The sequence below is a fragment of the Phaseolus vulgaris genome, chromosome 9 (genome assembly GCF_000499845.2).
Source record: "Phaseolus vulgaris cultivar G19833 chromosome 9, P. vulgaris v2.0, whole genome shotgun sequence".
NCBI classification, from domain to species: Eukaryota; Viridiplantae; Streptophyta; class Magnoliopsida; order Fabales; family Fabaceae; genus Phaseolus; species Phaseolus vulgaris.
Genome location: NC_023751.2, coordinates 10978195 through 11050283, shown reverse-complemented (window position 1 = coordinate 11050283; position 72089 = coordinate 10978195). Strand labels below are relative to the sequence as shown.

At 31.7% G+C, this 72089-nt stretch overlaps 7 protein-coding genes across 17 annotated transcripts in view; 1 reads left to right on the top strand and 6 right to left on the bottom strand.

Moving 5' to 3' along the window:
- Positions 1–3520, bottom strand: part of LOC137821864 (26S proteasome regulatory subunit S10B homolog B) — a 4465-nt gene extending 945 nt beyond the window's left edge. The window contains exons 1-7 of the mRNA XM_068626652.1: positions 3292–3520; positions 2581–2700; positions 2163–2299; positions 1869–2030; positions 1600–1686; positions 1424–1510; positions 1201–1338 (exon numbers count right to left, since the gene is read on the bottom strand). Of these exons, the coding sequence (XP_068482753.1) occupies positions 1201–1338; positions 1424–1510; positions 1600–1686; positions 1869–2030; positions 2163–2299; positions 2581–2700; positions 3292–3391 (831 nt within the window). The 5' untranslated portion in view covers positions 3392–3520. The remainder of the gene's footprint in view (positions 1–1200; positions 1339–1423; positions 1511–1599; positions 1687–1868; positions 2031–2162; positions 2300–2580; positions 2701–3291) is intronic.
- Positions 3521–5513: 1993 nt separating this feature from the next.
- LOC137821012 (uncharacterized) lies at positions 5514–10545 on the bottom strand. The gene is made up of 7 exons (XM_068625401.1): positions 9909–10545; positions 9669–9811; positions 8041–8312; positions 7781–7935; positions 7281–7543; positions 6928–6990; positions 5514–6041 (listed from the first exon to the last, which is right to left on the bottom strand). The coding sequence occupies exons 1-7, from the start codon at positions 10159–10161 to the stop codon at positions 5796–5798; spliced, it is 1395 nt and encodes a 464-aa protein (XP_068481502.1). The 5' UTR covers positions 10162–10545; the 3' UTR covers positions 5514–5795.
- Positions 10546–12619: 2074 nt separating this feature from the next.
- LOC137820818 (BEL1-like homeodomain protein 11) lies at positions 12620–14629 on the bottom strand. The gene is given in 5 exon segments (XM_068625081.1): positions 12620–13008; positions 13093–13153; positions 13247–13626; positions 13771–14425; positions 14427–14629. Coding segments are annotated over 5 exon segments (1317 nt in total). The 5' UTR covers positions 14492–14629; the 3' UTR covers positions 12620–12852.
- A 1825-nt stretch (positions 14630–16454) lies between these two features.
- On the bottom strand, positions 16455–21394 carry LOC137820816 (BEL1-like homeodomain protein 7). Of its 4 annotated transcripts, none has more exons than XM_068625079.1 (5): positions 20949–21394; positions 18736–19338; positions 17744–18096; positions 17564–17624; positions 16455–17429 (listed from the first exon to the last, which is right to left on the bottom strand). In XM_068625079.1, exons 2-5 carry the CDS (start codon positions 19255–19257, stop codon positions 16809–16811), a joined length of 1557 nt encoding a protein of 518 aa, XP_068481180.1. In that variant the 5' UTR covers positions 19258–19338; positions 20949–21394; the 3' UTR covers positions 16455–16808. The 4 variants fall into 4 exon arrangements, with proteins under 4 accessions (XP_068481180.1, XP_068481178.1, XP_068481181.1 ...); XM_068625077.1 differs by having other exon boundaries at positions 20620–21075; XM_068625080.1 differs by lacking the exon at positions 20949–21394 and adding an exon at positions 20620–20783 and having other exon boundaries at positions 18736–19330.
- Positions 21395–27780: 6386 nt separating this feature from the next.
- On the top strand, positions 27781–32144 carry LOC137821597 (uncharacterized). 3 transcript variants are annotated; one of them, XM_068626260.1, is made up of 11 exons: positions 27781–27803; positions 27994–28283; positions 28369–28463; positions 28548–28644; positions 28719–28847; positions 29129–29237; positions 29318–29462; positions 29815–29857; positions 30765–30938; positions 31441–31570; positions 31666–32144. In XM_068626260.1, the coding sequence occupies exons 2-10, from the start codon at positions 28122–28124 to the stop codon at positions 31546–31548; spliced, it is 1062 nt and encodes a 353-aa protein (XP_068482361.1). In that variant the 5' UTR covers positions 27781–27803; positions 27994–28121; the 3' UTR covers positions 31549–31570; positions 31666–32144. The 3 variants fall into 3 exon arrangements, with proteins under 3 accessions (XP_068482361.1, XP_068482360.1, XP_068482359.1); XM_068626259.1 differs by lacking the exon at positions 27781–27803 and having other exon boundaries at positions 27851–28283; XM_068626258.1 differs by lacking the exons at positions 27781–27803; positions 30765–30938 and having other exon boundaries at positions 27969–28283.
- Positions 32145–32806: 662 nt separating this feature from the next.
- Positions 32807–39722, bottom strand: LOC137821898 (cytokinin dehydrogenase 5). 3 transcript variants are annotated; one of them, XR_011082890.1, is made up of 6 exons: positions 38688–39722; positions 38242–38369; positions 37269–37544; positions 35195–35457; positions 35018–35090; positions 33386–33941 (listed from the first exon to the last, which is right to left on the bottom strand). XR_011082890.1 is itself a non-coding variant. In XM_068626693.1 (5 exons), exons 1-5 carry the CDS (start codon positions 39340–39342, stop codon positions 32917–32919), a joined length of 1329 nt encoding a protein of 442 aa, XP_068482794.1. In that variant the 5' UTR covers positions 39343–39722; the 3' UTR covers positions 32807–32916. The 3 variants fall into 3 exon arrangements, 2 of the variants coding, with proteins under 2 accessions (XP_068482794.1, XP_068482793.1); XM_068626693.1 differs by lacking the exons at positions 33386–33941; positions 35018–35090 and adding an exon at positions 32807–32923; XM_068626692.1 differs by lacking the exon at positions 35018–35090.
- Positions 39723–61286: 21564 nt separating this feature from the next.
- LOC137820752 (inositol-pentakisphosphate 2-kinase-like) overlaps positions 61287–72089 on the bottom strand; it is a 13274-nt gene continuing 2471 nt past the window's right edge. The window contains exons 7-10 of one of the 4 annotated variants that reach the window (XR_011082679.1): positions 72034–72089; positions 70278–70477; positions 69554–69621; positions 61287–61723 (exon numbers count right to left, since the gene is read on the bottom strand). The exon at positions 72034–72089 is cut by the window's right edge and continues 541 nt beyond it. Coding sequence is in view for 2 of the 4 variants with exons in the window: in XM_068624991.1 (XP_068481092.1) it covers positions 70325–70477; positions 72034–72089 (209 nt within the window). In the remaining 2 variants the exon portion in view is untranslated. The remainder of the gene's footprint in view (positions 61724–69553; positions 69622–70277; positions 70478–72033) is intronic. The other 3 variants (XR_011082678.1, XM_068624991.1, XM_068624992.1) reach the window with 3 other exon arrangements.

The following is a 72089-nucleotide window of genomic DNA, read 5'->3' as shown; positions in this document are numbered from 1 at the left end:
AACTACCATATCCATGAGAATACTTTAAAGAAATAAAGGTCAATGCTTTTTATATTTAATTCATTTTATAATTATTATAAATATTATATATAGAAAGGAATGAACTGTCGTATAAAATATTCCATATCATAAAAAGCATGTACAAGATTCATTTTGTACTTTACAATTTCATTACCACCAGACCATGAAGTAGCAGCAGCTCCTACTCATTTTTTTGGTAAATGGTCAGTGAAGAATTATTTGCAAACATTATAATTCATGACACAATTTGCTAGTCCATTTTTCAGATTAGAAACAATGGAATAAATGAAAGTAAAATCACAATCCAAGAAAGAAATGTATCTTAACATGTGGGCTTAGTGACTTACCATCAGTCCACTCACCTCACTCCCACCCGAAAGAAAAAAATAACAGCAGAATAATAACGATGCTTGTCCTTGGGATTCATCTACAAGGGAGGTTCTCCAAAGACAAGTAACATCGCTAGAACTTTTTGGAAGTTCCACACATAAAATATTACAAATCTCATGACTACATGGCATGGATACTAAAAGATAGATGATGCATCTGTATCCAGTATGAATATTTTTGGCATATCCCTTTTGTTATTGTGAATACTCATTGACCAAAAAGTTGCTAGATGAAAAGCCAGGATATAGATTCTACTCATTTCCTAACCAACTTAGTCCCTCAACATACTCTCACTCTTGCATTCTTGTCCTATGCAAAACCATCGCAAAGTACATCAAAGTCTCACCCACACCATACAAGGATGACGGAGAGCACATAGGACATGGATAAAAATGAACATTAAAAGGAACACAATTTAATTTTTTTAACGTATAAGAAAACCATGGTGGGAGGGAGTGCAATGACAACTATAAATGTTATACAATACTAATCTATAAAACTATCCAATTTAGATTCCTTAATTATGTACGCTAAGAACAGTGGTTAGAATTCTCCATTTTTTATTTAATACTCGTAGCAGCAATGTTTATAACAATTTCTTTATAAAATGAACTGCATTTTGAATAGGCTTACCACAGACCCACCATCTCGACATAATAATAATTAATAAATAAAAGACTGAAGTTCCTTAACCTCGGAATTTGCTACAAGGGATCAAGCTTTTCTATAGAGGTTAGGGTTGACAACTTCTTTTAAATCAAGTTAAATGGTATTATGAATAAAATATACCTTTCCAAGTTGATCAAATCCATCAAGTTGATTAAGAAGCTCCATTAGTGTTCTCTGAATCTCACGGTCTGCACTTGTTCCCTCACTGAAACGACGACCACCAATGGCATCGATCTCATCCATAAAAATGATGCAGGGCTAATATAGCAAAATACATACTTAGAACATCTTTTATTTAGTACATGTAAACACATAGGAAGACAACTTCACGCAAGCATCTCACCTGATGATCACGCGCATAACCAAACATCTCCCTGATTAACCTGGCACTCTCTCCAATGTACTTATCAATTATGGCACTTGAAACGACCTACATCAGAATGAAGGAAGGTAACATAAATTTTACAATGAAGAAAACTTCAAAGCACACAATTGACAAAAAAAGAAACATAATCTAACCTTTAGGAAGTTAGCATCAATATTACTGGCAATTGCCCTAGCTAACAATGTTTTACCAGTACCAGGGGGACCGTAAAGGAGAACACCCTGAAAGATATGAATTGAAAAGATGTTGATCAAATGTAAAATTTAAAAGTATAGTCGTTACAAATAAACTTTCACTAAAAATATATGTAGAAAAATGACAAAACAAAGATACTATCGGTCTAAAATAAAGATTAACACTACTATAGGTCAGAGACTAGAAAGTGCAGTGAAAGGCAAACCACCTTTGGAGGTTTAATTCCAACCCGAAGAAAGAGCTCAGGATTCATTAGGGGTAATTCAATTGACTCCCTCAATTCCCTGATCTGATCAGACAAACCACCAACAGCTGAGTAGCTGACATTACCAGGATCTTCATGCAGCATATTGTAAACTACAGGATCAACCTGGCAACTCAAGCATCGGAGAATTAGAGACAATAGTGACCACCGGGATTAAATAAATCTGATGATAACCCAACAAGACAAGAACATATTCATCAAGTGAAAATATTAAAATAATAAACTGTGATGACTTACTTCTCGAGGAAGTGCTCGCATTATGGTGAGTGTTGTCATATCAAGAACCACCCTTGTTCCAGAAGTCAATTTTTCCTTATCCACTTTACTGCGGCAGCCAACCACATACCTGGGACCGCTGCTTGCTTTAACAATCACTGAGAAAACAATAACAAACATTCTATAACCAATGACCTACTCTTAAGTTCATTCTATCAGGAAATATAATTATAAAACGAACCAATAATCCGAAGGCACACATGTTTTGTATTCGTAAGAAACAAAATTCTCTCAGGGATAAAGTCGGGAACAAAAATGGAATTTTTTTTAATGTAATTCAATATTTATAAAAAAGTTAGGTTGGCAACACAATTAAAGAATGAAGTTGAACAATGATATATCGTTCAAATATACAAAAATAAAAGTACAGAATAGTTACATCGTTCATTGTCAAGAGGCCTGAGAACTTCGCCAATGATCTGCCCAACACTTTGAAGAGACTTCAAATCATCTTCTGTTTTATTGAACTCTTTCTTTGAAGCACGCAAATTCTCCCTCACTGCAAATTTGGGTTTTCAAGGCCAGTAAGTTACCAGACTCGTCTTATAAGATTAAACCCATAGATAGAAGACAAAGGAAAGGGGTTGTGCCACCATAAAGGAGAAATTTAATGAAACTTGTCATAAAATTATGAGCTAAAGGAATTTCCATTTTCTGAAACAATATAGGACAGCAGAAAACAGATTGTGGCTTATCCAACCATGCTAAGATATGACGATGGTGTCCTCTCTGGGTAAGAACCGTGCCAATATTTCATTACTCAACTAGGAATTCACTTATTTCATCAAAAGAACCTCATTTGATTTCAACAATAGATCCGGCTGATAACCAAACCCTAGCTCCTAGAAGATGTAAAATAGTCACAATCACATTTCATCAAGGTCATAATACTCACAACTCAACCTCACCGCAGAAATTTTTGTCCAAGAAAACCCAAAATCCTAACCAAGGAATATAATAGGGTTGTCCAAAGTCAAGCACAACTACAATTACAAAACCCTAAAACTACGAGGATCGAGAATAAGTGGAAATTAAAAGCACGGAGGAACTGCAGACGCTACTAGAAGTGAGAGAAAAATGATAGACAAACCGGATCGGACTCTGGATTCCAGTTCCTTGTGCTGAAGAAGTTTCTTTCTATACTCCGCCACCGCATTACGGCGTCGTAGGGCATCCTCTGCATCGGCCATCGTTGTTGCTCTTCGAAATCCAAAGAAGGAAGAAAGAGTGAGGTTGGTCACACAAAATCGGACGCCGAACCAGAACGGAATAGCTTGAGTTATGTTGTGACCATGGAAACTTAAGCTGGCACGTAAAGTCTCGCAATTTTTTTATTTTACCACTAACCCCCTATGTTTTTAAATAAACCACCAAATTGCCATTCCTCCAACAAAAATAAACACTTGTAATAAGATATTAATTATACTGTTCAAATTTAAAATTAAACTTAAATGTAATGTATATTGTTGAAATACAATGAAAAATAAATGAAGAGAGCATAACTAACATCTTAGTTCAATTTAAATATTTTTAATTATAATCAAACTAATTTTAAAAAACAAGTTATTTAAGTTATCAATTTGAAAAACATCAGGGTTAATAACCATCATTACCAGTAAAAGAACACAATTTTATATTAATTTCTCTCTTAAAGATAATCTTATCTTAATATTTTATATCCCATCTCACTATAAAACAAAATAAGTCAATTTTTCCCCAAAACTAGGGTATTTTTATAAATATACATTATGTTAAATAAATTAGAAAATATAAAAAAATTAAAATAATAAAACATTGAGAATTAATTATTGAAAAATAAAAGCGTGACGTTAAAAAATTAAATATTAGTTTTTACTATCAGAAGCAAGCAATAAAAGAATTTCTTTAAAACTGAATTAATTTTCAAATTTTAAATCATAGTTTAAATTTTTTTAAATAAATTCATTGTATTTCTCGTAAGATTAAATTGATTTAATTTTTGGAGAAAAAATATATCCAAATCTTAACATATAAAAAAAAAGAAAGCCTTAGATAAAAAGACTTCCATCGGAAGTAAAATTAATTTTATAAATATGCATTAAATAGACAAATAAATCAGTAAAAATTAGAAATAATAAAACATTGATAATTAAAAATTAAAAATCTGGCATTGAAAAAGAAGTTTTTAAAATGTAATTATTTCAATTTTTAAATCTTAAATCATAGTTTTTATTTTTAAAGATAAAATTATTTTAAATATAAATTTAACTAGTAAAAAATAGTTTTGGAAAAAATATGAAAAACATTTAATTTAGTATAATTTAATTTTTTAATTGTAATAAAATTAATCTGATACAAAATTATTTAATTTGAGTTATCAATTTAAAACATGAAAACGTCATCTTAAAAATTAATAACTAATATTTATCATCATCAACGAATACTAATAGGGAGACAAAAAATTTAATTTGATTTATTTGTTCAAACTACCACCAAAGCTTGTTGAAATGTCTGTAATTCGAACCACGACAGAAGAAAACAATGCACAATAACAAATTGAATGAAAGGAGAAAGGAACATTGAAATAAAACAAGAAAGGTAGAATGGTAATTTAAAAAGTTATAGGGGTGGATGACCAAAAAACCTTAAACTTTAAATGTTTTACGGACGGGGCCTTAAACAAATCGAAACGACCCATATACCCATCATCCTAGTAGCAAAATATATTGGGATTTAATTTTTATTCTATTCCCAAATATTTTAAATTATTTTTTTTAGTCTTATTTGTTACTATGAATTATTGTGTCATAATATTTCAAGTTTCAACGACGAAATCTAAAAGCTCATTTTGAATTCAAGTTCCATCAATTTTAATTATGTTTTCCTTTATCTTTTTTCCACCTACATAGATAATGATAGATATAGAATGTGACTTCAAATGTTATTTATAAGAAAATATTTTAAAAATTTACAATAGTTTAAATCCTGCAATATATTATATCATGAACTTGATATTATTTTTTATTCTCATTAAATGTTTTTTAATTGTTTTCAATTTTATATTTATCATTTACTATATGATATGTCATAAATATGTATTACACACGTATGTATATATAAAAGCTAATCCGACCTTCAACTAAACAAGCCATTCTCCTTATTCTTAAGAAAACCAAGTCGGCACCATCGAAAAAATAGCTGTACCTACCTAATTGAGTTTTTGCCAAGTATTTGTTTGGATGCTTCTGGTAAGCAAAACAAGATATGCACTATTATATAAGGAAAAAATTGTATACCATTGGATTCAAAATAAATACTATTAGATGTGCACTATTTCCAACAAACTCTAATTTTTCTTCAGATAAAAATTAGGCACTTCATTCCGCCAGTTTTACATTAATTTCAACCAGTTTTACATTAATTTCAACTAACAATGAATCAGTGCGTGTGCGTGTCCAAAAGAGTGCAAGAGACTTCCTCGCATTCGTATGGGTATTAAAGAACATTTGGATATACAATTCATTCTCACCGAACCGAACCGAACCAATCTTGTTTTCCTGTGGAATCAATATACAATTTAACAGATAAGTACCTAACCTGGTTAATTTAATGTCTCTATTGCCTAGCCTTCCGTAAAACTTCCTTCAGAACCAATGCAATTCTCTGTGACATATGGTGCTCCAGAAACCTCTCTTTCACTCTCTCATACCCTTTCTTTCCCATGGTCAGCCTCTTCTCAACATGTGTTGCCAATTTCACAATGTTCTTGGCGAGAGGTGTCACGCCTTCTTTTCCAGCAGGATGCAGCAAACCGGTTGTCCCATTCACCACAATCTCCATCGTGCCTCCAGCTGCAGTTCCCTGGAAAAGTTTTTAATGAAAGAAGTTACCAAAAGAAAGAAAACAAGAATAGACAAGCACATACAAGTTTGCAACAACAACAACAAAATATAATACCACATACACGTTTGAAATAAAAAGAGAAAAGAAAACAACAATAGACAAGCACACACAAGTTTGCAACTGTATAGATTCCCAAACAGCAGTAAGCAAGTTGAAACAGTTGGAAGGCAATAAGATATTCTCTCCGATCTAAAATATAAGCAAATTTAACTAATGTTTGCACTAATTAAGAAAGTTAATTAACATTATTTAATTTTACTAATTACATCTAAACAATGAGAAGAAAAATTGAAATTTATCTTTTTTTTATATGTACCCTTCAAAAACAATATTTTGGAGCTTCACAAAAGCCACAAAAGCTTACAAAAATTAACAACTTTTATTTATTTATTTTTTCTTTCCTTATCTGAGGAGGGCGGCAAAAGAGGACCAAGGATAATAATAATAAAAAGATAAACAGTAACATTTTCGAAGATCCTACAACGACTAGAGATATGGTCAAATTATAGTAAACTTAAAATTCATCTCATGAAATGATATAAGAGTCTATCCTAACAAGAGTACATGAGCAGTTGTATTATAGATCTCGTATCAACTAGATATAACAAAATTATAATATACCAGTGGGTAAACCTTACCCTATATGCCCAGTTTTGTGAGGTCAAGTTAGGTTCCGCTTTCTAAGAATATAATAGAGATTTAAGACAAATGAATAAACACGCTAACAAAGTATAGTATCATATAAAATTGGATGTAGAGTACAGAATTAGAGGCAATTATACACATAGTATAACAGGAAAGGTCCTGTTGAAAAGGCCACTATAGTATGTATTAAAAGAAATACCAGTACAGGCAGCCGAAATGCCATTGCTTCAATGGTTATCCTTCCAAAACATTCTCCCCGTGCCTAATATGAAGAGACGCAAATTAATTAATCAATCCCAAAAACCAAAAATGAAGAACATAAACATCTTCAAGTCCCTTACTGAACTCTGACTTAATATGTTATGGAAGTAAAAGATAAAGCAATGAATGAATAAGAATCTTGCTATGAGCAGAAAGATTACAAATTAAAGATTTTTACCACTAATCTATACTTTTACCCCCTTGCTGTCATATTGCTACTTTCATTTTTCAAAACAGAATGCAATATATATTTGTTTCAATCAACTCAGCAGAGTATATATCAGTGTATACCTGAGAATTCTGAACAAGAACATCAATAGAAGCCAGGTAAGGAGCCACAGCCAAGGTTTTGTTCACAAAGTGAACACGGTCCTGAATATTTTTCTCAATAACAAATTTGCGCAGCTCCATTTCAAACTTTGTCTGAGCACTCAAATCACTCCCTACTACTACAGCATGCAAAGATGGCAACTGGAGTTTCTTCTCCTGGATAAGTTGCAAACTTTCATAAAAGGCTCGAAGAAATAGATCTTGTCCTTTACCACGAGAAACACCTGCAATAATTTCACCCTAGGGCTCAAATTGTAGACTGGTAAAAAGATTGTCAACATGAATACAAAGTGTGTCTGTGCGTACAACGATAGGGAAGGATTAAATTAATACATACAACAAAAAGAAAAGATAACTACAAATTACAATAGACAAGATGTTAATTAGGTAACATAACTAGCTAGCAAATCATGCATTATCAAACGAATACTGATAATGATCATTAAGGAGAGAAATCATACTGTTTATGATGGCAAAAAGTAGATCATCATTTCTCACTCCAAGAGATTCACGAACATGCTCACGAAGAACCCTCTTAGCTACACTATCTTCTGAAACTTCCATAAGCTCATTGCTATTTCCAAGATGTACAACAAAGGTTTCAGGCATTTTAATCCTAGAAAGTTGGATCAACACGTAGAGTTAGAATCTTGACTCAAATTATAGCAGTCATACAGAACAGGTAGCAGTAAAAATCTATCAAATGATGTCAGAAGCATACCCTAAACGCTCCCTAGTCCTGTTCTTCCAGTATTGTGCAGTTGTATGTGAATCAATCATGGCACCTGCAACAAAAGGGAGGTGCTTAACATATTCCACTTTGAAATAATGCCCTCGCATTTCATGAATCCACCATAAAACCTTTGGAAGCACACGTGCAACTTTTTCCTTGAGAACGGCATCCAGCCACTTCCCAGCTACAGCCGTGTTTAGAATGACCATATCAGCTTTAAGAGCTGTATCTATAGCCTTTTCACCTTTGGCAGGCAATACCTAAGAGGAGTCAAACATGTAAACAAAGGATGCACTTAGAAGTCCTCCAATGACACATCGATACAAAATGCTGGTCTACACATTTCTCACAGATCAGAACTAATATCAAACTCAATCAATACAAGAAACAGAAGAAAGCGGTGAAACAAAAACTCCTCTCTTTATCAAATTTTGGAAGAAATAAATGCTAAATTGAAATTGTGGAAAGATATTTGAACAAGCTTACAATAGCATATACATCATCCAGAATCTATAGTGGATAAATATCTATAGTCAGTTATAAGGTTAATAGGAATAGTAGATTAATTACATGCACTTTCTTAGTTTAAATACATGCTTCTCCCTGTAGCTTACCTTGATTTTGTTTTTTTGTCCCTATACACACACATTTTAAAAATGGCTTTTTGTTTCCTATGATTTCATTCCATTTCAGATTTGATCTCTGCTACTTGTTTTTTTTTATCGGCAGTCTATCTGCTACTAGTAATGCCACCATCCATACACTCAAAGAGACAACTATCAAAACCAATGTCGCTAAACTATAGGAACCAAAATCTAAACAGAATGGAATTATAGAGATAAAAAAGAAATCTTTCAAAATATAGGGCCCAAAACCAAAATCAAGACAAACTTAGGGGAAACAATATATTTGAACTTAATTTCACTGGAGGTTTGCTATTTGCAGACTATTGATGCACCCAACTTTCCAATATCTATATGTGTGTGTGTCTATCTACACAGACTCGCACAAAGGACTTTCAATTACAGTTTTTTAAATTGCCACGAATTAAATGTGAACAGAAAAATAGGAGAATATTATCAATGAAAGTTTAACTTAAACAGACCATAGGGAGAGGAGAAAATAGTTACAAAATAATTTACTTCTTGATCACTCACTCTGGCTCCCCATGATTTATGTTGGAGCTACGTGACTTTATAGTATACACATGCTTTTGAATCATATAATAGAAACTACACTTAGTTCAGTTGAGTTTGAGTGTAGGTTATTACGGAATCCCTTCATCTCTTGTAGTTGTATCCAGTTAGGGTATTTATCAAGTTCATCCCATTCACTTAGTGTTGCATATTAGTTTGCAAGGTACTCATCTTCCCATCCTGTAAATGCATGTTGTATTGCTTTGTTTGTACGACAATCTTATTCAATGAATCACACAACGATTTTCTTTGACACTACCCTTTTCTACTATGAGCTCCATGACATGAGGTCACACCTAGTTGGTATGATATCACATGGACATCCTCTCTCGAAACACTGATATCATAGATACTGAACCGTGTCCTATAATGATACATACAGTCACCAAAATAACACCACAAAAAGGGAAAGTAAATCACCTGTACTCCTCTGTCCAACAATTTACTTTCCAAACTGTAAATGACCTGATCAGGTTCCGCTGGTTTCTGATTGGTGATCCAAACAACATCAGAACCAACGCCTCTCAACAGAAACGCCAACTCCATCATCAATAAAGGCCCGCCTGTAAGTGAACCCAGTACATTTTTTTTCATCTCATAAAACGGAAAATTAAAAAAGAAATAGAAAAATGAAACTCGATTTTGCTTGTAATGAGGTACCTGAAAGAGATAGCTCATGTGAAACCATGAGAACTAGCTTCGACTTCATAAAATTTAGGGGACTAGAAGCGGCGTTTCCGATTTGGGCGGAGGAACGAATCTGGTTATCCTGTGCTACAGCAAAACGATTGGTATTGCAGGAATCGGAGTTGGTGGCTCTCATTAAGAGCACTGTCAGCGTCGAGACGGACAAGAATGCTGCCAACATTATCGGCCACCGCTTCTTCGCCATTGCCACCGAATGCTTCGCCATTCTTCTTCCCAACTTTTGAAATCTCTAAAATCCCATTCTATTTCTGATTCTAGGGTTTGCGCTCGGTGTCGATTGGTTCGAGGTGTGATTGCAAACTTGGTCGCAACCTGGTTTAGGAATCACGAGGACTTATCTGCTCTACTCCCAGATCATAGTTAAACTGAACTGATACGCTGTCTTGAATCTTCTCGCCATGATGGGGACGAAGAAATGTATGGGCTAAACTCAAACCCCTTCAGAATGGGCTTATATCTCGCATCAAGCCCAAACCAATTTCGATTTAGAATCAAAATTACTTCATGGTAATTGCTTTGGTCTTCCAAAGTATATTGTTTTGGCAGTTTCTTTCTGCACCCCACATTTTTCTTCCTACACTCACACAATGTTGTGCAAAGACAAAATTTTCTCTTTATAAAACTGTACATTTAATTTTTTGCATTTTGAATTATGAAATTCAGTAAATTTTTGGATTGGCACTTTCGATAAATTTCGTATTGGTGCGTTCGGTAACCTTCCAGATTGGTGCTGCTGGTAGTACATGAATGTCAGTGTTAATTCAAAATAAAAAAATGCAAAACATCCATAATTAAAAAAATCATTTCAGATCCACCAATCCGTAATAGAAATTCGGCTTCTGAATTCAGCAACCTGAAAAAATCAATAATTTATTTGCTTTCAAAACACCTCCTCATCCGGAAAGCAACATGATTCACTTTAAAATTAATGAATCCGTAACACACTCTCAGATTCCGATTTTAAATAAAAAATAAAGGTCAATTTCAAAATTTATAAAATTATGGGGCGCAGATAAAAAAAATTATAGGGATGCAGGAAAAAACTTCCTATTGTTTTTCAGATTGGTCCAATTTTCAAAAATATTACCAAAATGAACTGACATTTTGAGAAAAAAATGGAGTGACTTCTTGAAAAAAATTTCATATGATAAGTAGTGTTAACGTGATTTCCTTCAGGAAAAATTGTGCATGTAACTCGATTTTCGATTTCAAAAAATGAGTTGGACTAGATAGTACACGCAATTTTAATTAATATTTATCGAAATTTGTATTTTTTTAAATGAAATAGTACGAAGATAATTAGAGTTCAGTTTATTTGATTTAGTTCTAATATTTATAATAAATTTAAAATATTTATAAATAATTTAATAATTATAAATAATTCAAATTATTACAAATAGTTGAAAAAATTATTAATGATTATAATAATTATAAATAATTGATTATAATTTCAGAAATATTTGTAATTTTATAAATAATTATAATTACTGTAATAAATATAAAGTAATTGTAATAATTAAAAATAAACTCGATGTAGTAACAATAATTGTAGTAATTATTAATAATTGTAGTAATTATTAATAATTGTAATAATTATAACAAATAGAAAATTAATTATAAATAATTATAGTAATTAACAATAATTAAAATTATTGTAACAATTATAAGTAATTATCAATCAATATAGTTAATTTTAAACAAAATGTCGTATGAGTTATACACAACTTAGGACAACTGAATTTGTATGAGCATGATACGTTTCAGTTTATATAACCCAACTTTTTTTAAATAATATTATATCTACAAACTTTGATTAACATTAATCAAAGTTGTGTATTTCTAAAATAAGTTTGTTCCTTCCACTAAAAATTGTTTCAAATTGACAAAATCAAACTTATGTCATGACTTATTAATAATGAAGTCCTATGATTCTCACATAACTTATCTATAATTTTTTCAAAAATCTCATTTTAATAATTTTTTGACACCATATTATACTAAAAAAAAATCTACGAAATTAAGAAAAATAAAAATAAAATAAAGGTTGAATCTGATTTTAGTCTATAAATTGTAGTTAGAAAAAATTCTTTAAAAAAACTATATTTAACAAAAAAAAAATTCTATCTTCTATATTTAGAAACATTTTCTTTTAATCTTTACACATAAATTTTTATGCTTTGTTGTTTTTACTCATATCATTTTAATATATTTTAATCTCTTAAAGTTGATATCATTTTAATATATTTTAATCTCTTAAAGTTGATGTTTTTTTAAGTGCAGAGATTAAAGAATTTTTATCTAAAAATCATTAACAATGTAATGATTAAAGACTTTAGGTTAGTGATGTCTAACCCGAAAACTTTATAAAAAAAAAAAAGACTTTAGGTTAATTATATTAAGTTATGCATATATAGAAACTTTTTTAATTATATATACAAACTCCTACCAAAATTTATTATAAAGTGATTTTATTTAACAATAAATTATTTGAAGTCATATAAATGATAAATGAATTAAATTTCTAATGAGATGAATCTGATAGGAGTTTGATACAATTCAATTAAAATAAATTATTCTAAATTTTTAATACTTGGATATAAAATTCGTACATAAGTCAATTGAAACTTTGAAAGACATATTTAAAAAAATATTCTCAACAAAACTCAGTCCAAATAATAACGCTTCTTAAAATTCCTCATGCGTGTTACAACGCTGACAGTTTAGTCAGTTAATCTAAGGTTCATCATCTGTTATGATTTTCAAAATCTTCAACTTCGCCTGAACATATTGGCTCATCTTCTTGTCATGTTATATAATGTTTATCTATTGATTTTGGAGAAAAGGGGCAACCATTTTTTTTTTTCAAACAATAGATTTTGTTCTCTGAGGCTTCGATTCAATCCTCTACACAATCTGTGGTATCTTCTCTCGTCAAGCAATTGTTAGCAGCGGGGTTGGAGTCTTCAGAAGACTCCCCAAACTCATCTTTGTACATTTCTTCTATCATTGGTTTCCATAGCCGTACTCGAGCATTTATGAACCAATTTGAGACCTGAAGCAACAATAAAGACACCACCAACATGATCATAGCGAAAAGAACAAGGAAAAAAGGGTGAAGTTTGGGATAAGGAATTACTTGGTTTTTAGTTAAACCTGTCTGAGATGCCAGCATTAGCTTTTCAGAATCATTAGGGTAACTGCGAGAATCAGATGTCAAATCAGTGTTTTTTTAAAGCAGCTTGTGACTGAAGAGTAATTAAAAAAACAAGAACCAAATTTCAATAGCTTACGGGTGGAGAAAATGCTCAAAAATCCACGAACGAAGAATTGCCACAGAGGTTTCAGGCAACCCTCTGATGGGTCTCCAAACTTGGCGCTGGCTTTGAATCACCCCAAGTTGTTGGAGAGACATTCTACTATGTCTAATGTCTCTATCAAACAAGCTTAGTTGAGACAACCCACTACTAATCTTAGGTAAATCCTGAAAGAGTTTTCTTTTCTCAGCATTTATTTGCGACAATATGGCTTCTCTCAAGCTACAAAAATGCCTTGACATGGCTTGAAGTGCCAAAGCAGTGTAACACTTGGCAGCTCCCAAACCTGCTATCATTTCAAAGGATGACACCACTTCTTCCATTTGATGATAATATTTCTCACACCTTCCCTCAGCCTGAAAATCAAGAGCAAAAAAAGAAAGAAAACAGATAATAAATTACTTTCAAGTCCAAAGGTATATCCAAGTCCAAAAGTTGAGGAAACCAAAGTTCAAAGATATATCCAAGTTAGTGATAGTTGGCAGAGGAAACCAAACAACCTTATCCAACAAAGATATCAACCTTGCAATTTTGATGTGATGTTCATGTTTATCAGCTAATAAAGGTCCATTATTCCTCAACTCTGCCTTCAACTCTGAGGAAAGTATCCTAACACCTCTACTCCCGTGTAACATCTTCTCAACATACTTTTCATTGATTCTATCCACCACATTTCCACCAACGTCAACAAGATCTTCAAGAAGGGACTGTACCGGTTTGAGGTACCTCGAGTTTCCAATGACAGAAGCAAAAGACTCAGGAGGAGCATAAGGTGTGGAATTAGGAGACCGGTTCAAAGGGGCAGAAGAAGAGGAGACAAAAGTGTTAGTGCCAGTGTCAGTGTTGAAAAAGTAGTCACTAGTAAGATGCTCCACGGGTGGATTACAGGCCACACGTGCCTCTTGTCCAGGCATGAAGAAATTGGGGTTGATGAGACCAGTGTTCAAGGGTCTCTGATGATGCCTGTATTCATCAGAAGGAATAAGCATGTGAGAGCCTAAAGAGAGGGAAAGCCCTTGAGGTTGGTGGTGATTGCTCTCATTAGCTGCTCCTAGAAGATCCATAAAATGCCTTGGGTGGCTTATCTCAGAGCCCTCAGCCATTCCAATGCTAGGAAATGCTCCCAAGGCCTCAGGAAACGCATTATTATGCCTCGGAAGAGCCATAAGCATCAAGCTCTTGGTTCTCAAATTGGTTTTGGTGGGTAATGGAGTTGGACATTACGGTAAGAGTGCGTGAGATTGTTAGTGTTGGTAGTGAACAAGTTTTCCTAGTCTTGTATTGTAAATAAAGAGCAGAAGAAAGTATTGGGAGTTTGAGGCATGTGGGGTGTATCGAAGTGGCTGTGACTCTTTTTTTTGGCCACTACAGTGAAAGAGAAAATATGAGACATATCATTGTGATTTGCTAAAAAAGATAGAATGAGGAAGGGGGTTTGGAAGGGAAATGGACACTGTTTTTGACGTACTGAAGAAACTATTTGAGTAAAAATCTATCTGAAAATAGGTCTAAATAATACACAGAAGTGGAGAATCCGTACAACGTCGCACGAAGCCCGTCGATGTTGAGCAGTGTGTTCATTGGCGAGGATAATCAGTGGTCACCATCAACTCCGAAGTTTCAAGGGGGAGAGAGAGGTCGTACACTTTTAAGAATCAAAGCCATTGAGATTTTGGGGGGTGTGAACTCTAGTATTCAGTAAAAAAATGTGAGTGTGTGTGAACTCTAACCAAATTTGGAACTGACATGCCACCAAGATCACACAAGAGAAGATTTATTATTAGGAGATGGATGGTGTAAAGGATCAAGAGAAAAAAACAAACAACCTGTGAAGAGCATAGATAAATATTGGGGTTAAAAGTTGGAACAAAAGCTAAAAACCTGGATAACAGGACAAAGGTTGTACGACTGTTTTACCTATTAATTCGAACTACTTATTGACGCAATTGAGGTTGAAAGAAACTTCCTCATGCCTAATACTCAACAACAGATTCGGAGCAATTATTCTAAAATAGATGTTTTTTTTTTATAGAATAAGTCTCAGGTTTTATAAAATTTCGAACGAACACCTAAAAGAAAGCCATGGGTGTACAAATTTTAGTCGAGCAATTTCTGCGATTCAAGTTTCAACTATGATGTAAAATATGCCTTAGATAATAATTCAATGAATATTACCATAATTTACCCTCTCTTTCCCAGTAGATCTATATCTATATCTATCATCTACCCTCTACCTTCAGACCTGAGTCTATGGCACAGTCTGGCCTTTTCTTAAAGAAACCAGTTAATTGGCTATGTTAGAAAACATAGAAAATGACAATAAAATAAAATGGTCCCCAACTTTCCTGACTATAAAACAACAAGCAAAAGCATCAATCTTCCTGCTTTAGTCCCTGCGGCTGTATTTTTTTGGGAGACTTAAAAGCAGCTTGAAACAGTGTAACTCTCTTTTTTTCCCTCTCACCACAGGGAGGGGAGGGGGAGCCCTCCATAGGTTAAACTGTTCTGTTCATTGTATTGTTATGATCTGCAAAAAGAGGAGAAAAGTGGGCTATCTTTTGCACACTCCTAGTTCTAGGATTGTCAGTTTGTGAGCCTGTATAAATTATATCTAACTTTTTCCCTGTTAGGTATGGTGGGCAAGCATAGGGATGTTGAAAGGACAGTGATTATCACAATTTCTGAAAAAATGAAAAAGAAATAAAAAATGGGTGGCTACTGATTATGTATGCATTCATTCATCATAGTATTGTGCTGCTAAGATTGATTTTTAGAAGCATATCGGTTTGTGTTTGGATGCTTTTGTGATCCTTACTGCATATTTGTTCCTTTGGACTCCTTCACTTGTCCCTTTCTGGTTCCGTAACCTTAGTCTGTAAAGGTCGCATACCTACATATCCAACACCCTACACCCTCATCTGATTCCTAAATTAATACACTATTAATGCTACTAGTTTGTGCCACTTCAAACGAATACCCTTTCAATATCAATTGTTTAAAGACATCAATGAATGAACCATTTCTTTTTTCTTAAAAAGTAAGGACATTCATGAATTAATATTATTGAGTCGCGTATGTACTGCTCATTTCCCTCCGTGCAAGTTATGAAGCATCATCATCATGATTCATCAATGACAATAACTAGGCGCGCACATGGAGTATGGACCACACAGTACATGCTGAATTTACCAACAAGAATCGATATATTCACATGTACTTGTTACCGTGTTTCTTTTCTTTTCTTTAAGAGATTCCTTTTTCAACATAATACACGAGACGTGTTCTTTTATCCTTACAAAAATTTCCTGAACATACATACAACCAATCATCTGCAATATTACAAGCGAATATATCTACCTGTATAATTTGTACGGTTTCGTTATTTGCATCACTTTTACGAACAATAGGCAACAAGAATGAGGTAGAAAAAAGAGTAGCAGCAGCAGAAGAAGAAACTAGCATAGGCTTTCTCTTTCAGCTTTGTTTTGGTACACCTCTCCAGAGATCCATTAAAATCATCAAATATTTTTGCTAGATTTCATACGACAAACTCATGCAGCAAATGGGGATTGCCAAACCTGTGTTGTTGCTTTCCTGAATCCGTGAAATGATAATCTAGTAAATCAGTCTCCGGGGAAGAGGCCAATGTTTGATTACCTCGTTTGTGGATGGCATCCTCAGACATGGAAAACCCATCACTTTCACAGTTCCTCAACTCCAATGCAAGCGAAACGTGGCCTCCCACAGTAAAGTTACCCAACTCTGATAAATCATATGTGGCATGACTAGAACCTATTAGGCTCCCGTAGCCACCGTTCGGATTTGTCGAGATAGAATGAAGGTTGTTGTTGCTGCTGCTGTTAATGTTATTCATGCCAAGCCTTAGGTTCTGGTCACCCTGCAATTTCTCAGTTCCAGAATGCATCACCATATTTTCTGCGTTGACCCCCCTATCCAGTTCGGCTAGAGGTTGGGGTTGGGCATTATCAACAGTTACTAAATTGCTATCAGACTCTTGAACATCATCCCTCTTACCTTTGACCGTGTTCTCAGATGAAAGGTTGCAGTTCATCTCGAAATCTCCAAACTCTTCGTTGTACATTTCCTCAACCATTGGCTTCCAAAGACGCACCCTTGCATTGATGAACCAATTTGCTACCTGATATCAATATTGGATAGCTCAACAAAAATTAGAAACCATGGTACTGAACTGAAACTTAGACTTTCGTTACAGAAAACATAGTCTCCATGAAAACAGTTACGTATAGTTCATATATTTTTTCAATAATATACCTGGTTTCTGGTCAAGCCTGTTTGTCTAGCCAGCATAATTTTCTCGGAATCCTTGGGATAACTGGGTTCAATTATCAAATGTAAGCTCAAGAGTTTTATTAAAATGAGAACATAAAAGATTAGTATAGTGTGATTTATTGCAAAACACCAAGTATAGGGTGAGGGTGACATGTGACGTACGGATGAAGAAAATGTTCGAAGAGCCAAGCACGAAGTATTGAAACAGAACTTTCAGGAAGTCCCCTCTGAGGCCTCCAAGCTTGTCGCATTACGCCAAGTTGCTGAAGGGCCTTTTGTTGTCTGAGTTGCTGATCCACATAGCGGAGACGGGGTATTCCCTCTTGCTCCCCAAGGCTCCTTTGCGTCACTTGAATTTGGACACTGATGGCATCACGCAAACACCGAAAGTGGCGAGAAATTGTTCTTAAAGCAAGTGCTGTATATGGTTCTACTGCTCCAAACCCAGCAACCATGTCAAAAGATGACACCACAATCTGCATCTGATGGCAGTACTGTCTGTATCTTTTATCCACCTATAACCAGTGGAAACAAAGGATAACGGAGTTAACCGTCGGCCATCAAACACTCATAAATTCATAATTCATAACTAACTGTCCTTTCAATAGTAAAGCATATCTTTCAAACATTGGAGCAACAGATCAGTTTTATAGATATAACTATTTTATTTCGACACAACAATTATAGATACAACTGAAGAGCAATATTGTGTCCGCTTAATTAATTCTTTCACATGTTGTGAAATGGAAAATCTTAAACGAAAAAACATAAAGTTTGTGAACATCAATTGTTTAATAAATGGCATTACTGGTGGTGCACTTGTTCAATCTGCTGTGACAGCTAATCTTTGAAACCAATTTACTACGGTTACTGTTTTGGGCAATTGGAATCTCTGCAAACCACACAGTATACGCATAGGTACAGCAGAGCTTTTCCAAACAGTGTAAAACTTCAGAGGTCTAAAAACTAGAAAACAAAAAAACATACGTATATTCCCATGTAGAAGAGTAAAGTTGGGAAAAACAAGTTATGGTATTCCCATGTAAAACATAAACATCTACGAGGAAAATGGGAAACAGATTACTATAAGCCAATTATGTCAATGGAATGAAAAGAAAGAATGCAATTTAAAAGTTTGGAGTTATGTACACTACCTCATCCAGCATGGATAAAAGCTTTGTTTTCTTATCTAACAAGTTCTGCCGTTCTGCAGATGATAGTTCACCATTAGGAGCTGAAGACATTTGGGTAGATTTTTCATAAGAATTTTTAGAGCCATCTAATCCAATGTCACGGTGGTTCTCTTGTTTTTCCATTCCAGGTTGCTTCAAAGCCTTTCGGACACTAACTATTTCATCAAGCAACTCTTGTGCCGCCCTAAGGTATTGGGAGTTTAAAATACTGTTGGAGTAACCCGGCAGATCGGAGGGGACTTCTTTAAGACACATTGAGGGGTGGGGGCTGTAAAAACTCTCCTTTTTTATAATCTCATGAAAGCCTCCAGAAGACACAGATCCCATGCATCCATCACTTCTAAAATCTTCACGTAGGTTATAAGCATCATCATCTTTGAGAGACAAAGTTCCCTTTGGGTTTGAAAAATCAGTCATTAGAGGTAAGAGACCAGTGTCGTGATATTGGTATTGAAATGGCGAGACAGATGCAGTTGAAGGCATGTGTGTTCCGAGATGGAATCAGCTGCGCATCGCTTTTAGGGAAATGAGTAGCGACTGTATTATTATGAATCCCCTGCTATTCTGTTCCGTTAGTGAACAAGGTTAGAGTGATGCGGAATCATCAAAAGCTCATTGAATTAAAATATTTAAAACTATGTATAACAAAATTACGGAAAATAATCAACGCCAACTTCAATCAATATGCACAGTATAATCAAAATCACAGTGTGTGCTTTGTTTGAGGATCAGGATAAGCATATGATACGGACAAAGTAATTCAAACCATCAAAATATGTATAGCACGATGAGGAATTGGAGTGCTTTGGCCATTATTCAATACCATTATTTCTTTTATTTTTCATTTGGCAGCTTTGGTTTTGGAGATTTTGTCACAACAGATACGCGTGGGGAAAAATCCTCCAAGATCTACAATAACAAAAATTGGTTTCTGGCCTCAAAGTTCAAACCCAAGCTCACTAACCAACTGCAAGAACTAGCTTGAAACGCCCCAGAATTTCGGGTCTAAGCGTTCTTCCAAACAAATGCAAAACGATTTAGTATATTCACATGGTCAGATCAGGAAAATTGTGGGGGTTATGATAAAAAAGGAGAATGGTGGTCTGAAAAACTTTGATTAATGTGATACTCAGTTGTTGAAAGGCGTGCAAATTCTCGCGGGTTGGAAGGATAAGAAAGAGAAATAGAGTGGAAAAAATAAACAGACGAAACAAAAGCAAAGTTTATGTGCACACTTTCTAGTTTCATTATAAGCTGTAGATTGAGAAGGTCTTTGAATACAGCTGTTGGTGATGATATATGCTTGCTGGTTGCATTTTGCAACATAGACAAAACGGAGGGAGCATAGAGTGATGTGAATTTGACTAATAACAATAAAAGACAATGAAAAAACAAGCGACCACGAAACGAGAATCCAACATTTCCACTTGTCCAGAACACAGAAGACATGGTTTCATTGGTGAAAACCGTAAAAATACTGAAGCAGGGAAACACCAATATATGAAGAACAAAAACACTATCAGATTGAAAACTTAGACCCGCGTAAAGCACCTCACTCATTCACTCTCACTTCTCAAATTATAAACTTCTATCCCGAGTAAGTCAGTAACTTTCACATTCTAATTTTCTGCGTTTTTTAGTCTTCAAATTCCAGCGCCCCCCCCCCCCCCCCCCCATTTGTCCTCCAGTGACCATCACAAGCATCATCCAATACCACAAACAACACTACATCATCAATCATCATCACAATCTATTTTTTAAGGAGACAATCTTTCTAATCTGCTACATAGACCTGTTGTACAAACACCAAATTAGAAAGAATGAAAGAAAAGAAAAGAAAAATACCTGAAAGTGAGAGATAGAAGCAGTAGCAGGTACTAAATTTCTTTACAAAAAAAAAGAGTTTTCTAGAGCAGAAATGTTAGACAACAATCCATAAATTGAGTTTGAGGTAGCCCAGACAAATGGCAATCCCAAGAGATTATATTTCAAACAAAGACCGACCTCCTGATCATTAGAACAACGACACCAACCAATAAAAAGATATTATTATTAAATTGTAGAACTTGTCTACTCGCCAACAACACCTACTCTATTTATTAATTTTGTTTAAAAGTAAACTGATATTGGTAAAAAGGAATAAATATTTATTCAATCATTGTGGAGTTTCTCACGTGTGGCAAATGCCTTATGAAGACGGTGTGTGTGTGTGGAAGATGGGAGGTGGTGGGTGTTTGCTTGGAAGGGTTCAAACCCTAACCACCAGTTGGTGGACCTGTAACTTGTAACCCTCCCTCCCTTAAACCTCCACTTAACGCATAAATCATAATAATCCCTCTTTCTCTCTCTTGCGGCAATGAACTCAACTCAACACTTCTGCACACGCAATATCTCAAACAAACCCTCCAAATTTAAATTATCCCACAAATAAAAATAAAAATTCAAAGAATATCTGGGTTGGTTGGATTCGCCATTCGAGGGTAGGTGAAAGCGACAACTTCACACGTCGACGTGTATGTTCCATGTCTTCCTCCAATGATTACGTTCCGTTTATACCACCACCTTATGTTACTGCTTTTCCTCTCCTCACCTCATACATATATAACAGTTCATCATTTTTATTCATTCTCTCTCTGCACCATCACACATTTATTCACTTATTATTATATTCATGTGTTCAGGTCAGTTAACTTTGAAAAGCAACAAAACTAAACCACTCCTCAGATATGGCAAGAGACTATGTTACGTATTCTTCAATACCAAATCTCTCTTAAACTCAACAAAATATGCAACTACTTTTATTTTGTTTTTGTTCTTAAATCCGTATATTTCATAGGTTCCTCTTCCACTAGTTCTGAAGAATCTAATACCTTTCGAGCCGGAAGGAAAACGTTAGAGTATATAGGAAGTTATAGATCATAAATTTTAGTAGTATGAACGGATGAACAAGTGAGTTGGCCAGACGGACTAAGTTATTGTCTAAATCATGTGACGACACGTGGCCGACCGATCATTAACGTTGAGCCAAGGTTAACCAAGTCAGCAGAGTTAATCCATAATTAAGGGTTGTTTAACACAACCCTAAACACGAACCAATTCCCTAATCCGACCTGCCAATCCATTAAGGTAATATAAATAACACGCATTTCAAAGATATTTCAAGGAGAAATGTACGTCATTATCTACCATACTCTGACATATCCGAGTGCTAACACTCCGACTGGCTTTGGTACTTCATTCTCTAGGTCCCAAACTCGTTTGAAAATATAAATCTATTAACATTTTAAAACAATAAAAAAATTATATGTATGTACAATATAATATATTCTTGAATGTGCATTTAGAAGAAAAAAAATCGTTGAAAAAAACGATTTTTTTGGATTTCTAATTAAATCAAATCAACCGTACATTCCCATCCTTCGTATTTTTTTAAAAATAAATAAAATTAAGTATTTGTGGAATTAAATGAATTCTAATCTTGAAAAGCAATCGATGCAATATTTATTATTTCAGAGTGAATGGTGAATACTTTTATTAGGTATATTGAGTCATTTAATATAAAGATCTAATATCGCTTTCACATATCTACTTATGCTTGCCGCCACTGTTATATATGTTATCTTCATTGGCACTTGACCTATATTAACAACCATGGACAACAACATAAAACTGCATGTAATAGTGTAATAACTTATAACTCACAACGCATATATATATATATATTCATTTAAAAATCTCAGCTGTAATGTGGATCTTCGACCCATAATCTCATACCTAACTTAAATTAATGAGTATTTACGTAGATATTATTGTTTGCTTTAATTTGTTAAACCATCTATTGTGGATGTGATGTTTATGAATGGTAGTGGGAAATGAAATGTTTATGGGTTCATCTGATTAAATGCGTGTGTAATTAGTAACCTACAGCTACAATTGGCGGGGTTGATGAAATATTGTTGGTCGCAACGCTACCTGCAAGAACACCAGATAGTTAAGTATCGGTATAAGTTTTCTGTGCTACCTATTAACCGAAACAGACTCCATTTGGTGTGATCCATTTCATTCTCTTCTCAGTGTTTAGGCCAAACCAGTAAAGTACATTATTCCATCCCTCCCTCACTTTCCTCAGATTGAAGGTACTTCTTTCATAAAATTTATCTTCAATCCTAAGACATTTGACTCGTGAAATTCTTGCTCCAACGTCTCAGCAACTCAGTTGTTGCTATCATTATTCAACTAATATCTTTGCCTTACCATAGTAATTACTGCGTAAGAAGAAAAAATAAATCATAAAACAAGGGCTAGTTTTTCAAAATAATTTTAATTATTACTTTCCATTTACATCTACGTAATTTAATGATAAATTACATAGACTAAACATTAAGAATCAAGGACCGTGATTCTTTTTTTAGGGGTGGGAAGGTCTTATCGGCCTCGGTCAAAGTGAGGTATTTAAAAAAAAAATTCTTACATTCAAGTTAGGATTTCTTTGGAGGTTATTTAAGATTATCACGTTGTGTTAGACTAAAATGAGGTATTAAGTGATGCTTTGATTTGGTCATTAGACGTGTATGTGCATGTAGAGGTGTGCTCGGTTGGTTCGTGAGGTATACTTTGTGGACATGTGCCTTTCGTCGAGATGTGGACATGTGTCTTTCGTCGAAATTAACACCCGATGAGAAGTCTGAACCTGTGGACAATGATATTATTAAATGATAAATATGATCTCATATAATATTTTAGATTTTCAATTGTAACTACTTTTGATCAAAGAAAATTTAATCACTACCCTAGACAAATTCTTTATTATTATTATGATTTTTATTATACTTATTATTATTAATAATACGAATAATATTAATATGAATAATATTATTAATATAAATAATATGAATATAATATTAATAATATGAATATAACATTAATAATATGAATATAATATTAATAATATGAATATAATATTAATAACATGAACATAATTTATATTAATATTATTAATATAGTTTATATTTTTAATATAATTATTATTATTATTGATATAATTTATATGTATAAATTATATTAATAATAATAAGTATAATAAAAATGATAATATGACAAAAAAACTTGTCTGGTCTAGTGGTTAATGCTTCTTTGGTAAGTAATTATGTGTTTTTTCTAGGTTACAAAGATGGGGCAAATTATTTTACTCTTTTTTATATGAATAAAAAAAAATATTTTTGTGACACACGATGTTATTTTTAATGAAAATCATTTTCCTTTTTATAAGGACAACATAGATATCAATTTTGACACACATGATATGTTTAAGCATTTGCTTCCTTCTATTTATGATAATGATATTGCTGTGCATACATCTAATAGTGATATTGTTCCTTCAGTTTCTGAAACTATATTACCATCCAATGTTCCTGCTACTGATTCTTCTACACCATTACATTTAATTGATATTGATGTCTTGCAACACCAACATTCTAATCCACAACCTTCATCTGTTCGAGTTTCTACTCATCTCAAACAACCACTTGGATACTTGAAGGACTATCACACTACTTTCTTCTCTTAAAAAATGTTACCAATCATTCTTCAAGTACTAAATATTCTATACAAAAGTATCTCTCTTATCATAATTGTTCTCCTACATATTCTTCTTTTTGTCATAGTATTTCTTCTATCCAAGAACCTAAATCATTTAAACAGGCGATACAACATGATTGTTCGAAAGAAGCTATGCAACGTGAACTTGATACTCTTGAGTCTAATGAAACATGGTTTTTGATGGATTTGCCTCCTAAGCGTCCTATTGGGTGTAAATGGATTTTCAAAGCCAAGCATAAACCACACGACACCATTGATAGGTACAGAGCTCGTTTGGTTGCGAAAGGATATACTCAATCCGAAGGTATTGAGTATTTTGAGACTTTCTCTCTGGTAGTTAAAATTACTACTATTCAATTTATTTTATCTATAGCAAGTGTTAAGGGATGTATTCTTCATCAACTAGATGTGAATAATGCTTTTCTTCATGACGATCTTGATGAAGAAATTTACATGACTCCTCCCGCAGGCCTTACTCTTTCTCATCCCACACAAGTTTTTAAACTTAGAAAATCTTTATATGGACTAAAGCAGACGAGTCGACAATGGAACTCAAAACTAACTCAGATTGTAATACAACTTGGTTAGGTTCAAAGTACAATTGATCATTCTTTATTTATCCTTAGAGACAATCATTCTTTCATCGCTCTATTGATATATGTTGATGACATTATGTTGGTTGGCAATAATCTTTAGGAAATCTGTCGTGTTAAAAATCATCTTCATAACTCATTTAGTATCAAAGACCTTGGTACTCTTCGCTATTTCTTGGTATTTGAGATAAGTCGTTCACCTTCTAGTATTGTTCTCTATCAACAAAAATATTGTTTAGATCTTCTTTCTGATAGTGGTTTATTGGCTTACAAACCCGCCTTTTCTCCCATGGAACCATCTTATCCTCTCTCTGAAAGTGAAGGTTCATTACTTTTGAATCTAGGTGAATATAGAAGATTGTTTGGGCGTTTTTTATACACACTAGGCCTGAAATCAGTTTTGTAGTTCATAAACTCAGTCAGTTTATTTCAAATCCACGAGAACCTCATATGACAGGAGCTCTTCGTGTATTACAATATTTGAAAGGATGTCCTGGTATTGGTCTATTCTTTTCCAGTAATAATCAAATTGTTATCAAAGCTTTTTCTGATTCAGATTGGGGAACTTGCATTGATTTTAGAAGGTTTATCACTGGTTATTGTGTGTTTATGGAAAACTCTGTAATTTCATGGAAGTGTAAAAAGGAGTCTACAGTGTCCAGATCTTCTTCAGAGGCAGAATATAGAGCACTAGCTTCACTTAGTTGTGAACTTCAATGGTTACAATATTTGTGTTGTGATTTGCATACTAATATTTCTGAATCTTTTGTTGTCTATTGTGACGATAAATCTGCTATATGCATAACAAAGAATCTCACGTTTCATGAGAGAACGAAACACATTGAAATTAATTGTCATTTAGTTTGGACTAAACTTCAAGAAGGTCTCATTCATTTAATCCAAGTTTCTTCCTCTATAAGTGGTTGATATGTTGACCAAACCTTTGCATCCTCGGTTATTTCGTGAAATCCAAGTTGAACATGAAAGATATACATGTTTCAGCTTGTGGGACACTACTAGATGATAAATATGATCTCATAATATTTTAGAATTTCAGTTGTAACTACTTTTTCAGTTGTAACTGCTCTATCAGTTTATGTTATTTATTTTTATCTTTTATTTTTATTATGTGTTATATAAATATAGTACTTAATAATGTAAGTGTGTAACAATTATTGATTAATAAAATATATCATTTTCTTTTCTCCCTTTTCTCTTCTTTCTCTATATGAGATATACAAAACTAATAGATACAATAGTTGAATTCAAAATCTTTTTCTAGCAACTGTGGGGTGAGTTTGAATTGGGAGGGATTCCCATAATTTCATGGGTTAGCAGGTCAGATTAATTGTTAGGCAAAATAAAGGTGGGTAGAAACTCATAGTTTTCTTTATTATCTCTTTGAAGGAATCACATTCATTAAATCAAATTAGAGAAAGGTATTGTACCAAGATATATTAAACTCACTAATATTCATATTTTAAAGGTTAATTTCGTCTACATAAATTATAAACACACAATCTCTCAGATATTATAGTTGAAGTAGATGATTGGAGAGTTAGGTATTGTGGAATTATTCATTATGATAATTAAAATGTCATATATCTAGTTGATCATCAAATTTACCATGAGAGGGCGGAACACCTAAACATCAGATTGCATTTCGTGAAAGAAGTTACCGGGTCTAAGAGTTCTTGATCTTGAAAAAAAAAATCCAACATAAGTGTTTAGAAAGTCCTTGCCAAGATTGAGGTTCAAACTATGTTTGAAGTTAGATAATATTCCGTTTGAGGAAAAAGGAAATTGAAACTATAAGTTCTTATATGATTTGGAGTCAAGGTGAAGAACTGTGAAGATTGACTCAAAACAATGAACAACTGACCACCTATTGAAGAACTAACACATATAAAAAATCTAATGTGACATCTAATTAAGAATGACATTAATCCCCAATCCAACACTCTAAATCATTCGTATTGTCAGATTAATATAAGACTAAGTACTTCGTCCCTACTGATTGAGGCTCATCCACGCACATACTCAACCCAAACTATATAAATAGGTTAGCATGAGACACGTAAATGATACATTCAATAACATTTATTACTCATAATTATATTCAAACTATTGAGAGTTGAAGTACTTTTTACATATACACAATATCTCCCTCTGTCCCGACGTAGGAGTGTAACCTTTCAAATGACATCATAAAATCAACACAACAAGATCAATTAAGGAATAAACATATTCAAACTCGTGTAAGAACATATAACATAGACCAATTATCTCTTATACTCTGCTCACATAAACTCGTGTTAACAATTATCTTTTATACTCTTCTCTCATAAAATTGTGTTATACTTCTCAATCAAAATAAAAAACTTATTGAGTTAAGGTGACTTATCACATAGAATAAAAGTTTTACTTGTAATCGAAAGATCTCTCCATATTTTTCTCTCTCAATAAATATGATATACCTTCTATGTGAGTGCACTAAATCTCTATAATTGAAGTAACAATGTTTCTCAGCATTACATATATAATTAACATAATCACATAATCTAAATTTTGTTAACTAAAATTATATGTTGAAAATGTTTAGAGTTTAAAATTTAGAGTTTAAAAAAAATATAAAAAAGTATGACTTATATTTCATAACATACTCCAAATAAGTATCTCAAGTCCTTTGAGCATGCTATTTAACCAGATGAAATTAAACTAATTCATTCTAAACAGTATGAACAAAGACCCTTTACTCGTATCAAATTTGGTCAATCTCTATATCATTGCATTTGCATTCCAGATAGCAAGACTTCTCTTTGACATTTCATCAAAGAGGTACTTGGCACACTAAAGATTGCTCAATTTTGAAATCAGGAAAAACTGAAAAGATCAAAATCTTTTTTCTATTTTTTGAATTTAATATTATTCTATAATATTTTTATTGAGGTGCCGGTTTTTTATTGAATGTGTCCAACGCATCTCATTCCCAATGATTCTCGACCTCCTTTTGTTTGTTTGTTTGAAGTTTTAGGTAAAAGTCAAAGCATCTGTTGTTGGGCTTCTTGTAGAATCGATTGGGCCTTATTCAAAACCAAAAGGATCTGTCATCTGTGTGTTGCACCGATAGCGTTCCCAATTTTCCGAAGAGGGAAAATGTTGATTCGACGATTACCTTGGTCGGCGATTTCTATTGCCGCACCATTTCCCTGTCGTTCCGGTGGTTCCTATGGACTTTGCATTCCCGTTCGCAAGCAACTTAACTCTTCTCCCTACTCCTTCTGCTATAGTTCCGGCATCAATCTCCCTCCACAACCGGTAATTTCGTTTTCACGCCATGCATAGGGTTTTTTCGCTGTAATATTTCTTGCATAACTCACCGAATTTGAATTTCCACTTGCAGGCTCACGAAACGGATACTCGTCACTCGCAATCTCTGAAACCCGGTCTTTACCTCGTGGGAACACCGATTGGAAATCTCGAAGATATCACTTTGAGGTACGAAACATCTCACTCTATATTTTCCTCATTTCGGTTCGGCGTTTAAGTTTAACTCTGCATTTGTTTGACGTGCACGCGCAGGTCTCTTCGCGTGCTGAACTCAGCTGATGTTATACTCTCGGAGGACACGAGGCACTCAGGGAAGTTGCTTCATCACTATAACATCAAAACGCCTCTCGTAAGTATCGACCAATAGCAACTTGTGATTACTTTACAATTTGCGTGTTCTGATGCGCTTTTGTAGCTCTTCAGATGAGTTATCACAAATTCAACGAATCACAAAGGGAACAGGTTGTGCTGAGAAGGTTGAAGCAGGGTGATGTTGTGGCTCTTATAAGTGATGCTGGAATGCCAGGCATCAGTGATCCGGGTATGGAGTTGGTAAGTGTGTTTTTGCTTGCAATTTTATTGTTGTCGACGAGGTTTCCAAATTTTGCGGTGGCGAACACAGTTTCCTTAAATTTCTTGATAATGTGGAGAATTCCAACAAGTGCGTTTAAATTGCTGTCCCGACCACAATTTTTAACCATGTTGACAACAATAATTTTGCCAAGGCAATTGTAGTTGAGGACCTTCTTTTAGAACCTTAGTTGTGAATATCTCTATATGTTTCTTAAGTGCCTGTTTGGTGATGTAGAGGATTTCTTTAATATAAAATGCAGGCCAAATTGTGTGTTAGTGAGAATATCCTGGTTGTGCCAATCCCTGGTCCCTGTGCTTTGGTGTCGGCTCTTTCTGCTTCGGGTTTACCTACTGATGAATTTACATTCGGTAATATGCTGAATTAATTGAATCTTTGCATTTATGGTATTTTGGGACCTAAAATGGCTTTTCTTATGTTTAATTTGCAGTTGGTTTTCTTCCTAAACATTCTGGTTCGAGAAGAAAAAGGCTTATGGTTTCAGCTGATCAAACTACTACACAAATATTTTACGTTCCTCCTCACAAGCTTTCTCAGTTCCTTGATGAGAGTTCTTCAATTTTTGGTGATGCAAGGTATTGGGAGTTAGCTTAAAAGTGGTGTACTGCTGTCCTCTTTAATTTTCCAGTTGGAGAATCATTTGTTTGCATTTTTTGCAATATATTAATAATTGATGTTCTGAACTCTGATCTATTTGTTTATTTTATCATTCAACTTTAGCATGAATTTTGACATCTTGTGCATTAAACTTTTTCAATAAACAGAAGGAAGTTGTGAAAGTAATAGTTTAAGTAAGTTTTTATTTTTTTATGTGGGAAGTAATTACTTTTTCTGCAAGACCTTGCGTTGGGCATTATAGGATCTCAGAGGTGTGGTTAGGGAATATTGAATCAGATTGGTTGACCCTTCAATTTGATGATATTGCAGGAAATGTGTTATTGCTCGGGAAATGACTAAGATACATGAGGAGGTACGTGTAGCATTTAACTTTCTGTAGTCACTACTGTTCCATAGGGATGACACTTGAATCTGTTTATCGGTTATCCCTCCATTTCATCCATAAATGGATCCAACCGAGCTACCAAATTATAGAAAATAAAGTTAATGGATTGGATTGGATAGTTTGAGTAAATACATATTGGATGGCTAATGGCTATAACTCTAGTGGATCCGAAGTCTTGGAGAGCCAACCTTGCTTCGTCTGTTCATAACTTCAAATTCCATGAAATAAAAACAGGAAAATATATTAGAGAGGAAAAAACCAGGTTGTGAGAGCTATTGATCGAAGAGAAATGAGGAACCTTAGGAGAAAAACCAATACTGAAAAATCATGTGTGGAAAAGAAAGAGGAAGCTTCCAGAGGAAGAACACAGATTAGAAAAGAAAGAGGTAGGAGTAGTATGAGAGGAATGAAAGCAATTGATTAAAGAAAACTGAGGAACCTAACAGAGAAATCTGTTCAGAAAAATCTCTTGTAGAAAAAAATATGAAGCATTTCGAAAAGGAGCACAAATCTTGAAAAGAATGAGGTGGAAGTGTGAGAGGAATGAAAAAATCATCAGTGTCTCAGAAAAATTGAACAGGGCACTTGTGGAGAGGAAGAGAGATTGAGTGTGAGATTTACTATATGAAATGCATTCTTTTCAATTAACTATCATAATATTTCTTGTTATGGTTATTTTGAAGTTGTTGATTCTGCAACTATACTTCACTTAATTTGTAGTGATACAAATAAATGGGGACTTATGACACTTAATAGAAACCCAGCAGTATGCCTTTGTTAAATAGATTTTTGTTAGTAGTTAGCTTAATCAATATGCAGCATTCTTGCTCTCATGGTATTTTTTTAACTTAGACAGTAGATATTGCTTATGTAGTTTTGGCGTGGTACACTGGGTGAAGCCCAGGAAGTATTTTCCCTCCGTCAAGTGAAGGGAGAACTTACTATATTGATTCAAGGGCAAGCAAATTCTAAAGTTGAACCTCCATCGGACATTGAGCTTGAGAGTGAACTAAGAGAACTGATTGCAAGTGGGGAGAGTCTTTCTACGGTAGTAACCTCCTTACGTTTGCGTGTGTTCAAATTTAGTTTAAACAGAAGCTTGATATATGGTTATATGTTATTTATAAGTCAAGGTAATGAAAATGGTTGTGGATTTAGACGCTGGTCCTGTGTGGTTGTGTGCTTAAGTGATCATCAATTTTCTCTAGCTTTAGAATTAAAAGAAATGGGGAATGAGGAAAAAAATATCCATATTATGACACATATTCATTTTAAACTGAAGATGGTGGTTGCCTTTTTTCTCTTTCTATTAGTTGATGTTGTCACATCATTTTTTGTGAAAAAGATCATGCTCAGCTCTGCTAAGAAAACTTCACTCGTATATCTCTTTCTCTCTGTTTTACTCCCTTAGAATTGAATTTAATCATCCTTAAAACTACCTAATTTACGTGGCAATTAATTTATTGAGTAGTCACAGTTAATTTCAGTATTTGTTTGATGTGTATTCCAACACATTTGTTTGTTAAGTTCAACTGCTGGGTCTGTAATAGGCTGTCAAGTTGGTCACCGGCAAAACATCAGTGAGTAGGAAAACTATATATTCACTTGCGTTAAGGAAGTTTGGGAAGCAACTTGAAGTGGAAGATGATTCAAATTAGCGTTTGTGGATTATTTCTGCAGGTAGGTTTGATATTTCTTTGCTGGTGTTTCATTTGTTACCATATTTTAGTTGAGTTATTCTTCTATTAAAGCGTATATGATCTTATTGTTAACAGCGAAAGAGATTCTCTGCTCAAACTTTCAACCAGTATGGTGATGGGTTTCCTTCTATAGTGGAATGAAATGATTTACCCCTGCTGTTGGAGCACTATTACCGATCATATTAAGAATGGTTGGGCTGGTATACCAAGTCTCCACGTTGTATTCTTCTCTACTAAGGTTCTGGTCTCATGACTCAACAAAATTGATTGTAAATGTCTACTCTGGGCAAGATGGCTGGGTTGGGTCGTGCTGGCGAGGGAAATGAATGGCAAAGCTGAATTACATATTTGCTTTAGCATCTGGCGCCAATTTTATCAGGATTCAATTTACTATTTTTGCACATATTCCATCCTTAATCCATGGAAGAAAATCCTCTCCAGTTTTGAATAATTTGGATGAAATCTCAGCCATTGTTTTATTTTAATATTTGACAAGTAAAACATTATGTAAGGATTTCTGTTTCTTATTCCACCCATTTTGTTTTCGTGTTCGAGCCATCTGCGTTCATATGATAACTCCTGCCTGGGCTAGCAGCTTCTGTTTTCCTATTTTTGTTAAAAACTGTTTCACTTTTGCTATGTGTTGAGCTGGGTTGATATTATGGTTTTTGAGTAGTATCTTTTAGCCCTTTCCTTTCGGCAAACCAATAACATCTAAATCTCTTCGTACTAAAGCATCTAAGGGAGAATTGTGTCCTCTTCCGGTTTGTCATTAATTTTCACGTCCCATTCTGTTAGTTTATTTGCAAATAATGCCAAACCAAGTAGCTAGGCAACTTGCGGAATTAAAGAGAATATTTGCAAGTTTATTTTACCATAATGAGGATCTCAGCAGGCAAATCGCTTGGTTTGATAATATATGCTTTTGGAAATCTAGACCCTCGTTAGTTGGGGTTGTATATATAACCAGGCTAAGGTCAAAGGAAGAGACGCGTTCTTCTGAGACAAATTTGTGTCAGAAGGGTGATAATTAAATATAACCATATATAAATTTAATTAAAAAAAGAGATTATTTGGATTGAATAAAAATCAATTAAACATTAATTATATCAGATCTTTATGGTCAAACAAATATTATCTTGAATCTGTAAAAATCATATATTTTGTACTATTTTTTATCTTCTTTAATGACAAATATAAAAATTACATCGAAAATTATAAACAGATGGAGTGAGCACAAAGCCTGCTTTTGCAGCAACATTACCTAGTACAGGTCAAATTGATCTTGCCAATGCTCCCTTACGATGCATCTTACTTCCTTAACCTTCAGAAACTAAAATGTGTCCCCAACTTAGAATACATAATTCATAAATGAGTAGACACCATCTCATCACAAACAGTAAGGCATGCTACACCGGATTCTGTTATACCGATGTTAAAAATGAAATTATTATTTTTAATTAATGAAAAGTTAAAAAAAAGGTTAAGCTCACAAAACATGTGTATTAAACTCTTAACCTATTAACATTATTCATAAGGAGTGAAAAGTGAAAGATTGAGAAAGGAGTGGAAGTGGAACAGCTGCGTGGTTATGGAGGAAGCAGCCAAAGCAGACGGGCGGTCGGGATCACGGGCACTGCACAGCGACATCTCATGTGCACATGCACATTGCCCCTTTTCATCTCCTTGGCGGGCCCCACCACTCTAAAACCCTTTCACATAAACTCCAACTTACATCATAAATAAATACATTGGGCAAAATAATCTTACTTAATTACCTACTTCTGTCTCTCTCTATTACAAAACCCCAACTCCAATTTTATTACCCTCCCTCGCATCGCGTTACAACACCTTCTCTCTTAACTTTTTTTTTTCTACGATCCTAATAACAACAATACTACACTTGTTCTACACTGGATGAGTGGTAATAAACTTGAAGCCATCAGTGGATTTCCTTATTCATCTATTAAAGAGAAAATGTTTTGCATGTTTCTAGCTAACTAACTAGGTACAAATTACATTACATATCATCCTCCTTGGTGAGGGCTGAGGAGGGATGAAATTGAAAAATTTGCTGGCCTGTGGCTAAGATTCTGCGAGGATCGAATTGCATCTTCCTGGCATTGAATTGGGTCCACTTATCGCCAAAGTGGTCCATCCACTCCTGCTGCGTAGTGTAATGGGGCAGGTACTGTTTCACCTTGATCTCCGAACCATGGCAGAATCTCAAAATCTGACGGTTCTGATTAGTCAGGTACTCCAGTGTCTCAGTATCCAATGCTGATCTCAGAAATGCCACCAGGTAAAACACATCCTCTTCTGGTGTCACTACCGAGCTCCTATGGTCCCACCTACACATCACCATCACCAAAATCATCTTTTGGACCTTTCTTTTCATCCATGCAATCATACTACACACACTACACAGTTGTTGGGATTTACTTACTACTACGTTGTTAACAATCCTTTGACTTGTCAGATACACACTACCTTGTTATATTCTTTATGCCCTTTGTGGTGGTGCTTCGTTTCCTTTTTATCTATACACACTAAATAACATCTATCTTTTCCTTCATCAACACATTATCCTTAATTTTGACATTTTCTAAACTGAACATAATTGACCTGGACGGTTGGCTATGGAACTATGTTAAAGGAGAGGACACGGCATCCCTACCATTGGAGAACTGGTCCCTATGGAAGATCTTCTGACACCAGAATCTCCCCAGTTGGATGACCATATGGCCATCCATTTTGTTTTCTTATGCTCTTCACAAAGGGAAAGAAAATAAACGTGTCTCTTCCTAGCTGGCTTTGATGAAGATTTTCACCTCCTGTGTTGGCTACAATACAACCCTCGTGTCTCCGTGTCTTTCTACTACATCCACATACCTATAGCTGTGTTTCTTGTTCTTTCCATTCATTTCCACTTAAATAATTGGAGTAAACACTCTTCTGTTTAAGCTTGGCTAAGATTTTTTTCTCTCATGGTCGGGTGCAGTTCTGTACTAGCTTACAACTTCTCAAAAGTTCCCTGATAATGTTTTCTACAAACATTATTGACAACCTGGATTAGTGCACATGATAATGAAAGTGGAAACAAACGGATGTTGCCATATCTATCATTAGCGAAACAAAACATAGTTAACACAGGTTTTGTTTATATCCCTAATCCATTCATTCCGACAACAGTACTATCTGTCAATCAATCATGCACACATATCATTATTAAGTTCCACACTTATTGGGAATATTCGTTGTAGAAAACATATATTATGTTGTTGCACAGATTTTCTCTTCCATATCCAAATTCTTTTCAAAACTTCGTCCTCTGTTTCATTACTCCATTGAATTTATTTATTTACTTTTCTCTTCTCTACACTATATGTTAACCAAGTTGGATCAAAATGAGGAATGAGATATAGACCTTAACACTGACACCAGATAAGAGGTTGTCAGGAACGGAAATGTCGTTTATATATGAGGAGATCTACACATGCCTGCAAGCATGAGGTGGTTTTATTCTTCATATTTGACTAGGCATGTGTTAATATGATAAGTGAAACTATATACAGTGTAGTAAATGGATGCATGTGGAACTTACTTGCTTTTGTTCATAGGGTAGATGAGGATGGGCCCACTTGTCTTATTTCCGAGAATGCCCTTGAAGACACCCTTGTCGAAGTCCCCTATTCTTGATTTTGGAACAAAAAGATTGAGCCATGGATGAGGAACATCCCATAAACCCTTGGATCTAAGCTTCAACTCTGCCTTATGTACACGATCCAGAAAATCTACGTAAGGCAAGTCTGATGTGAATACCGATGTTGATAAAAAATGTAACTTTTTCAATAGACCCTGTATTTCCTGCCAACCATAAAAACGTACAACGTAGAAATCTATTAAACTGTCCTTGTCGTCGTTGCAATTTGCAACTGCAATGCAGAACAATCAAAACCCCAAAGGAAAACTAATGTAATTATTACATGCACATTTCATCTAATTTTAATATTTTTTTTCTTTTATTTTCAAAATCAATAAAGTTTAGTCATTTTGCTATTTTTTATCCAAAATATAAATTTAGTGAACATTTAATAAAATTTGGAAACTTTTGTAAGTTGTAAAATTGTTATTCTTTAGAGAGGAAAACAAATGGAGATACTTTTTCGTCTCTATGTTAAATATGTGTGTGTTTGAAATAAATAAGAATTATTTAAAATAACGTAACTGATAACATATTTAGAATAAAAAAAGTGAGAATGTAAAGGTTTTCAAAAAGAAAGTTAATAGGAAGACCAAATATTAAAATCACACGTTAGTACTAGACTGATATTCACTAATTTTAATGACAATATATCATATATTATAGTTATATTGATAGATCTTTATGTTTCCTTTTGTAGAGATAAATAAAACATTTGAGTGTTCATAAATTATTTTTCGAAATTAAAAAAGCTAAACACGAAAAAGAAAGGTGGTAGCTTTTGTCGGGATGAGGCCCATTATTTTAAAGTTTGAGAAGAACTAAAAGAAATTAAAAAGAAGCAAGAGATTATTCTGGTGAAGTGCCAAGGCATTTTTAAACCATCAAATTAACTATTGTGAAGGGTGTATTCAATCTTGCGATTGAATCCAGATGCTAGATTGCACAAGATCTTCCACATGTTTTCTTTCTGTGTTTTTATTGCATTCTGTTGTACGACTACAGACTGGTCTGTGTTTGGTACAGAGAACAATCATATACGAGGACAGCGACACAAAGTTTAAATTCAACAAATTATGAAAATAACCCAAAAAATTCAATAAAATATGAGATAACGAAAGAAAATATGCATCTTATAGATGATTGCTAGCTGTCTATAGTTAGTAATCAATTGGCTTTTAGCCAAAACATGACAGATATTGAATTATTAAACCAAGCATGAATTTCTGAACCAAAAAAAAAGTAAGAGATTAAGTAATGATACGAAAGTTATGGTGAGATTTTGACACATAATTTCTTCTGTTTTAAATAACTAAATTTCAAGATTTCATATGTTTAAGAAAATAAACATTCAAATATGTAACTCGCTACGCTTCAGAACGTGAGTGTTCCTTTGAAGGGTGCTAGAATGATTTGGAGAAAAGACACAGGGAATAGTCTGAACTTCAAGTTTAATGTGGTAAAACTACCGTTATACTGAATAATACTATTTTCGTTCTTTCAATGGCATTGAAGTTGTCCTTTTATCTTTGCCAGTTACGTTTCTTTCTCTCTTCATATTCTATTGGACCTCTTATGCATTTATGAGCTGATCAAAATAACAAAAACTGAATGGAAAAGTCCGAAGACCTAATTATTACGCATTTATGTTTGATTTAGTGTTAGAAACTTAAGCCTTACATTTCACTTAAAAAAACACGTATTGGTGTATTCTTCTTTACTCTTTATCGGAATCTCTTTCTGTATTAAAGTGATGATCAGATACATATATAATGTATGAAACTAAAAGTATACATAATAATAAAATAGTAACACCTTATGAATAGACTAAATAAGATAAGTCGAGTGAATAAAACTACTGATATATGAATATTTTAGGTACGTAACAGCGCACTAAGTATATGGCAGTGATCAATATTATTAAAAGTGAGAGAGTGAGAAAGAAGAGAAAATCTACGTTGGGTTGAGTGTGTACCTCGTCAACAGAATCTGCGTTGTGGTGGTCGTAGTTTTTGGTAATCTCCAAGCAGTACAAAACACCTCCATCAGCGTTGAGGGAAGTGATATTAACAGGGTTAATTGGTGAAAAAAACGAAGACCTCCAATTATTGATCAGTCCTTCATCAACTATCACGAAACCCTCCACATAATCGAATCTCTCCCTCCCTGGTTTCCCATGCAGAGAAATCAGATACTCCTGGTCCTCACAAAACCTTCCAAAATCCGAATACAGCACTCTTATCCACCGAACCTGTTCAATTTTTATCATATATTACACATCTTATACTAAAAAAAATTCAACATCACATTAAGGAAAAAATAGTGTATGTACTTGTATTCATGCAGTCATAATAGACATGTATATATAGTAACTTTTTGTAATATATTTTTTTGTATGTAATAACTAATTTCGTTAATATTCCTTTATGGATAGTGTTATCAGTTGGTTAACAGAAATTAATTAAGTTGATTAGAGAATGTCCAGGTTTATATTATTAGAAGAGTACCCAAATCATCCCTTGGAAAATGACCCTTTTTAGGTTTTGTCGCTGATGTGAAGAAAGATTTTGGAGAAAAGACGTATCGTGTGCCCCTCCTATTATCTCATGGGAGTCATCTTCAACCGACTTTTTCATGAGATGGAAAAAGGAAATAATATTTATATTTTACCATTTTTTACACCGAGTAGGCTGCTTTTAAAAAAATAAAAGAATGAGGAGTGCAATGTGTAGTGTATGCATTAAGAAATTACATAGATAAATATAGTATTCATTTGATACAGCTTTTCCAACAATTTTTTGTCTATTACGTGAAATATTATGAGTCTGTGAGAGGTGAGGAGTGAGTAGGATAACAAAAGAGTGCACACAAAATGAATTGGTGGTGTACAAGTGTGTGGAAGAAAAGGAGACAAAGAAAGAGAAATTACGTAGGAGAGAGACACATACTCTGTGAGGAGCTGGTTCGAGAGCAATTCGAGCCCTTGTGATGATTCCAAATTGTCCAAGACCGCCAAGAACAGCATGGAACAACTCCGAGTTACGATCTTCTGAACATGTCACCAGCTCACCCTTTCCTGTTACACCACTTCCCATTATCATACCAATAAGTTACGACACTACTAATTAACCACGCTAAAGACAAACCAGTGGGACACCGCTGTTTAATTACTCAAAACCTTTTTCCCCCTCAGAAACAACACCAACTACTTGGCACACCATTTTTTTTTACACTAAAAACCACCAACTTTCCCAACAATAACACAACAAAACATCCCAATAATATAAAAATGGGCAACAAGCATTTCCAAAAACATTATTAAACAGTGTTTTTGTAACCACTGAGATTTACTCTCCAGAAAATGATATTTTTGAACAGTTATTGAAATAATTACCTGTGACGACATCGAGCTCAAAAACATTGGTGATCTGAGGACCGTGATTGAAGGTTTGTCCACTAATTCCAGCGTTGGATAGGGTTCCACCCACAGACAAATACAAGTAATCGGTCCAAGACATGGGAGCCAGCCCATACTCCAATGTTGCACTCAAAACCTCTATCCACAACTCCCCACCCCACACGTCCACATACATTCCTTTCTCACACACTCTAACACCGCTACCACCCTTTCCCATTTCAATCACCACTCCTTTCTTCTCTCTTATCAGCGCTTGCCCGTTTATCGAATGTCCATGCCCCCTCGCCGACACTGCGAACTCCGACTCGAACGCCGCCTTCACCACCCTCGACACGTCCTCCGCCGTCGCAGGGTGCACCACCTCCGAAGGCGCCCCTCTGCTAAGCCTCCCGAAGTCCACCGAAGCCGCTTCCAGCTCCCACGTGTCCACGCTCAGTCGACCCTCGAGTCCCACATCGAGCAGCTCCGGGACCACCGTTAATCCCACCGTTACTATTAGACGGCATATGGCGAATGTTAACAGAAGGAGCTTGTTGTTGTTGTTGTTGACGGCCATTAATTGAACAAGATAATAATTAATTAGAAAAGTACCCCACAGGCTATGTATGTAGCTAGTGTACATGCATGTCATGTGTGTAGTGTACGATAACGATGCTGCTGCTGCTGATGATGATGAGGTATTGGGTTGTGGGGTTGTGGTGGTGATGGTGGGTGAGGGGGAGGAAGAAGAATGTTGGGAAGTTCCAGAGAAGAGAACAAAATCTTGGAACAGCGTCGTGGGTTAACGTAAGAAGGATTTCGCTTTAAAGATTCTATACGCAACATGCAGAAAGATGAAGATTTTTGCACTCACTCTCTTTCTTCGAACACAAAAGAAAATAAGAAAGCAAGAAAGAAGTAGAACGGAGTTGATGTAGTGAGAGAGAGAAAGGGGTTTGGGTTGAAAATAGATAAAAAAAATTGGTGCTTGAGGTGAATTGTGAGGAATAAATGAGTGATTACTGCTTGTCTAGGATGTGAGATACATGGTCTGAATTTATAGGAGAGAGGACCACCAGAAACTGGGTAAAGGTGAGAGTAAAGGCACGTGGATGTTCACGTGAGAGGAGCGAGGCCACACGTGCCTCTCACTGTGGAAACAGCTTCACTTGGGCCACTGTTTTTAGGTCTTCAGCTAAATATTTCTACCTTTAGAAAGAAGAATGGTAATACAGTTCAGTTAAACTACAGTACACAGTAATTTAAATTTAAAGCTATACCTCATTTTTCTGTGTAAGGATTCAAAAGAAAGAAAGCAAGTGACAGATACAACAAACTAGTGGAAAGTGATGGAGTGAGGTGAAAGAGAACTTAAAATATACAATGCCAGAGTCTGTTTCATGAGTTTTTGTTGATAAGAAAATCATTAGAGATATATACTTAGTATAATAACTCAGCATTTCGGAACACTATGAATGTTTACAATATCAATTTTTAATTTTTTTTTTGTTTCTACTCGTAACATTTAAATGCATTTTTGTCAAAGAGCTCACATAAATAGTAGCGATTGAAAAATAGATAATTTTGTATTCCATTAATATAAAGACTAAAATAAAATTTTCAATATAACATAGACCTGTAAACAAGCTTACAATTTTATAAGAACTACAATAATAATATTTGGCAATAAAATAAAGAAATAAGATCCAAAATGGTTAAGTGGATCAAAAATAAAAAAGAAAACTGCATATAGAATTTAACTACATATATATATATATATATATATATATATATATATATATATATATTACTCATTACTTGTTGGTTGACTTTTAATATACTACATACAATTGTTTTCTCTCTAAAATTGATGCTGGCATGGTATTATATATTGATTTGTTGTTCACTGAATATTTTCTTTTAATTAAATGAGTAGAGGGATAAAGAAAAAAAAAACGTTTCTTTCACATGCAAATTTCTTTAAAATGTGGTATATATAAAGTTTATTCAATTAAGAAAGATGGAAACTAAGAGATAAAATGATAAAATAAGATGACCGATAGAATAAATAAAATAATATATTATGAGCAGAGACACATAATAGAATAATATAATTACAAATTTCCTTGCATTTATCCTTGTCCCAGGTTTCATTGAATGAGTCCCATGTTCGATTGAACAAGGAAATGTCTTGAGGACAGATACAAAAAAAAAGGTCCTGATTATCCAAGAGGGAGCTAGAAAATGAGGAAGTAGTGAATAAAAAGTAGAAGACAGAAGATTGAATTAATGTATGAATTAGAAGCAGAAAGTAATTAGTTTATAAATTTGATGACTAGACCCAATTGATTTGCGATTATCTAAGGGTGGTGTCCTTATGAGAAGAGGTTAGAGGGTCCACGTATGGATACGGAGGATCTGTGTGGGGACACTGATTCAAGGATGGTTCACGTGGGTGCAGACACTGCCACTGGGATCATCCTTGTCACCCTCTCTCTTTCTTCTTTTTCACTTCTTTCTCTTACAAAACTCTTTAACTAATCATAAAAAAAAATTACTGAAAATTAATTAATTTTAAAATTATATTTAACAAGTTATAGTTGTAAACTAGTTTTTTTTTTCAATAATATCTAATTGTCAAAATAATATTTTTTAATATTATCTCTTTTTTTCTTTTCTTTTTTTACTGTTGACATATTGAAATCCTACGATAAATTATAATTTAAAAATAAATTATTTACTACTGAAATGTGAATTTTCATTAAAAAGTTAAAATAATTTTGAAACTTTACTATATCATATCAGAATTATAAACTTATGTGTTTTATATTCTAAAAGTAACATTTTTCTTTTTTTTCAAAGATTGTAAATTAATTCTTTTTATATTAAATTTAGAGTTTTTCATATTTTTCTTGTGAATAAATTGACTAATTTAGAATTTATTTATAAAAAATATTTTATTAATATAATAAAATTTTAACTAGTTTATTTTTAGAATTAAATTTTTTTATGAATAGTTATAGTCTACCTATGTATCATTTTAAAATATGGATTTTGGTTTAGTCTTTCATATTTTTTGTTTTTTTTCATGTGATGACAGATGATTGTTGTTACTTTTGCATAGGTAAGATATCAAATTGTATAGTGATGTCTAACTTGAAAATTTTTATTAAAAAAAAAGTTGTAAAAATAAATATTTTTGTTGTATTTTATTGTTGGCAGTTTAATTAGGCAGATTTGGCATTGATGATGAAGAGTGAGGAAAGCAGATGTATATGTCTCCTATGCTAGCTGTATATAAATGATAAGGTCATAATCACTGAATTATGTTCCCATTTGAAACCAAGCTATAGCTTAGCTATCCCCAACTCTGAAGGGTCCCAAATATATGAAAATCATAGAATCTAAGCCTTAGATTGCATGGAGACACGTAGTTATAGACTTTATTTAATATTCATAATGGACTATATACAATATTATTCTAATTTATTAAAGCTCTTACTTTAACAAACACAAAGGAGCAAGTGGCGTTGGAGATTAATATATTCTGCATTATGCATGTAAAACGCCTAGCTTCCTTAGTTGCTGCCTGTTGTTCTGTGTTAATCAAACACCTTATCGAAACTTTCTTTCTGCATTTTCATAATGTTTATTACTATTATTTATCAAAACAAAATGTTCACTACTTACACTTCATTTCATTGAGCAACGGTTTGCATCCACTACAATAAAAATTTAATTTATCTACGGAAGAATTTTCAGAGGTAAATCAACATTATCTATGGATTATTCACAGAAAAAATTCCGTATGTAATCTCGATGTAGGTAATTTATCCACCAACTCCAGATAATACCTAATCACTTTTTTTATTTTATTTTTAATTATTATTTACAAATATTATTTTATTGAATTTTTATAATTATTATTGACAATTATTATATATGTCATGACAATTGTAATTAAAGTTAGAACTAAACTGCATTATACCAGTAAAGTATTGTTGTCACATTACAATTATTATTATACTTATTAGTAAGATTATCAATATTAATATTATAACTAATATTAATTTTATTAATATTTTTATTAATAGTATTTATATTATTAATGTTATTATTACTAATATTATTAATTTTATTATATTATTAATATCATTAATATTACTAATTTTACTATTATTATTAATATTATTTATATTATTAATAATATTAAAAATATTTATTATATTATTATATTAATATTATTAATTTTGTAATATTAATAATCTGTTACTTTTATTAGTTATGATTATTATTTTTTATTATTATTTATGAATATTATTTATGATTTTATTATAATAATATTTTTAATATTATGTATATAATTATTATGATAATAATTGGTAGGTAATAGAGATATATGAAAAAAGTTTGTATCTAATAAGATCTATGGATAATAGTTGGTAAATAATACTGAATTTATTTACGGATTTAGATCTGTAGGTAATATTGTTCGTAGATAATATCCGTAAGTAATACTGAATTTACTACAGATTAAAATTCGTAGATAATACTAACTTTTTTTTTTTTAGTAATATTTAGTTTTAGTTAAATTTATAGGGAATTTTTTTATCATAAACTTCAAAGGGTTTTGAACCTATGAAGGACGACAAACTCAAGTTTCTGGGACTAAGGTCCTTAACAAGGTACTAAATCTATGTTGACGCCATGCACAACAATTTAATTAGTTTCTTTGAGTTTTCAGACCCAAATTAATACAATATTTTTATTCAAAAGTTACGATTTTGAATAAATTCTTTTTACGAAAATACACAAGCCTTATTTTATTTTATGGTTACAATTTCAAATAAAAGTAGTACTCTATGATATGATTTCAGAATTCTTCTGTTCCAAAATCATATCTATTTATCTTTAAAAATAATAATTTATATATACTTTAGTGAAAAAATCTATTCTAAAATTGTATCCAGAAGATACGAATTTATTATTTTTATAAAAAATTCAAATTTCTAAACAAAAAAATACACTTGCAAAGTGCAAAATCCTGTATTTTTGTAGGAAAAACAAATTTTAGAACACAAACAAAAAGTTGACGAAAATCAATCTCAGGATTCTTTATATTTGTGATGGATGGATCAGAAGAGTACACTAAAACTTTTATTATTACTAATATTTTTTTATTATAAAAAAGTACAAATTAAATAAAATTAATTTTAGCGTTATTATATTTTGAGTTGTAGCCTTAAAAAATTGTCATTAGCTTAATTTTTGTTCTCTTTTCTTTTCCGCAAAATATTTTTTTTAAGAAAAAACTTTAAGATCTATGAAAACATTTTCATCATGTTTCGTTAATTTTTTTACTTATAAGAAAATACTTCTATTCTAATTATACTCAAGAGTGAGGATACGACTTCAATCTCCAACGTTAGCATGGTCAGAATATTTTTTGTTAATTATATAAGTTAATCTAAAATTTATTTTCAGTACTTCCTCGAAAGATAAAAATGTTACATTTGAAAAAACAACATCTTTTATTTAAAAATGGGTACCTAAAACTCTGCTTATAGTTAAATTAAACAGTAATTACAGAATAAAGAACAATTTAAACTGCTATAGATTATTTAAAATATATTTATTTTTTTTAATTTTGAAAATTATAATGTCTCTATGATGAATATGTATTGTGTTTGAATGTATTTAAATACGTAACAAGCTTTTTAAGCATATATATTTCATTTTCTTGCCATGATTTTGATTATCATCAGTTAAATTTTAACTTATATCATTCATTTTTGAGACATTATTAGAAATTATTACGAAAAAATTGGATACAATTTCAAAGTCAATAACAACATACAAAGATTTAATTAGAAGTTCATTTTATCTTTTAAAATCTTAAAATTTTACTATCAATTTTTTAACCCTATACAAATAATTATAAGATGGTTCATCTCTCTAGCGTTAAAAATAAACATTTTAAATTAAAATATAGCTCAGTGATGTGTGTTTTATGAGGTCAGAGTTGTGTGTGTGATTTATCAATATTCTAACTCTTTGATGTTTCTTAATCTTAATCGTCTCAATTTACTTGAGGTGTAAACTTAGCTGAGATGTCAAATATGTGTAACACGAAAACTTTATAAAAAAAAAATAATCTTAAATGTCTCAATTGCACGCTTGTGTTGTACTGCAGGAGGCTGCCCTGCAACTAAAAAATAAAATAAAAGCTTATGAGATTATTACATATTATTTTATTCACTAAAATGAAAAAGGGGAATAAGGTAATTAAAAAAATATTCTTTAAATTGTCAACTGTTCTTGTTGTTGTGAAAATTTTTGATTAATATTAAAAGATGAAATATGAGATTTTTTTATCAACAAAATAAAATATATCAACATAAACATAATCAGAGATGAATATTAGAATGGATGAAGAAACTCTAGTATGTCCTCCCTTATCACCCAGTTTTAATTTCTTCCTCCTTTTTATGGTCTCTTAAATCTCAAATCACCTCACTCTTCATGTATTTTTTATGTCCTTGCTGTGAATAATACCAATTAAGGAATAACTCAAATTACTGCAATACATGATTGTTTCACTTCTTTCACAATTTATACAAAATATTATTTTGTTTTGTTTTTTCTTTACATTTGTTATTATATCTAAATATAATGTTCTATTATTACAAAAAAAAACGTTGTTATAGTTGTTTCAAAATATTGTCACAATACTATATTCCATTCAACATTTACACCTTTTTTTAATACTTTTCAACCTAAAATATTTATTTTAATTATTAATAAAATTATTTATTTATATCATTTATCTTAATATAACAACTCATAAAAAAAAGTGTTACAACCTCTTAAATACGAAATTACTTTTACAAGTTATTAATATCAATATACAATAATAAAAAAATTTAAAAATTATTTAAAAAAAAAAAAATTTGTTTTATCTTAATTTTATATATAATTAAATTATCTCGTAAAATAAAAATAAAATAATTCTCTAAGTTTTGTAAGTGAAACATCTTCGTCTCATCAAATTCATTCACATGTACAAGTATTTTTACAATTTCATATGAAACCAAATCATACTAAAAGAGAATTCTCACCATCCACTCTTAAGTAGGACAAATCTACTAAGAGCCAATCAAGATGGTAGAATTACTCATGATGATCTTTCATTCCATCATAAGTAATGATATTTGTTATAAAATCCGTATAATCAAGGTAAAAGACTATGTAGATCCTCGTGCATGAACTTTAATCCAGTTTAAAAAAATGTAAATGAATGATGAACCATATACATATACAAATATTTATCATATAAATTCATTACTAGTTTTACATCTAAAATAACTATACATAATTTATATTTTAACACTACTAAGTCACTCCATGAATGATAACTTGTATTTTTACATTTTTAATACTACAAAAATATCATATTATCTATGATTTTTTACCCACGGATCTAAATGTAGGTAAATTCAGCATTACCTACGAATATTACTCACAAATTTGAATCCATAGGTAAATTCAGCATTATCTACGAATATTACCTACGAATAACATTACCTACGAATATTACTCATAAATTTGAATCCGTAGGTAAATTCAGCATTACCTACCAACTATTACCCACAAATCTCTATTACCTACCAACTATTATCCACGAATATCTATTACCTACCAACTATTACACACGGATCTCTATTATCTACCAACTATTACTCACAAATTTCTATTACCTACGAATCTCTATTACCTACCAACTATTATCATAATAATTATATACATAATATTAAAAAAAATTATTATAATATGAATAATTATAAAATCATAATTAATATTCATAAATAATAATAATCATAGGTATACATATTATTAATATTATAAAATTAATAAATTTAATATAATAATATTATTAATATGAATAATATTATTAATAATAATAGTAATAGTATTAGTAATATTAATAGTATTAATGATATTAATAGATGAATAAAATTAATAATATTAGTAATAATAATATTAATAATATAAATAATATTAAAAAAAATAAAAATATTATTTATAATATTAATAATTTTAACACTATTTATAATATTTAATAATAAGTAATAATATTTAATAATATTTAAAAATAATTAATTATATTAATTATATTATTAATATTATTACTATTATTAATATTAATTATATTAATTTTGATAATCATACTAACAAATATAATAATAATTATATTCCTCAAGGGACTTGGTGGATAACTATTGTTTTCGTTATTCACGGGCACACTGTTCATAGATAATAGGTAATGTCCATATTACATACGGATTTTGATTCTTGGATAATCCGTAAGTAATGTTAATTTACTTACAGATTTTGTCTGTTACCTACGGAATTCTTCCGTAAATAAATTGAGTTTTTCTTGTAAATCAATTCTTATAATTTTCACAGCATGTTATTGACAAGCACACCAAGACGAACAACAACAACTTACACTATTATAATTCACAAACAACTAAAAATTAAACAAATTATCATAATAGAATATCTAATCATAAAAATAGTTCATTATCACAAATTTTAAAATATATTTTTTAAATATTTATTTATATATATATAAATTATACTTATGGAAACTTTATATATTAATAAAAAAATTTATTGGTAACAAGTCTATTAATATTGAATCAAATATTTTAGTTGTCGACAAACTTTATAAAAAAGATAATCCAAAATCAAATGCTCAAATACTTTAGTTGTGGAGCAACTTTGACAATAGTTAAGGAATTTTAGATTAAAAAGGCATTATTATGTCTACAAGTTTGTTGAATTTATAAAATTATATTAATAATATTTTTTATTAAATGATAATATAAAATTATTTTATAAATAAAATTAATAATATAAAATTATTTTATAAATAAAATTAATAATATTATTATTTTATAGAAAAAGAATGAAATAAATTAATTTAAAATATTTAATAAATAATTTGACTCTTATACAAAAGGTAAAGTTATTAAGATAACCTAATTTTTTTAATCTATAACACATACTACAAAATAAAGAAACAAGGTCTATACTAATCCTTATATCTCATATATAAAATAATTTTTTAATTAATTTGTCTTATAATCACTACTAGAAAATCATGAAATAGAAACCAATTTTTAGAGACCAAAATAATTAGTTACAATAGAAACTAAAATAGAGACCATTTTAGAAACTAAAAAAAATGATTTATAAATTAGTTTCTATTATTTTCTATTATTGTTAAATAGTTTCTAAATTGGTATCTAATTAACAACTAAAGTTTTAACTACCAATTATTTAGTTTCTAAATTTAGTAGGAAAAACATTGGTTTCTAATTAAATACCAATTTAAAAACTATTTAACAATAATAGAAACTAATAGAAACTAATTTAGAAACCAATTTTATTTTTAGTTTCTAAAATTGTTTTTAATTTAATTACTATTGTAATTAATTATTTTGATTTCTACAAATTGATTTATATTTCATGATTTTTTTTAGGGAATTTTTTACATTAGCAATATATCAAAATTAGACTCATAAAATTTTTCAAGGTATTACAAATTCTTGTGCGCGTATAGTTCACAAATTGTCAGTTTTCATCCACTTTCTTGTAATTCTTAAAAGATATAATTGGTTCCTTTAAAATGTAGGATAAAGTTTGAAACTCCTAAAAAATACTCCCTTTCTAAGTCTTTTTAACAATATGTATAATAATATATATTAGTACTTTAAATTAAAAATAAGAAAAAATATATTATAATATTAATATACTAGTTGTCAAATGATTTTTTTTTTATAAATAAATACTAAAATATTACTTAAATTTTTTTTTGTATCAAATAGTAAGTTACTATGGTTTTTTCTTTTAGTCAAAAAAAACATATATGTTTGATATGTATTGTTAGTATAAAACATTTTACCCTAATAATTATTAAAAAATATTACTGATATAACGTCTAAGTAGTAATTAATAATCAAAGTAAATAAATATTGATTTGCTGATAAAAAAAATAAAAAATAAATATTGATTGAAAGATAATATAAACTTCATTGTATAAATTACACCTTTAAACATGCAGTTGTGCATTTGTTAACTTCTGTAAATTACTACCATTTTTCTATTTAAACTGTACATTTTTATTCTCTTTTAACTTCCTATTGTATAACTAAGGAGATTATAAGATAAGTTGGTTAATCAAACAACATTATAATAGAAATCAATTTTTAAAGAATAAAATAATTAGTTACAATAATAACTAAACTAAAAATTATTTTAAAAATTAAAAAAATAAAATAAAATAAATTTATATTATTATTAAATAATTTTTAAATTAATATCTAATTAACAATTTTTTACTAAATTTAGAAACTAAATAATTGATATTAAAACATATTATACTTTCTAAAATTATTACTAAGTTAAAAAATATATGTTCGGACAAGATCGTGCATGAGGTTAATTATTGAGTAGATATGCATGCAAATAATAGACTCTTTGGGACCAGGCTTTGTCCACAAAATAGCATACACAAAATTGGTATTTTCCTTCACTTTCTCTGTCTAAAACACACAAGGAGTCTTGTCATGTCCCTAGGAAATATATATATATATCCAACATCTTTCACACCATACAAATACAATATGTTGCTGCATTTGGTCCTCTGATCAATGCAGCAAGATTTCCTTAGTAAACAGTTCATGACAAAGCTACAAGAAACAAATCCTATTAGAGATGTGAGTCAATTATTGAATCATATATGTTCCATATTTCGATCCAATTTGCATATCAGCAGAGTGACTGAGTTGATTTTTCTGATACTCCATCTCTTCAAATGCTCAGTAACCTTACTGCTACTTTGCTACTCATATTACTATATGTTTATGTTTACCAAAGGGCAACATGTTATGTTCCCTTCCTTTTCATCTTAACCTTTGGTCAGAAATAAATAAAAAATGGTAAAATTTATCCCAAGATCTTTCTTGGGGGATCTTGTGGCCTTTTAACCTTGAAAGGAACAAGCAGATCTTGTTAGACCCTTTATGCAAGTGGCCAGTTAGCAGGTTTCATGTCTCCATGATTGTTTTCCTTTCTTAACCTATATATAACTCCTTTAGCACTGTAATTTAATCCACACTCTTATTTATTAAGCTCTTCTAACATAAAACCTTCTTACACTATGTTTATCAAGAAAACTATTATAATAGTCTGGAATAGTTTATAATATCTTAAGCCTTTTTTTGTAAGTTCACAAGAACTATATTATAAAGACCATACAATTGTTAAATAACAATTATCTTGTAAAGTTAAGAGCAACTAAACAGAAAATGAATGAATTTAATATTTTTGAAACAATTTTAATAGGCTTTATCTCTCATTTTTATACTAAAAAAATTATTAAATAAAAATTAATTTTAAAAACAAAAATAATTTGTCACTATATTAATTAAATTAAATTCTATTTTAAAAATTAAAAAAATTATTAATATGTAAAATAATTTTTATTATTAATAATATATTACATGAATTTGTATTGTTATAAAACTACTACCACTACAAGAAAATCATCCATTAGAAATTAATTTTAGAGACAACAAATAATTAGTTACTATAATGATTAAATTAGAGACCAGAAACTAAACAAAATTAGTTTCTAAATTAGTTTCTATTATTGTTAAATAATTTCTAAATTGGTATCTAATTAACTAAATTTGGTAGCAAAAACTTTGGTTTCTAATTAGATACCGATTTAGAAACCATTTAACAATAATAGAAACTAATTTAGAAACCAAAAATTTTTTTAGTCTCTAGAATGATCTCTAATTTAGTCACTATAGTAACTAATTATTTTTTATCTCTAAAATTGATTTCTATTTCATGATTTTCTTGTTGTAGTGTACTGTGTTTAAATTATATTAATCAAGGTTTGATTCCATTTCTCTGATATTTTTCCTTGATTTTTTAGTAAGACAAATAAGTTATTACAGTCATTATAAAAATGTTACAAACATAGTTTTTAAATAAAAAAATTAAGAAGTTTAGGAAAAGAAAAGAAAGACTTTAGAAAAAAGAGATTTAAGATGAGCTTAAAGAGAGAACTTAGAATTCACAATAGTAGGGAGAGAAGAGAAATTATAGTATTTTGTTTTTTTATTAGTAAGCAAAGGATATATTAAAAAGAAGAGTATATAAAATGAAAGAGACAAAAAGTGTACAAAACTTACAACATTTACAGAGTAGATATTGTAGTTGATATATATATCTTAAAAGAAAAGGATCACTGGCCCCCAAAAAAACATATCCATCTCCAAAATCAAAGTGCAGGATTCCTGTACATTACCAAATCTCCTAGAGAGGTACCTGGAGTACTATAAATAGTGTTTCCACTAACAAGAACAACAAAGTTCTCAAACTAGTAATGAGGGTGATACAAAACTCACCATAAAAAGAGTTATATACATATCAAAATATAGCAGAATTATGCTATTTTGTATCTATGAGGATATTTTTTTAAATAACTTATACATTGAGTCAAACAAAAACCAATATATAAAGTCTTTCATTATTTATAAGTTCTTTTAGTGTTATTAATTTTATTTACTATAATTAGTATATTGGAAACTAATATTCATTCTAAAATCATATGTTTACATCATTGAGTATCAAAATAGGTTGGAATATTCGAGTTTAAATCTGATTATTAATAGATTGCCTAGTTCTTATATTTAAAAATAAAATGCAAATTATGCAATATACTCTTCTTTGAATCTAATCTTTTAAATACTTTAAATATTTAATTTATTTTAAGACGTCTATTTACCATGTATTTGACATTTAAATTAAGTTAACATTATTAAATGTTTGAAATTATAGGCTCTAGTTTATAGTTATAAGAATTTTTTTTTTTATAATGAACCACTCATCCACCTGTTGTAGGCATATCAGATTATAAAATTTGGATCATTATAAAGTAAATTAGGTTGAAATAAAATTAAAAAAATTATTAAATATAATATATTAATTAAATAAAATATTATTTTAAAAATTAAAAAAATTATTGATATTTAAAATACCTTCTATTATTAATAAATAGTTTTTAACCTACCATACTAATTAAAATTTTGGTAATTAATTAGATACCAATTTAAAAATTATTTATTAATAATAAAAATTATTTAAAATATTTTTTTTTAATTTAATTAATATAATAATTAATTGTTTTTTTCTCTAAAATTAATTTTTATTTAATATAGTTTTTAATGTTTTCTAATGTTAACACATTAATCGCATAACAAATTGAGTTAAACCACTTTGATATTCTTAATCTTAGCATAATATAGATCATATAGGGTAAACCAAAGTAGTATTATTATTTGAGAATCTTTTTAGTACATTATATCTTTTAAATTTTTTTGGCTTACCTTGAAGACGAAGCCCCTGAAAGCAGGAAGTGCATGGCATGCAAGAACTTATTAACGTGTGCCCAAAGTACAAAGAAGAATCACCTTTTTTTATTCCTTACTGAGTTAGGTTCTTCCACTTTTCACTTTTCACTTTTCACATTTTACTTTTTATTTGTTTATTAACTTAGGCATGTTTTTTCTAAAGTGTGGGTGAATGGTGACTCAAGAGATCTGGCCACATATAGGCTCTGAAATGTTTTGAAAATTAAATGTTCTTAATGCATGCAGCCGAAATTAATGTAAAGAGAAAGATAAGAAATCATTGTTTTTTGTTTTCACAACTTTTACAGCTCAGTTCCAAGCGTCTAAGAAGAATCCTTGTATAGTTGTTGTGTTTGGTGTCACCTTTTCCTCGGGAGAATAATTAGGGTTACTTTTTTTCTTACTTTAACATTTCTATCAAGATTCATCTCTGTACAAGATCAATGAGCATATTCGAAATCATCATCATAACTGTTTTCTATCATTTATTTTTTATTTTAAAAGCATTATTTCACCCAAAGTACCTTTTAGATATTAACTGAGGGGAGTGTTTACATGTATATATCAAGTAATTAAACTTTAAACTTTACAAAGTAAAATAACGTGCTCTAAGAGTTTGATTTTCAAGCAGATACTGATAAAAAAGCATGATGCCAATTTTTTAACATATCTTTTAAATAAAGATAATGTATCTTTCTATTAGAGCATAACTTATAGTATAATTAATAATAACTACTTCTTTAAATTAAGCTCAAAGATAAAAGAATTAATAAATACAGTCAAATATATTTAATATTTCTATAACCAACAACTTGAATTACAAGTACTTTTTCTAATTATATGTTTCTTACAATCCAATGGCAAAGGGTAGGATATGAGAAAGTTCAACGTTTTAAGTAAAAGTCTTTTATTTGAATACCACACACACATGCCACATCAATCAATTATTTCTTCAATAATAATACATTAATGAAAAAAATATTTTATATAAAATTTAAAATAAAAAGTCTTCAGTCATGTTTTGAAAAAAAAAAACATAGTAGAGCAGTAAATATTTCAATTATAAGAAAAATTAAATCATTAAACTCAAAATGTTTTTAGAAGCACTGTTTAATATTATAAAAGTAATAACATTAATTTAAAATTACATCTAGATAAAATAAATAAATTATTCTCAAAACGTTAAACTTTTTTACAATATATAAAATATATTATTGTTTTAAAAAAATAATTTATTTTTATATAAAAAATAAGTGAATTATTTATTTATATAGAGAGGTTGAACAAAGTTAAAAGCGGGTCAAAATTACCAGTAACAAAAACTAATACTTTCAAAACTATCACTACATAGAAATCATGACATAGAAACCAATTTTTAGATACCAAAATAATTAGTTTCAATAGTAATTAAATTAGAAACAATTTTAAAAACTAAATAAAAAATTGGTTTCTAAATTAGTTTCTATTATTGTTAAATAGTTTCTAAATTGGTATCTAATTAGCAATTAAGGTTTTAACTATCAATTATTTAGTTTCTAAATCTGGTCTCTAAAACCTTGGTTGCTAATTAGATACCAATTTAGAAACTATTTAACAATAATAGAAACTATAGTTACTATTGCAACTAATTATTTTGGTCTCTAAAAATTGGTTTCTATTTCATGATTTTCTTGTAGTAGTGTATGTTTTGAATATTTGTAATAAGTTTATAAAGTCTTAATAGTTTTTTAAGTGTAAAAAAATGAGATAAGTGAAAGAAAAAAAATACTAAAGTTTTCTATAGTATTTTAAATATTTTTGAATCTACATTCAATATAGTATAATTAATGCGAGTTAAATTATTCCATCATCATAAATAATACACTACAAGAAAATATCAAATTTAGAGACAAAAAATAATTACTCACTGTCTTAACTAAATTAGATACTAATTTAAAGGCTAATAAAATTATTTATACCTAAAGTGATTTCTATTATTAATAAAAATTTATAAAATAGTTTGTAAATTTGTATCTAAATTAACTACTTAAGTTTTAGCGACTAGTATTTCAAATTTGAAATTGGTCTCTAAAAGACTAATAAAAGACTAATTTATAATATAAAGTAGTATGTAGCTAAAACCTTGGTAGTTAATGGTTAGATACTAATTTAAAAACCATTTTATAAAATTTTATTAATAATAGAAAATACTTTAAATACAATAGTTTTTTTAATTAATAAAATAATTTCTAATTTAATTATTATAATAACTAATTATTTTGGTCTCTAAAATTTGTTTCTATTTAATAATTTTTTTATAGTAATATCAACAATACTTTTGAAGTTTCTTGAAAATCTATCAAGAAACACAACTAATAATTAGCGTAGAATCTACAATTCCAACACATCAAACTTAAGTATTAAAACAAATTAAATAATTAGAAAATCATAGTAAGATATTACTTAAGTGCCTTTGAATGTTTAACAAATTATATTGGAAAAAAACTTCTATTCAAGAACTTTTGAATGCAGCTTGTATAAAATAACACATCTGATGAAGGTCAAATTATATTTTGAAGAGAAAAAATCTTTAACCTCATTTTACAAAGTATGTAACTTATTTTAAAAAAAGTGTGATGGGTGGATAAGAATAAGGTCATTGCATCATAATCAACCTAGGATTAACTATAACATTTTCACTTAAACAATCTAAAAGGAAAGAATAATTTAGTTCGAAAGAACCATGCTTACACTACAAGAACATCATTAAATAGAAATCAATCTTAAAGACAAAAATAATTAGTTGTTATATTGACTAAATTAGATATTATTTTAGAGACTAAAAAAAAGTATTGGTATCTAAATTAGATTTTATTATTGATAAATAGTTTCTAAATTGGTATCTAATAAGTTTATTTTATCAGCAAAGAGTAAAAGTGTCTAAACCCTTGTACAAAAAATGGTCAAAGGCCAACCTATTCAATACCTAACCAACAAAGATTCCGTCAGACTCTATAAATCAACAAGCCAAGTGTAAAGATCTAGAAAATAACCTTAGAGTGTAAGTGATATATTTTAAATGACACCTAAATATTTTATTATTAAAATGAAAAGAACATATAAATAGAAAATTCAGTTATTCAGTTTTCATTTTAAAAGAACCACTATCTCTCTAGAAGTTCTTTTTTCCTTTCCTCTCCCTTCTCGCTAAGATTCTGACCTCCTCACTTATCAGTTTGACAATCGAAGTCTACCATTGGACTCCTGGTAGTGAACTCTACAAGATTGCCTGATTAAAATCTCAAATAGAGTAAGTTCATTCTTGACTCCTTTTTCTTTGAGTTAGTTTTGACCTGATTAGGTTTGTCTTTAGTTTAAGCTTTCATGTGATGCTTTTATCTTCAGAAGTAGTCTCTGTTAGCTCAGGGTCCTAGTGGTATAGTTAGATTTTTTTTATTAGGACTCTGCGGTGCAAATTAGGCTACCCTTGAAGTTTTGCTAGTTTGGAGCTCTTAGTGAGCATCTGCTCAAGTTTAGGTAAGGGAAGTTAGTTTTAAATTTTCAATAGAACCTTAGGCTAGAAGATATGAATATGGGAGTGACGTGGTCACCAATCTAAAATTTTCTTGCAGGATTGTTTCTTTTAAAGTAATATATTGAATGAAAGGGTTGATTTTGAATATTATATAGTGGTTTTTAAAGTGAATAAGTTGATGAAAGTGTTGTGATTGAGAATTGAAAGTGGTTGAATGGTAATATAAAGGAGTTGAGTTGTATTTGTATAGTTTGTTGAATTACTTAAAATGTGATGTGTGATGAGAATTGGTTGTTTGACTTTAGATGATGTTTGATTTAGAAAGCATGAGTAAGAATTGTCATTTTTAATGTGTAGATTATTAAAATTATGAGTTGAATGACAATTGATTTAGGAATATAATAAGATTATGCAGATTTCTTTGCATATCTCGCTCAAGCGAGAATAAAATGGAAAGATGGGGTGCTCTCAGGTCTATTCTCGCTCAAGCGAGAAGGAATCTCGCTCAAATGAGGCCTAAGATGAAATTTTGGGTGCTCTGGGGTTGAATCTCTCTCAAACGAGAAAATTTTTGCTCGGGCGAGACCCATTCTCGCTCAAGCTAGACCCTCTGTAAAAAAAAACTTAAAATTTTTATTTTTGCTTTTGAAAACCTAGTTTATTATTGCATATTGTTTTTAAGTGAAAATTCTAAATTTTATTTAAAAATATGATTAAAGGAACTTAATTATTTTTTACGACAAGTGCACCGCCTTGTCAAAAGTAATAATTTGTCTTTAAGGACGGATATCGAACCCACAAGGAACAGTTGAATATTTAAGTAAAACTTTGCAAAATAATAAACAGAATAATAAAAGTTTGTTGAGAGTTGTTATGATAGCAAGAATTAAAAAGAAAACAAGTCAAAAAGTTTGTTGCTTCAAATGGAAAAATAGGGATTGAGTTTCATCTTTCTCACTCTTTTGTATTTTGATTAACATGACAATATTGTGTCCTTTGATTGATATTGATGCCCGTATAAAAATAATTTATATCAACTCCTCACATATAAAATTATTAAGATGCTTCCTAAATATTGATTCATTGCATATTTATAAAAACAACTTATCTTTTAAGATTAGACGTTGATAGCAATTAACATTTTAAGTCTATTCCTAGCACTTTGTTAAGTATTATTATTTAGGTCAAAACCCTAAAAATTCTTTTCAGTCAAATTTAAGATTCTAGATCAAGAATTAGAAGCAAAAAAATAATACCAATAATCAATCAAGAACTGAATATTATGTTAAGATATCACCTCAATATATAAGAGTTTAAACAGATTACTTCCAATCCCAAAGGGTAAAATTAGCCACACATCTTCTAACACCTTTTATTCTCCCAATTGGGTTACAAGTCACTCAATGGTGTTTTCCTCTCAATCTTGCACACTGGGGTAAAGTCTCAAGCCCCCTATTTAACTGAATTTTCTAGGGTTAAGTGACTTCTTGCGTCGCGCTGATGAGCTTGTTGATTAAAATATAAAATGACTCAATGTTTCTGATGCTTACTCGCTCAAGCGAGATATAGCTTGCTTGAACGAGAATAGCGTCAATTTTTAACACTGCCACTGGAGCATTCTCACTCGAGCCAGAATGGGCTCGCTTGAGCGAGTTGCTCTGCTGCTGGGTTGGACATTTTGTGCGTTCATGGGCCTTTCAACTTTCTCCTTTTAGCTTATATTAGTATTCTTTAACCCAATCATCTCCATTCTTCCTAAAAACTTGAAATTAACACCAAATTTGGGAATAAAATGTTCTTATTCAAATAAAGATCATAAAATATGTAAAAAGGTATAAATTCACAAATTAGGGATTATTTTACATGCATTTTAACAATTAATACTCATAAGTGCCTATATTTTAATATGAAATATTACTGAAATAAGGCACTTATCAATTATTATTTTTAGTGAATTTTGAGATATGTTTGGATTGTTTAGAAAGTTTAAAATATGTTGTGATTGAATGGTGTATTGATGTGTTAAATAAAGTGTGCAATGATGTGAAGGGGTGATCACGATTCTAATTTCAACACATAAGTCTTTCGGAAGTAGAGTCAAGTGTCTATGTGTTGTGAATCAGTAGAAGTCTGACATGAGAAAGATGAATTGTGAATTTTTGATAGACACTTGATGGTTATGTGAAATGGATGAGAATTGATGGCTTTATGTGGATGTTTAAAGTTATATTTATATTATAAGTTTTAAAAATAGTTAGCTTACCCTTTGCTTTGTTTTGTGGTTGTTTTCTTTAATCTCTGATGATCGTGTATTTACACGGGGGCAAATAATGTTACATGTGATAAAACTCCTTAGTGAGAAGCTGGATGATGAAAGTATTTTATTTTCTTTTGAATATTTGTTTTAATTTTATGTAAATATTTAAAGTCTTATGAAGAGAGATATGTTTTGAAACATTATATGAAAGAGTTGTAAACATATTTGTTTTATGTTTATATATTTATTTTAATATTTCATACAAATTATGGTTATTAGACGTGGGAAAATATAGGGATGTTACATTTGGTATCAGAGCAGGTCGAACCTTAGGTGACCTAAGTGTTATGGGGTGGATTGTGTGTTCTTTAGATTGTATGTTTGAAGAATGTTTTTTCAAATCTTGTTAGTGCTTGAGTTAAAGGTGTGTTATAAATGAAAATTTTAGTATTAAGAATGAAAGGATCTTGATAAAGTGGTGAGGGTGCACATTCATAACTGAATCAAGATGATTCTCTATCTTAATTCTAAAAGTTTGATGTTGAGCATATATTTAATTCTTGTGTGATATATTTCATTTTATTAAGTGTTTGTGTATTTAATTGGAAATTGTCTTTTAAATTAACAGTTTTACACCAATAAGTATTTTGGTGTAATACTTTATATTATGTGTTATGATTTTGTTAATAGACTCAAATTTTAGATGAATTTGAGACGCTTACTTTGAAAGATCTAGATTTTATCTTCTGAATGAATTAATTCTTTATCCATTTCATTCTTGTAGCTTGAGGAATAAAAACCAATAGTTTCCAAATCTCTGGAATATAGAAAGGATAGTTACTCAACTAGTGCGGAACAAGTTGCAAGTTAGATTTAGTTGTGTCATGATAAAGTTTCAAATAGATATAAATTATGAAGAGTAAATAAATAGTATGTGGAAGGATTAAAGATTTAAGCATGTGCTTCCATAGAGAGTAACAAAGTTAATTTTCAAGATGAAAGTAGGAATTTTCTTCTATCATTCGGAGCTTGGAAGATGTTAGTGTCGATAATGCAGTATAAGATGACTCTAACTAAACAACAAAACTTAAAAGGAAAATTGAGATTTGGTGGAGAAAGAAGTTTACAAGTTGATTTTGTCATCCTTAGAAGTATCAATGACATTAGTAAAGAGGAAAGATGAGACATCTTAGTTGTGCTTATGTTTTAGTTAAACAAAGAAAACTGTTGAAAGGTAGCAAACAGAGAAATTACTTGGATAGGAACAAAATTTTCATGCAGATTGGATGTTGTTTAATTTATATGCATTTGAAAGCATTGTATGATTCAAAATTGACACACTCCTTTATGTTAAGCATGTAGGTGATGAATTTGAATTCTACAGATGGATTGGCTATCTGCCAATCACTTTCTCAAAGGTTGTGCTCAATAGAAGATAGTGTTTCCAAATTCCCATGAGTCAGAATCTATGTCTACTCAATAAGTATGGTCTGAATTGAAGGAAAGATCAAGTTGTTTTATAATCTTAACTCAGATAGGAGTTAAGAATGAAGATGAGATGAGTAGTATACTTGTGGTGAAGGAATTCGTGGATGTATCCTAAGAGAGAAGTGGAATTCTCCATTGATCTAGTACCTGGAGTTGGACCAATGTCAATGGGACCTTATAGAATGGCTCCAACCGAGTTGATTGAATTGAAAAAGCAAGTTAAGGATTTGTTGGAGAAACAGTTCATCAGGCCCAATGTATCTCCATGGGGGGCTCCAGTGCTTCTAGTTAAAAATAAAGATGGAGGGTCTCGGTTGTGTGTAGATTACAGACAGTGGAATAAGTTGACCATCAAGAACAAGTATCCTCTGCCCAGAAATTGATGACATGATAGATCAATTACATGGAGCCTCAGTGTTCTCAAAGATTGATCTGAGATTTGGATACCACCAGATTTTGGTAAAGGCTGAAGATGTTCAGAAGACAGCCTTTAGGTCTCGTTATGGACAATATGAATAGGTGGTTATGCCGTTTGGAGTAAAAAAGTGCTCTAGCTTTGTTCATGGATTACTTGAATAGAATTTTTCGCCCTTTCTTGGATAAGTTTGTTGTAGTCTTTATAGACAACATACATTCAAAGACCAAGGAAGAACATGAAGAGCATTTGAAGATAGTGTTGAGGATTACGAGGGAGAAGCATTTATATGCTAAGTTCTCTGAGTGTGAGTTCTGGACGAAGGAATTTAACTTCTTAGAGTATGTGATATCAGCTCAGGGGATCTCAGTGGCTCTAGCCAAGGTGGAGGTAGTGCTTCAAGGGGAACGCCTTAAGACAATCTCAAAAATAAGAAGTTTTATGAGTCTAGCTGGCTAATATCGGAGGATTGTTGCATATTGTTTCATGGTAGTAGCACCTTGACACAACTAACTCGTAAAGATCAATTTTCTTTTCTTGGACTGACAAATGTGATCAAAGTTTCATCGAGTGTAAGAAAGGGTTTACTAATGCTCCAGTGTTAGTGATTTCTGATATAGGAAAACCTTTTGAGGTTTACTATGATGCTTCACATCAGGGATTATGTTGTGCCGTGATGCAAGAGAAGAAAACAGTGTTAGAATTAAAGGTCTTAAACAAGAGGGGGTTGAATTGTTTTTAAAATATTTTTGCAAGTATTGAAGGTAGAGTGAAAAACTATGAAGAATTAATCAATTAAAAATCTCTTCAACCAAATAGAAAATTGTTTTTAGTTTGATTCCAGAAAATCAACATGTTGTTTTCACGATTATTAATTAAAAAAAACAACAATTATTAACATTTTTTTTCATTTTTTTACTTAACTGTTTTACTATACTGTTTAATCATTTATTTTTTCAAACTTTAAAACACACACAATCAACCATTATTAATTTCATTAAATAAGAAAATTATTTTCATGTATATAAATATCAAAATTGAAGTTCATTTACTATCCTATATATATATATATATATATATATATATATATATATAAATTCTTTAATCTACAATTTCTTTTATGCTCCTACACTTGTTTCTTTATTTTAAATTCATATAATATAAAAATATAATACAAAACCTGTATGTAAAAAATTATTCAGTCTTATCAGGTAATTATAATGGACCTCTACCAAATTTTTCTCAAAAAATAAAAAATACTGAAACTAAAGTTGTTAGATGTTTCCACAACTTCAACTTAAATAATTTCAAATTGAAACCTGAATTCAAATGTGATGATAGCACTATTTCATTAATTCAAGAAAATTCGTATGATGATATCGCTACTTCATTGATCCAAGAAACTCAAATCCTAAGAGGGTGTCACAACTTTCATGTAAATCCAGCACACTAAAATCTTTCTCTCTTATCATGACTTAAATGAAAATATTAATTAAAAGTGTTCCAACATCACACAATTTCATCCTTATTTATGCAAAGTGTTTGACTCGATTTCATGTATTTTCGTTATAACTCACAAATTACTCCTTTAACGTAAATTTTCGAAGTTAATTAGATAACGAAACAGTAACTATATTACATCGCATCTCTGACATGATAGAACTTTTATCTCATTCATCATCTTTTACCTGAGAACGCTTGTACTCAATTCCTGATAACTTTCTGACCTTGATGATCCTCATTGCATTGGGCTTCTTCAATCATAGTCCCCATGATTTCGTACCAGTTGAGGGCAATGGTAGTAATGCTTTTACAAGTTTGTTTTTCCTGCCCCTTGAACGGAGCAGTTCTACAGACGCTAGATTTCTGCAGTACATAAGCCCGTCAGATATGTTGGTACTTTCTAACAAAAAAGCAGAAAGTCTAAACCAAAAGGAGCAAATCGTAAATAGTACTTCAGCGTGTAATTAGGGATAAATGATTTCAGAAGTGTAGACATAATTTTCACAAAACAAGAGTGCTACAGTGCGAAAGTGGGGGTACAAGCCATCCATAACATGAAAATTAGACACCATTTGGGAATTTCTAATTACAGTTAAAACTAAGATAAAATGAAGGAGAATAAAATACTCTTGTGAACTTATTTATCTTTATTCATCAAGCAACAATCTTTATATAGGCAATACATCAGTAAGGATACTCAAACAAATAGAAAAATAAGAAACAGATTTTTATTTCCCAAAGACTATAACAACAGCACAACTGATGTCTAATAACTAGCAGACCATAACGGTAACATAAGACTTCTTCAAAAATATCTCAACAAATCCTCCCTTAAACTGAAAGTTTTCAACAACTATTAGTTTAACTATCATTCAAATAACAAACTCCTAATAAATTCCTTAACTTTTGAAATGCAGACAACTTCAACGGCTTGGTTAAAATGTCAGCAACTTGATTTTCACTCTTGCAGTAGAGAACTTCAATGACTTCATCTTTTGTGAGATCCCTTAAGAAATAAAACCTGACATCTATGTGTTTGCTCACGTCATGAAATACGGGATTTTTGGAGAGTTTGATCGTTGATATGTTGTCACAATAAATTGCAGTTGGTCCTCTTTGCTTGAACTGCAACTCCTCAAGTATCCTTCTGAACCATATAGCTTGACAGGCACAAGCTGTAGTAGCTACAAATTCTGCCTGAGTGGTTGATAAAGTGACAATAGATTGCTTTTTAGAAGACCAAGCAACAGCTCCTAAACCCAACATGAACACATAGCCCGAAGTACTTTTTATGTCATCTTTGTCTCGGGCATAATCACTATCAGTAAAACCACAAAAATCTTATTTGTGTCCTCTCTTGTAAATCAACAATCAATTGTTCTCTGCACGTAACGGAGAATTCGTTTGGCAGCTGCAAAATGAATCTTCTTTGGGCATTCCATATACCTACTGACAAGGCTGACATAATACATTGTGTCAGGTCTAGTAGTAGTCAAACACATCAGACTTCCCACGATTTATTTGAACACTCTGATGTCCACTTTCCGCCCGTCTTTTGGATATTTCAAAAGTTGAAGACCAACTTCAGTTGGAGTTTCGACAAGATTACAGTTCTTAATTTCGAACCTGTCAAGAATTTCTCGAGCATACTTTCTTTGAGTAATAAAAATACCAACAACAGATTGCACTACTTCAATGCCAACAAAATAGTGCATCATTCCAATATCAGACATATCAAATTCAAACATCATGGATTGCTTAAATTTTTCAAACATATCAGCATCATTTTGGAGACTATTCTTTGCAGAGAAACCTCCAAGCAAATTTGGGACTCCATGAAGAAGTATCAAGGCAATGTGAAGGCAAAAAGGGTACAACTCCAAGGACTTCGAATTGAATTTGAGAATTTGCGTATGAAGTCAGGAGAAGCAGTTGCATATTTCTTTTCAAGAACTATGGCAATTGCAAACAAGATGTGGATCCATGGAGAGAAAATGCAGGATGTCACAATTGTTGAGAAAATTCTTCGATCAATGACACCGAAATAATTTTGTTGTCTGCTTTATCGAAGAATCGAAGGATATTGATGAACTCTCCATTGATGAATTGCAAAGTTCTTTGTTAGTTCATAAGAAGAAAATCATCTCAAGAATTGTCTCTCCATTGATGAATTTGCGTATGAAGTCAGGAGAAGCAGTTGCATATTTCTTTTCAAGAACTATGGCAATTGCAAACAAGATGTGGATCCATGGAGAGAAAATGCAGGATGTCACAATTGTTGAGAAAATTCTTCGATCAATGACACCGAAATAATTTTGTTGTCTGCTTTATCGAAGAATCGAAGGATATTGATGAACTCTCCATTGATGAATTGCAAAGTTCTTTGTTAGTTCATAAGAAGAAAATCATCCAACATGATAAAGAAGAGCACGTGCTGAAAGCAACCACAGATAATCCTCCCTTTAAAACAAGTGGAGGTCGAGTCAGAGGCCAAGGTCGGAGTAGGGGGAGAGGAAGCTATAGTCGAGGTAATCAATAGTACCATCAGCAGAATGATAATCAGTTTCAAGGAAGAGGAAGGGGACGTGGAGGACATGACTCAACAACTCAAAGACCAAAGTCAGTAGACAAATCAAATGTTGAGTGTTATCGCTGCCATAGGTATGGTCAAAGTGCAGAAGTATCTAACTTTGCAAAGAAGGAAGAAGTTTCTCTCTTGATGGTGTGTTATGCAAGTGAAGAAACTCGACAAAATATGTGGTATTTGGACACCGGGTGTAGCAACCACATCTGTGGAGACAAGAAGGCATTTTTTGAATTGGATGAAAGCTTTTGCAATACCGTCAAGTTCGGTGATAACTCTGTTGTATCTGTCATGGGAAAAGGCAATGTCACTTTACATGCCAAAGATAACTCTTTTCACACAATTTCTAATGTGTTTTATGTTCCAAATCTAAAGACCAATTTACTTAGTATTGGTCAGCTATAGGGAAAGGGTTATGAGATATCCATTAAAAATGGATTATGTTGAATTGAAGATTCAAGGCTGGGTTTGATTGCTCAAGTTAGCATGACAGCAAATCGTACGTTTCCACTTCAGGTGCAGAGTTTGAGTTCTTCCTGCTTCTCAGCCAACGTACCAGATACATTGTGGTTATGGCATTTTCGTTATGGCCACTTGAGTTTGGGTGGCTTAAGCACTTTGCAACGGAAGAATATGGTCAGTGGTCTCCCTCAAGTTGAAACTCATTCTCAAGTATGTGAGGAATGTGCGGTTGGCAAGCAACAACGTAATCAATTTCCTAAGGGAAAATCATGGAGAGCCAAAAATGTGTTGGAGTTGGTGCATTATGATCTTTGCTGCCCAATTAATCCATCTTCAAATGGAGGTCAAAGATACATAATTACCTTCATTGATGATTTTAGTCAGAAGACATGGGTCTATATTTTGCAGGTCAAATCTGATGCTTTTGAAGCTTTCAAAAGCTTAAAAATTATGATTGAGAAAGAAGCAGGAAGCTAAATCAAAGTACTTCGCACAGATCGAAGCGGGAAATACAATTCACAAGAATTTGCAAATTTTTGTGAAAGCAATGGCATTAGAAGGCAACTGAAAGTAGCCTATACGCCGCAACAAAACGGTGTCTGTGAGTGCAAAAATCGCACTATAATGAATATGGTGCGCAGTCTCTTTACAAGAAGCAGTGTTCCAAAAGCTTTCTGGCCTGAAGCTGTTAACTGGAGCATTCATATTTTGAATCGAAGTCCTACATTCTCTGTTCAAAATATGACACGGAGGAAGCTTAGAACGGTCGAAAGCCTAATGTTGATCATTTCAGAATTTTCGGATGTATTTGTTATGCCCGTATTCCAAAACAAACAAGAACAAAACTTGATGACAAAGGTGAGAAATGCATTTTCCTTGGTGTTAGCGATTGTTCCAAAGCTTACAAACTACATAATCCTATCACCAAGAAAATTGTCATTAATCGAGACGTAATATTTAACGAAGAAAGTTTCTGGACATGGAGTGAATCTAGTTCTCAACGACAAATTCCAGCAGACTTTGATGGGCAAGATGAATCTGAAAATCAACATAATACAGTGATGCTGCAGCAACCAATCACTACTCAAAATGAACAAGTGGTGACTCAAGTCTCACCGGATGGATGATTATGAAGTAACGGGAATTGGTCAATCTGAGGATCCAGCTGCTCATTTTGCTCTTTTTGCAAATTGTGATCCTATAACCTTTGAAGAAGCAGTAAAGCAATCAAAATGGAGAAAACCTATGAATGAAGAGCTTGCAGCTATTGAAAGAAATAACACATGGAAGTTGACTGAGCTTCCAAAAGGGCAGAAAACAATCGATGTGAAGTGGATTTTCAAGACCAAGTTGAAAGAAAATGGTGAGGTGGACAAGTATAAAGCTCGCTTGGTGGCAAAAGGTTACGAGCAAGAATTTGGTGTAGATTATGAAGAAGTGTTCGCTCCAGTAGCAAGACATGATACAATCAGATTATTGATTGCATTGGCAACACAAAATTCGTGGCCCATTTTCCAGTTGGATGTCAAGTCGGCTTTCTTGCACGGAGACTTGAAAGAACAGGTATTTGTCAAACAACCTCCTGGTTATGTTAAAGTTGGAGATGAATTCAAAGTGTATCAGTTGAAAAAGGCTTTATACGAACTTAAACAAGCCCCACGAGCTTGGTAGAGTCGCATTGAAGCCTAGTTTTTGAAGGAAGGTTTTTCTAAATGCCCATATGAGCATACTCTGTTTGTTAAAGTTGAAGGAGAAAAGATGCTTGTTGTGTCCTTATATGTAGATGACTTGATTTATATTGGAAATGATGTTGATATGTTTGAAAAATTTAAGCAATCCATGATGCTTAAATTTGATATGTCTAATCTTGGAATGATGTACTATTTTCTTGGCACTGAAGTAGTGCAATCTGCTGTTGGTATTTTTATTACTCAAAGAAAGTATGTTCGAGAAATTCTTGACAGGTTCGGAATGAAGAACTGTAATCTTGTCGAAACTCCAATTGAAGTTGGTCTTCAACTTGTGAAATATCCAGAAGAAGGGCGAAAAGTGGACAGTAGAGTGTTCAAACAAATCGTGGGAAGTCTGATGTATTTGACTACTACTAGACCTGACATAATGTATTATGTCAGCCTTGTCAATAGGTATATGGAATGCCCAAAGGAGATTCACTTTGCAGTTGTCAAACGAATTCTCCGTTACGTGCAGCGAACAATTGATTGCGGAGTGTTTTACAAGAGAAGAGACAAATAAGATTTTTGTGGTTTTACTGATAGTGATTATGCCCGAGACAAAGATGACATAAAAAGTACTTCGGGCTATGTGTTCATGTTGGGTTCAGGAGCTGTTGCTTGGTCTTCTAAAAAGAAATCTATTGTCACTTTATCAACCACTGAGGCAGAATTTGTAGCTGCTACAGCTTGTGCATGTCAAGCTATATGGTTCAGAAGGATACTTGAGGAGCTGCAGTTCAAGCAAAGAGGACCAACTTCAATTTATTGTGACAACACATCAACGATCAAACTCTCCAAAAATCCCGTGTTTCATGGCAGGACCAAACACATAGATGTCAGGTTTTATTTCTTAAGGGATCTCACAAAAGATGAAGTCATTGAAGTTTTCTACTGCAAGAGTGAAGATCAAGTTGCTGACATTTTAACCAAGCCGTTGAAGTTGTCTGCATTTCAGAAGTTAAGGAATTTATTAGGAGTTTGTTGTTTGAATGATAGTTAAACTGATAGTTTTTTAAAACTTTCAGTTTAAGAGAGGATTTGTTGAGATATTTTTTAAGTCTTATGTTACCGTTATGTTGTGCTAGTTATTAGGCATCAATTATGCTGTTGTTCTAGTCTTTAGCAAATAAAAATTTGTTTCCTATTTTTTTGGTTGTTTCTATTTGTTTGGCTATCCTACTGATGTATTGCCTATATAAAGGTTGTTGCTTGATGAATAAAGATAGATAAGTTCACAGCAGTGTTTTATTCTCTCCTTCGTGTTCTTCAGCGCGTGCTCTTCTTTATCCTGCTGATTTTCTTCTCATGAACTAACAAAGAACTTTGCAATTCATCAATGGAGAGTTCATCAATATCCTTCGATTCTTCGATAGAGCAGACAACAAAATTAAATTTCGGTGTCATTGATCGAAGAATTTTCTCAACAATTGTGACATCCTGCATTTTCTCTCCATGGATCCTCATCTTGTTTGCAATTGCCATAGTTCTTGAAAAGAAATCTGCAACTGCTTCTCCTAACTTCATACGAAATTCTCAAATTCAGACTCGGAGTCCTTGGAGTTGTACCCTTTTTTGCCTTCATATTGCCTTGATACTTCTTCTTCATGGAGTCCCAAATTTGCTTGGAGGTTTCTTTGCAAAGAATAGTCTCCAAAATGGAATGAACGATTGCTTGAAACAGATAATTTTTAGCCTTAACATCTTTCAATTTTAAGGCTTCAAATTTTGTTTTCTAAGCTTTCGTAGCTCCTGTTGCTGGTTCTGCTACTCCAGATTCAACAACATTCCAATACTCCTTGGACCTCAAGATGTTTTCCATAAGCATGCTCCAGTGATCATAGTGACCATCGAAGCGTGGAATAGCTAGTTGTACGAAGTTGTCTGAGGAAGCCATTGAATGTTAGCTGCTGCTATTATATGTAACTCAAGCTCTGATACCACTGTTAAAACTAAGATAAAATGAAGGAGAGAATAAAATACTGTTGTGAACTTATCTATCTTTATTCATCAAGCAACCGCCTTCATATAGGCAATACATCAGTAGGGATAGCCAAACAAATAGAAACAACCAGAAAAATACTAAACAGATTTTTATTTCCTAAAGACTAGAACAACAACATAACTGATGCCTAATAACTAGCACAGCATAACGGTAACATAAGACTTCTTCAAAAATATCTCAACAATTACTATGTAAGAAAAACACCGCAGAAACAAAAACCATGATTTGCTACGTCTTGTTCATCACGTTCCACTGTACAAGTTAGGCTGAAAACTAAAGTGGCAGCGGAAATGTTAACAGGGAACTAAACAACCAGTAATAAATGGTAATCGAATAGTGTCCAACCTATACCCTCGCGGGCGAACAAAATGCAGAAACTAAATATTCACAAAAACAAGCTCCAATTAATATCCACAAACAACAATTATTCAGTTCAACCCAGATTCTTGGGTTCAGTGACCAAATTCTCATCAATTCACAAATCACAACATATGACAATCAAACTCATGCTATACCCCAAATGTCATTCCCCAAAAGACATACCTTGTAATCAGTGCAAAACAAAATGCATACATTTAATTTAAGAGGGGGTGAGTTTCTAATATAAAAAAACAAATGGTTCTATCCATGGTTTATGATATATTAATATTCCATAAGGAGTACTCTACAAAGTTGTAATTTGTAATGAAGTCTTGAAACAATGTTTCATATCCCAAATAGCAATGTGTACCCGGGCCCAAAAACGCTATAGCAAGCTAGTGGGTAACAACTATTTTGAAAGTTTCTACATAATTTACAAAGTCTGTGTGTGTATCTGCATATAAATTCTAATTAATAAAAAAAACTCAAAATTAATGACATTCATAATTATAAATAAAATGTCAAGGATGTCAAACAAGTAAATACTAACAGAAATAGCACCCGAAAAAGCCTTAAATTTCTGTTTCAACATGATCTTCTAAATCCAAGTTTTCTTTATCATTTTCAAAACTATTACAGCTGCAATTTTCATTTTTGGAGGTTGTGATCCCAAAAGTAGCCCCCAAAAAAGCTCTAATGTCTCTGTTTACGGGGCTTTTTGGAATCAACACATAGGGCCACTGTGACCACTATTTAGTCTACTACAGCCGCTACTCTAAACTTCTTCATTACGGCAACCCTTGTAGTGGTCAGGGGCCGCGCTGCGACTATAGTGGTGCTTTAGTGCGCATTTAAAATATTGTCTTGAAATAAATTTAAAATAAAATTTATTCTGGTCAAAATTGGTAATGAAATTGTCGTTTGATTGGAATGTGTCAGTATGCGGGTGAAAGCATGACGACTTCTGTGAATCCAACCTACACAAGTCCCTCCTTTGTACTACTACTGGAACTAGAGACAAGAAACAAATAAAAGAGCGAGAAGGGAAAAACCTTGAAATGGCTCATGAGCTCAATGTCCGACACACACAGATCATCAGTCAGGCCACGGCCAAACTAGGCTGAACAAAAGAAAAACCAGAACTGAGCTGAAGCTACCGTCTCTAAAATAGACTTTCTGAGTACTGTTTACAACATTACATTGCATTACTGCACAGACTACAATTTTCCACTTAGAGCCTAAAAATGAATACAGATTAAAATTTATACCAGTTAATTTCACAGTACAGAGGCCAACCTAACCGCTGCCCTTGTATCTTTCAAGCAAAGAAAGTGGAAATGAAGCATAAGATCAGCTACAACTAACAAGTGTTTCATCCAGTATTTTAGCGGTGTATTCATATTTTAAAAACAAAGACAAATCAAATTTCAGTTCTATCAATATCTTTAAAATGGACAGAAATATTGATATATCACTTTCCCAGTTTTACCAGTAGGTACAAATCAAAACCGACATGATCTGGACCAAATGGATTTATAAATTCAATAGTATTATCCGGAGCTTCTGTGTGTGTAGGACCAACATACATAGACATTTTAGAAATAATAAAGGAGCTAGGATTATAATATGTAATAACATAAAAGTTCATAAACCAATGCAACATGTCTATCATAAAGAAATTGAAAATAAAGCCACATTGAACCACTATATTAAGATTTGCATACAAAAAACCTTCTGAAGGATAAATAATAATACTGACAAATTGCTCATACTTACCAACGCAATCATCTCAAGTATTACCTATATAAAAGAGACTGCTAAATCTAAGTACGCAGTTTGTGATGCTTGCAAATTCGTAAATCTCTTCCACGGTCCATTTTCACCATTTCTTTGTAGCAGCTCACTATCTTCTTGTCTAATTCATAATATTCTTCCATTTTACTCATTCGCTTCAGATCCAAGTCAATGAAATACACCTAATATAGATAAAATAATATAGATCAATAAGCAGTTAAAATAAGATATAAAAGTTACAAGCATTATAGTTATTGTTTCATAAGGATAAAGATAATAGAATCATTATAATTGTGGCTAAGGGAAGCAGTAATTCAAACTTGTTTCAAAATTTAAGGCATGAAATCGTGAGTGCGATCAAGTCCCATTTTGAACTGCTGTGCTTTAGGCTTTAGTACTTCATTATAGCAGACACAAATTTTAGTTCAATAAAAAATAATACTAAAGACAGTAAGGGTGCTTCTTCCAGTGCTTTTGAGTTTTGAGAAGCACCCTAGTTAGTTACAACATTTATCCTTTTGATAGGCCTCGAAGTGAGTAGAATATTTGTAGAAAGTGATGTGGTTGAGCAGTTGAAGTTGTCATGCTTAGGGAAGTATTCAGATTTGTTAGTACTGAAAACTTCTCAGTTGTAACAGGGAAACCTTAGGAATGAGGATTTTCTCCTTTAGCATCTGTTAGGAATTCAGTAAAGCATTACAGATATCATTCTATAGCCTCTGTACCTTTTTGTAAATTTAGATACCTTTTGCCATAAGTTTATGCCAAACAACTTTTTTAGTTTAAATACAATAGAATGTCCACTTATTCCAGCGCAGTAAATTATGATGTGCCACATTAAAATAAAATAAATAAATGACATATTAAGGATTAAACACTAAATATAATAATTTTAAAAGATTAAATTCAAAACATTAAATAAAAAACTAAAATCAAACAAACCCAAATCCTTTCTCCTGTTTCAATTATTGCATTGCCATCTCATTCTAATTCTTCCACTTTTTCCGCAGCCACATATATGTGGTGACAAGGTAAAGATAAGCCAAAGTTTGTCTACTAATTCTGCATTTCATAGGACTTTAACAATATTCTTGAGTGATTTATAATCAGTAGTTTATTTTATCCGTCTTTTATAATCTATGAGGATAATTTGGCCCCTACGGATTTATAATTATTAGTAATATGCTTTATAAGGAAGCTTTTAGTGAAACACTAAATGAAATCAATGGTTGAACATAACATTTCACTCCTGCGGATCTAAGTTTTGTTTGATTTCTCACAATGATTAGTGAGTTTCTCTTGGCAACATTTGAAAATAAAATCTTTCAATTTGCTGCTTTTCTTTCAGCAGCATTCTTTATTTGGTAGAATACGAGGAAGGCATAAGAATGAAAGTGTCAAGTACGAAAAGAGAGACCCAAAAAATTCAGACTTTTTTTTAATTATAGTGTTTTATTTAATAGATTTCCATTTGGTTTTTTTAAAATTAGTATATTTATTATTTAGTCTCTAATATATTATTTATTTATTTGTATCACTTTGTCATTCACCATTGATCCATTCTAAAATGAGCCAACATTACACTGTATTTAAACTCTTTATTCTATTTTGCACTAAAAAATCAACATCATTCTCAAATGAGACCTTCAAACTACCAGCAGAGCAACCAAATGAATCATGTAATGCACTGTCTACCTTATCAAAATAAATAATAATAAAAATGTTAAGGGCTGCCTACCTTGAAGTCAAAGGTTTGCTTAGTTGAATGAAGATACACGTTACTGCATACAGATC

Bases quoted from the DNA above. Each gene is read 5' to 3' on its own strand.
- LOC137821898 (XM_068626692.1), bottom strand. From the start codon at position 39,342: ATGACATGCATGTACACTAGCTACATACATAGCCTGTGGGGTACTTTT. The intron at 38,370-38,687 runs GTAATTATTTCA...GTGGTGTAACAG, and splicing joins TGAGCTCGATGTCGTCACAG to GAAAGGGTGAGCTGGTGACA. The intron at 37,545-38,241 runs GTATGTGTCTCT...AAAATTGAACAG, and splicing joins TCGAACCAGCTCCTCACAGA to GTTCGGTGGATAAGAGTGCT.
- LOC137821597 (XM_068626259.1), top strand. From the start codon at position 27,933: ATGTGTCCAACGCATCTCATTCCCAATGATTCTCGACCTCCTTTTGTT. The intron at 29,463-29,814 runs GTATTGGGAGTT...ATGATATTGCAG, and splicing joins TCAATTTTTGGTGATGCAAG to GAAATGTGTTATTGCTCGGG. The intron at 30,939-31,440 runs GTAGTAACCTCC...GGTCTGTAATAG, and splicing joins GTGGGGAGAGTCTTTCTACG to GCTGTCAAGTTGGTCACCGG.
- LOC137820816 (XM_068625079.1), bottom strand. From the start codon at position 19,257: ATGCCTTCAACTGCATCTGTCTCGCCATTTCAATACCAATATCACGAC. The intron at 18,097-18,735 runs GTAGTGTACATA...CACTGGTTATAG, and splicing joins TTTTATCCATGCTGGATGAG to GTGGATAAAAGATACAGACA. The intron at 17,430-17,563 runs GTATATTATTGA...TATTGATATCAG, and splicing joins CAGGCTTGACCAGAAACCAG to GTAGCAAATTGGTTCATCAA.
- LOC137821012 (XM_068625401.1), bottom strand. From the start codon at position 10,161: ATGGCGAAGCATTCGGTGGCAATGGCGAAGAAGCGGTGGCCGATAATG. The intron at 8,313-9,668 runs GTGATTTACTTT...GACTCCTCTTAG, and splicing joins TGTTGGACAGAGGAGTACAG to GTATTGCCTGCCAAAGGTGA. The intron at 6,042-6,927 runs GTATTTCTTTTA...AAACTTTTCCAG, and splicing joins CATTTCGGCTGCCTGTACTG to GGAACTGCAGCTGGAGGCAC.